We start from the raw sequence: 72,089 nt of genomic DNA on the forward strand, positions 1-72,089 counted from the left end.
GAGTTGGTTACATCATGAAAAATATAAGTGAGTCCCAGTACAGACAACATGGCAAGAACTTGAACAGGAAATATCTTATATTTTTATCTCTTCTTCAGGAACATCAAGGACTGCCTATCCAAAACAGTGATCAGCAAGACATATAAGTAACACAATTTTCAGAAACGTCAAAGGGCATGTGCAAATTGGGGGGTGGGGGTGGGCGGTGGGGAACAGATCAGCATTTTCAGACCAACTCAGTGTGTGTGTGTGTGATTACATCAGACTACTGGATAATGGGGTCCAAATTTTATTAGCACAACCTGACAGCATAATTTTGTCTCCTCTCTCAACAAAGACCAATTTCACCCAAGGAGATCAATGATCCTCAGAGCAGGCAGGTTCATCATTTAATCTATCCCAATGCATTAAAAAGTGGCATCAATATATATGCCCCAGAAGCTTACCACACGCTGTCAAAAGAACTGCTTGCTAAAATTCCAGCTGTGCTACAGCAAGTCTGAAAGAAAATGATCTTGTATTTCATTCTCTGTTTATACAGGAGCTGATTTAATTTAAGCTGTTTAAAAAAGAGAGGGGTTTCAGCTAACTCATGAACAAAATCAAATTCAATGTATATCTTGGAAATTTGTTTTTCCTGATGGGGCTGTAAGACATTAGAGTCTGACCAGCTGTCTGCCTAGACAGGCAAGATATAGAATGTGTTCCCTAGGAAGACGGGGAAAGCAACATCAAAGCCCGATGAGAAGGCATTGGGTGATGGTCAAGTACAAACACACAGCACTGTCAAGGTTAATGAGCTACCACAAGCCCCTCTCAGCTAATCCCCAGCTGAAAGAGTCTTTAGCCCTACCAGACGTTAATCATGAAGCTATCCTTGCAAGGTAAGATGCTGGCAAATTGAGTTCCACTAAAGAATGTTTTTATGAGCCTCTTGTGGCGCAGAGTGGCAAGGCAGCAGACATGCAGTCTGAAAGCTCTGCCCATGAGGCTAGGAGTTCAATCCCAGCAGCCAGCTCAAGGTTGACTCAACCTTCTATCCTTCTGACGTCGTTAAAATGAGTACCCAGCTTGCTGGGGGGTAAACGGTAATGACTGGGGAAGGCACTGGCAAACCACCCCGTATTGAGTCTGCCATGAAAACACTGAAGGGGTCAGACATGACCCGGTGCTTGCACAGGGGATACCTTTACCTTTAAAGATTTTTTTGCAGCTAGTGTCAAAACAGGCCAAGATAGGCTTATTAATCTAGGATTGCCAGGCCACATGGTGGAGGCAGGGGGATCCCCACCAGCAGGAACCCCCCCACTGCTAATCTGCTGGCAGGAGTGGGGATTTAGCAGGAGAGAGAAGAAGGCTTGGACCACTGTCCTACAGGAAATGACATTATCACACAAGTGATGCTCAGGCAATACTCTGCTATTTAGTTGAAAACTCTATGGGAAAAGTCATTTTTATTATACAGTTTTTGTCCAAACACCAGAGTATCACAGTGATATCACAACATGATGATGTCACTTCCTGTGTGATACTAATTACATGGCCTGGGGGTGATGTAGTGATTAAGCACAGTGGCTTCTAATCTGGGTTTGATTCCCTGCTCCTTCACATGCAGTCAGCTGGGCAACCTTGGGCTTGTCACAGTCCTGATAGTGTTGTTCTGATCAAGCAGACCTATCAGAGCACTCTCAGCCTCACCTACCATACAAGTGTCTGTTGTGGGTGGAGCAAGGGAAGGAAATTGTAAGCCACTTTGGGACTCCTTTGGGCAGTGAAAAGTAAGGTAACCAAGTCTTCTTCCTGTTTTGCCTGGCAAGTTCAGCCCCATTCCTTACCAGTTGCCAGTAGGGACCTAGCAACCCTAGTTTAAGCTAAAGCCCCCCAAAACCCAAATAAAACCACATGATTATAATTTATAAGATTTACTAAAAGAAATGTGCAAAAGGATACGAATATAAAAGCAACCCAAAATAGGAAATAAATTAATAAAACTTTAACATTAATAATTAACCTAGAACACTTATTCAGGCTTTAGTCCTCTGACGCAGATGTTAATTGGTCAGACTGAAGATACAGAGTCCAGAATGAGCTCCAAGATCTAAGAAGCAGCCATTCTGGCAAATTATGACAGTATTTGAGACCACAGTTTTAACTTCATATGTGCATGAGAGTAATTGTAGTGCATTTGACTAGTAACCATCCTGGAAGATTCTCCCTCCTTTTCGCTCCTATTCCTACTTATTTTCCATTTCCTATGACCAGAGATAAGCTGTAGGAAAGGTTCTTGAAAACTCTGGTCTTTCACACCCTGACGATTGAAAGTGTTTAAATTCAATACCTTTATTAAGGAAGATTCCACATTCAAATGCATGCATCATACAGAGATTGAAAGAGGAAAGCTGCTCAGTCTCACAGTGCAGAAAGAGATTTTGATTGACGTTCAATCAGTATTGTCAATCAGTGGACACATGGCATAACATTTTGCAAAATAAATAGAAACAGCAAGCAATGTTCCTTGATTAAGTGTTGGGTTGGCAGGTACACTGTGTTCGTTTTTAAAGAAAGACAACCAATATAACTTGACTGAAATTTTGATATTGATGCACATTTTGTTTACACTCAATTTGCATAGCAGTGTCACATTTTCAGGCTATGCTCCAAAAAGAAAAGAAAAAAAACCTTGCAATCTGTACTTCATTTATATGTTGTTTTGTTTGGTTTGTGTGTGCATGTTTGTTTGGTTCCTTAAACACATTTTATAAGTATTATGATTTAACCGTTTTAAGCTGCCCTGTTTCAGAAAGATAAGTAGGGTATAATTATTTTAAACAAACAAACAAGTGTATGCAAAAACAGGACATGAACTCCAATGCTCCAAATCCAGGCTGCAGTGCTTCCCTTAGTGGCTCAGTTCAAATGCAGCACAAAACAATAGTTTATTTGGAATAAGGCTACATTTTTGAAAACAGGATTCACTTCACATATTATCGTGCAAACTCTGTTTTGTCTTGATGAATCCCAGTTTTACCACCTTTTCTGTTTAACACTAGATATCAAGCCAGGATTTCATGCAAAATTTTATTTAAGCATAAAAGTGGTTAATAATCCAACTTCAGACCATGTTTTTTAATTCTGATTTGACATCCTGTAAAATGAGTACCCAGCTTGCTGGGGGGTAAACGGTAATGACTGGGGAAGGCACTGGCAAACCACCCCATATTGAGTCTGCCATGAAAACGCTAGAGGGCATCACCCCAAGGGTCAGACATGACCCAGTGCTTGTACAGGGGATACCTTTACCTTTACCTTTAACCATACAGGATGGATGCAGTGGCCTGCATTTGGATAATCACACTGACCACAGTTAGTTTTTATTAAAAAACCATGATTTCACATGATCTGAACTGAGTCAATGTGCCATACAATGAACCGCAGTTTAGGCTGCTTTCACATCTGTCGGATAGCACATTCCGTGAACTTTAGTGATCATTTTCAAGTGGATTTTCATGTGTGAAATAAGAAATCCCATTTGTAAACCATTGCAAAAGTGCATTCTCCAAAGCATCTGAAAATAATTCCTCACCATATTCTGTCCCCAAAAATGGGGAAAGGCAAACCAAACAGAAACCAAACAAAAAACTTTTTGCCAAGGAGATAAATTGCAACTTGTTGCAAACAGAAAAAGAAACGTGTAATTCAGCATGATAGCAAAACATACACATTTGTAGCAATACTAAATAAGAAATACCCTTCTAATATTTGAAGGCATCTATAGTCAGGAAACTATGCTGGAAACATACAGAAAACACCTTAATATAAAGGAACATGCCTTGTCTAATACAGTTTACTTTAACAAAGATGTCATACCATACAGCCAACATCCTCATCACTATCACTTATTTTAATCATATATATATGTTATATTTCTCTTGTTGGGTTTCTATTGTTTATGATCCAAGGAATCATGTTTAGATAACGCTTGGTCAGGGCATGCAGCAACATGAGGTAGCAACAAAGTGGCAGTGTGTTGACATGCTAGAATGGGATGAACAACTTTAGGCTTAATTGGGGAGGGATTATTTTTTTTCTAAATTCCCCATTGTGTATACTATTTGCCATTAAAAACAAAGAAACATGGCATCTGACGAACTAGGCTAGAACCTTCCTTCCTGGTCTGCTCAACTTCTATTTGCAGGGAGTTTGTCCACGTGGGAATATTGGGAAAGTGACCTCTCCACCTGTAGATGGAAATGCCCCATTCTACCACCTCCAAAGTCCACCACCTCATTCTTCTGCATGTGTTCATAGGACAGTTTCTTTCAGGCACCTGCTTAACAGATGCTTATTTTAACATACACAGACGTCGGCCATCAACACTTACATGCAATTCGAATTTTCCATTTTTGTAAACTTTCTATCATGAAGATCTATTACATAGAAATGCTGAGAATGTGGAGAGTCCTTTTTTTCAGTTTCTTTTAATTCCTGCTTTATTACATCCTACACATTACCATAAACTGCAGCTGCGCGCATGAAAATTAAACAGTTACAAGCTGAGCCTTTTTAAGCATTATTTTGTGTTGTTCAACACATTTGTTTGGAGGGATTGTTTACATTTTTTTTAAGTTAAGTGGCTGTTGTGAGAGCTGATCAAGCTTACCTCTGAAAAAAGATCCCCCCCCCCATTATCCCATCCTTCTTGCAATCTGAGCAATATGTTATATGGAAACATGAAGACTGATTATCCACGGGATGGGTAGTCCGGGATGGCAGCAACAGAGCAGTGGGGCTAAACCCTGATTATGCATGACACTGCTGCCATCCCAAATGGCCTGCAACATGCAAACATGGAAACTCCCACGTTCCCTGTGATATTGCAGGCACCATCCACAGCCTTCATGGGCCAGACCCATGCATAATGGAAGACCTCCACCCCTGCAGGGACACCACATGCCCCTGTCAGCTCCATAGAGCTCCATAGAGCTGCAGAGCTGGACAGGGCATTCCTCTACCCATACCTTGGCAGGAGAGCTCCCCTGCCATTGTGCAGTGGGGGCACCATGCTCCCCACTGCCCCCCACTGCTCCCACTATCCCCCCCCCCACTGCCACCGTGCAGCACACCAGGCTCCCATAGATAGATAGACAGACAGACAGACAGACAGGCAAGACTCATAAATTCTTAAGCAACATTTCAAGCTTCTGGAAATGTGTAAAATGCCATTCGGCTTTTGGTCACGTGGTCCACCTGTTTATGTTGCATGATTCATGCATTTGTTGCCCTTCATGCATTTAGACCTCCTTCCGAGGTCGGTAAAATGAGTACCCAGTTTGCTGGGGGGTAAACGGTAATGACTGGGGAAGGCACTGGCAAACCACCCCGTATTGAGTCTGCCAAGAAAATGCTGGAGGGCGTCACCCCAAGGGACAGACATGACTCGGTGCTTGCACAGGGGATACCTTTACCTTTACCTTATGCATTTAGAAGGAGGAGGAGGAATTAGTTTTTATGTTCCACTTCTCACTACCCAAAGGAGTCTCAAAGCAGCTTACAATAATCTTCCTTTCCTCTCGCCACAACAGGTAGGTAAGACTGAGAGAGCTCCGACAGAAACTGTTCTGTGAGAACAGCTCTAATATGACTGTGACTGGCCCAAGGTCACCCATCTGGCTGCATGTGGAAGGGCAGGGAATTAAACCCAATTTGCCAGATTACAAGCAGCCACTCTTGACCACAACACCAAGTTGATGTTATGACTGACTGGAGAGCTTTCAGTTCAAGATGCTGCGTAAGACGAAACTCTAAACTACTATTTAGAGTCAAAACTGCTCACCCTCGTAATGTTTTATTAGTAATTTATTTTTATTTATTCTCAAATGTATATGCTGTCTTTCCCCAAGGGCTCAGGGCTGTTCACAACAGCTTATAATGTATTTATTGAATCTGTCTACTCTTCATTTATATATTATTTAATTCATTTTTATCCCACTTTTCTCCTCAAAGAGGTTCCATAGCTGCCTACATAGTTCTCCCATTCTCCTTCTATCATCCCAACAATCCTGTGGCAACAGCAGTGGCCTAGGCATGCTGCAAAATAAGTTGTTCAAAATGAGATGGTGACTTCTCAAAGTGGCAGAATGGGCCGTGCCACTCCAGACTGCACATGATAGAAACACAACTCTCATTGTTATTTCAGTGTTATTTTTTTTTCAAAAACGACTATAATTTAAGAGGTTAAGAAGCAGGATGGATTAGAACCTTACATGCTTTCTACCTTACAGTTTCAAGTAGCTTTTTACACTGAAGGAACATTACAAAAAGGTTCATCTTTGGCTGGAGTCCCAAGGGGCAATCATCTCCTCCTATTTCATGCACAGATTTTTCTTGATTGATCTAAACATTTTTATCCTACTCTCTGGAGGTAAACAACAATTCAGGGTGGCTTAAAAAGCTAACCAACCCTCACAACAAAACACAGTGGAGCATGCTGTGATTACATCTAGATTAGATTACTGTAATGTGCTCCGAGTGGGGCTGCCCTTGAAAAGTGTTTGAAAAAAGCAATTGGTGAGAATGCTGGACCTAGGATGTTGACTGGAGTAGGTCGTAGGGTCAATATCACTCTGGTTTTGGGCCGTCTATACTGGCTCCCAATTCTGGACACAATTCAGTGCTGGTATTGGCCTTTAAAGCCCAATGTGGTTTGGTAACAATGTGCAAATGGTTTGACTTGGATGAAGGAACAGAAATGATAATCATTACATTTTTAGGTGATTCTAACTGGGAAAGGTAGCACACAGTAGAAGGCAAAATCAAAATACAGGATGATCTTGACAGGATGGAAAGCTGGACTGAAAGTAACAACATTTATTGTGGGGTAGGAGAGGGGTTGTGAAATTTAGGCAGGGAGTTGAACTAGATGACCATTGAAGTCCCTGCCAACTCCATGCTTGAAGTACTGTCTATTCCCTTATGAACCTCCCCAATCATTGCAATCATCTTCCAGGACCTCTTTCAGGTTTTCCTATTTTCTGAGGTTAGGTGAGTGGCAAACCTGAAGAAAGCCTTCTCAGACATGTCCACCAAAATTCTGGACCTCCATCCTCTGAGACATTGTCTACTTCTGTTGTGACCTCCACCAGTGGCATTCCCCATTAATCCTCCTTCCTGTCCAATGTTTTGTTGTTGCTATGTTTTTGTATGTATTTTGATCTGGATTTAACTGGTATATTTTTGGTGGTTTAATAGTTTTTAAGTTGTGTTTTTATTATGCATGTTCTAATTTTTTTATCCACCTTGGTGGTTCTTATGAAAGTAGAAATGGGGGCCATCAATTTTCTGAAATTAAAAAAAATAAATAAAAAGCTTTACAAAATTTAAAATACTAGTAACTCCTCATTAGAGCCTCTTGTGGCGCAGAGTGGTAAGGCAGCAGACATGCAGTCTGAAAGCTCTGCCCATGAGGCTGGGAGTTCAATCCCAGCAGCCGGCTCCAGGTTGACTCAGCCTTCCATCCTTCCGAGGTCGGTAAAATGTGCTTGCTGGGCGGTAAACAGTAATGACTGGGGAAGGCACTGGCAAACCACCCCGTATTGAGTCTGCCATGAAAACGCTAGAGGGCGTTACCCCAAGGGTCAGACATGACCCGGTGCTAGCACAGGGGATACCTTAACTCCTCATTTCTACCACAGACTTTGGTTTAAGTGGGTTTAGTCTGGAGCAAACCTGTGTTGGATTGTACTGAAATAATAGTTCAATTAACATGGTTAAAACACATTTAAACACACATCTGCCAACCTGAAAGCATTCAGCTTTAAAACTCATAAGGCAATGACTTCCCTAAACTGACAGAGCAACAAGAAGGGATTTAAACATTTAGAGGAAAGAGTACAGGCAATTGTCTGTGGTAATGCATTCCCCTGGTGCTTAGTAATGATCACCAAACAGGAAATCTATTTTTAACTATGCATGCCTAAGCACACTTACTCTTTGATATGTATGAAGTCAGCTTTTAATTCACAAATGCAAATGTGAATTCCACATGAAGCAAAACAAATTCACTGAAGAAAACCAGTATGTGATGGCAACAGAGGCCATATAAACAATAAATATGTCTCAGATTCACATGTTGTATCTAACAGGCAACTGGGAAATAGAAAACAAGTGGATATTAATAATAATTGGTGACCAATACTTATTCACAGTACTTTGCTAAACTGGGTTTGAACTGTTCAAACCAACAGTGTTGATAAAAGGGGAGTGTAAATCTGGGACTTTTTTGCCCCCTGGAGCCATGCTGACCCAGTGCGAAAAAACCGATTCAGTAATTTAACCAAACAAATTGAATGGTTTACTGAGACTCAACAGAGATGCAAAATGAATGAAATGTCTAACAACATTAACAACTTGATGTAAACAAAGAGAAACTATGAAAACATGATATATGAGCAGTGGAGAGATGGACTTTCTTTCAGACAAAGCAGCTAGGGGAAATTAACATAACAATAGCCAACAGATGCATTGCAATGGAAATCAAGCTATGCCTCCTCAATGACCTCTAGCCCACTAAGATAAAAATCTGTCCTCTAGATTACAAGTGGGCAGAGAAATGTCCCTCTCTCCTCCTTTTACTGTGACTAGATACCAGAATTATTGTGACTAGGCACCAAGTAGCTCATCCACATCTTTTTCTTTTTTTTTCTTACAGTATCTGAAATCCTTCTTGTTCATATCCTTCTGCTTAGCTTTTGGAGCGTGTTTTGAGCCATAAAGGTTGTGTAAGTAAGACTGTTTCAGGATTATGTTCCTGGTTGAACCTGCCTGGGTCTGTAAGAAGCCATGCTCAGCTTTTTCAGGACAAAAACCTTGACTGAACATGATTAGGGGTATATAATGGAGGGATGGGGCACCCTCTTTGGGAGTCCCAAACATAGACCCCCTTGGACCAATCAATCTGAAATTTCTAAGAACTCAGGGAAAAGCCTCCCAGAGCTGCCCTGAAAGTTTGGAGGCTTTACCTCACTCCCCCGCAATGTTAAGCAAAATGCTCAAGTACCCCTTATGCTCTATCAAAATTTGGGGAATTTAGCTATGCACAAGGGATAAGTAGTGCTGTGTTAATGAGGGGATTAATCCTTGTAGAATTCCACAGGATACAAATACTGATTAATAATGAGGTGTTTTTGAGCCTCTTGGGATGCAGAGTGATAAGGCAGCTGATATGCTGTCTGAAGCTCTGACCATGAGGCTGGGAGTTCAATCCCGGCAGCCGGCTCCAGGTTGACTCAGCCTTCCATCCTTCCCAGGTCGGTAAAATGAGTACCCAGCTTGATTGCTGGGGGGTAAAACGGTAATGAGTGGGGAAGGTAATGGCAAACCACCCTGTATTGAGTCTGCCAAGAAAACGCTAGAGGGCGTCACCCCAAGGGTCAGACATGACTCGGTGCTTGCACAGGGGATACCTTTACCTTTAACTTAGGCTTTATTTAAGAAATTAAGACATAGACCAACACTACACAGTTACCCTTCATAAATGGCAGGGGGAAATAAGATGAGAAATGGCAAAGTTTGAGGGACAAAAGGGGAAGCAGAAATTATACAATTACCTATCTAGGAGATGGTGAGCGTAGATGGATTCAAAGCAACTGGGACAACCCGCATTCAGTTGGACAATCTGGCAGGTTATCTAGAGAGGCAGTTTGGGGACCCCAATGAAGGGTATTTTATACCTTTCTCCCTAGAGCAGGTATGTGGTAAAAGCTAAGATTGAGTTAAAAAGCTGGCTTGATCCAACCACAGAATTTTAGGATATTATTTTCTTGCATGGTTGCCTCTTGGGCATGCACAAATAGAACTGCCATCTGTTAAAGCCCATTCATGAGGTATTCCGTATGCCTTTTGGAGCACACATGGGGCTCTGGACTCCATTGTATGAATCAACTGCTTAAAAGAAGAAAGTACATTAATTGGATTATTAGTTCAGGTTTCTGATCCAAGATATCACTTATTTCTGGAACAGGCAATTATAATTCCAAATAGTATAAAATAATGCATTTCAATAAAACCAGTAAATCTCAAATTAAAGAAACATCATCATTAAAAGAGTAACTGTGATCATCAAACATAAGCAGACAGAAAGGCCTTACAATGGATCAAGCTTTCTCAACCAGGTTTTCAAGAAACCGTGGGGTTTCTTGAAGGCCCTGGAAGGATTTCCTGAATGGGTGGGAGTTAATTTTTTTTTAAAGAAGAGTTGGTTCTTATATGCCACTTTTCTCTACCCAAAGGAGTCTCAAAGTGGCTTACAATTACTTTCCTTTTCCTCTCCACACAACATAAACCCTGTGAGGTAGGTGAGGCTGAGAGAGCCCTGATATTACTGCTCAGTCAGAACAGCTTGATCAATGCACCAGTGAGGCAAAGGTCATGCAGCTGGCTGCATGTGGGGGAGCATGGAATCAAACCCGGCTTGCCAGATTACAAGTCCGCACTCCTAACTACTACACCAAGCTGGGAATATATATATTTTTAAATTTGTGAACCATGTATTGTGAGATGACCATATATGGTCCTGGAGGAGGTGGTAAGGGAAGAAGTCCAGGTGGGCCATGTCCACAGCTATGCTTCCCAGCCATATTCTGCACAATTGCATGACTTCTGGGGTTTATTGAAGCCTGAAGAATATTTCAGGGATTACTTAACAGTACAAAAATTGAGAAAGGCTGCAATAGATTAGAAAGCTGTTCATCTTATGCTTTAGAAAGCTTATCTGGTAGGGCATTTTCAGGCCTACAAGCAGCCACTTTCAATGTTTTTCAAGCATACTGTTGCTTTTCAAGCTCAACACACTAATGAAATCAACAAGAGGACATTTTTGGCTGCTTTGGAATATGGGGACTAGGGAGACATACTAACAAATTGTGCTCCAAATTAAAATAATATTATAGAAACACATTCATAAAAATCCGAAAGCAATAATTTGTAGAGCAGTGGTCCCCAACCCCTGGTCTGGTGACCGGGACCAGTCCGTGGATCAGTCGGTACCGGGCCGTGGCTCCTCCTCGTCCTCCTCCTCAGGTGCTGCCCTGCCACTCTGCTGCCGACTCACCTTTGGTGCTCTCCAGTGGCCGCCATGGTTGGGGCTCCCCCTCGGCGTGGCACTGTGAAGCTGCTGCTGGCAGCGTCCCCTAGTGGGCGGTGGGACATCAGGGGTGCCGTCAGGAAAGCAAGTAGAGCAGGGGATCAGGCAGTGGCGTCCCTCAGCAAAAGACTGCCCCCCCCTCCAGGGCCTCAGTAAAATTGTCAAGCGTTGACCGGTCCCCGGTGATAAAATAGTTGGGGAGCACTGTTGTAGAGGATGTGCATGGGGGGGGGGGGAGAAGTTGATAAATGACAAAATCTAACTTTTTGAAAGTGGCAAGAGAATAAAACAAAACTACTAGATATGTAGATACATAAATGAAACAGAGAAGCCAAGACTCCCAGTTCAAAGGGAGTCCCATCCCCATTCAGCTGTGCAGTGCAGAAAACGGCAATGGGAAATGGGTGTGTGTGTGACTGGTATTCCCAGTGATACCATAACATCATTTTGAGTGCAATCTAGAAGTGACTTCATTGCATTAGGTTAAACCATAGAGTTCTGAACAAGTGCTGTAGCATCGCTGATGACAAGATGATGTCATTTCTGGCTCATGGCAAATATGACATCACCATGTCATTAGGAACACCATAACATTGTCAGCATGCCCCCTCCCTGGGTGTGTATCCTGCTGGTCATCAGCCTACCATGAACATAGTCTTAGAAAGAAATGTTCCCAGTCCTGACTCCGATTCTCTAACAGGAAGTGTCAGAATTTAAAACTGAGCATATACTCTACTACTAATGTATTATTTCTCTGAGTAGAGTAGGAATACTTCTTTGTAAAATGTATTAGTATAGAAAAGTTCTGTTTCTTACATGTGGGAGATCAGACTGTGCAACCATCTCCTCTATGTTTGGCTTTCACAGACAAATATGGGCAACCAATTCCAGAATTAGGTTCCTGACCTTCATGTAGAACTTAAGTTCTCCTTGAATGAATTGATCTCTAAATGACAGAGGTCCATTTCCCTTGAGCAAACAGCAACTCACTCTATGACATCATATCCCCCCTCCCAGATTCTGCTCTTCCCATGCACCACCCCCAAATTGGCATGAAGTTCCAAAGCCAGAGCTGGCAACCCAACTCATTACTCCAGAAATGTATGCAAGAGATGGGCATTGGTTCTGATCTGTAATGTCCTAGTCAGCTCAAGATGAGAATCAGTGTGTGGTTTGGTATGTGGACTTCTCACTGTTCATTTGTATGCAAACTTAAAATGCAACATATTCTTGTTTTTTTTTTCTTTTCTTTTTCTAATCTCATTCTAAAACATGTTTCTTTTTCCGGCAGCAACCTTTGTGTTCATTACCTTCCAATCAGTGTCAGCAAATGTAATCATTTAACTTGATCCCCAAGTCTGAAGCAGTTATATGGATAAAAGGCAATAGAGATCCTTGTGGGATTTGCTTAACATTTCCCCCATGGTGGACCTTGTTTCTCTTACAAGTCAGATCTGTTTTCTGTTTCTTACACTAGGTCTTTATCTGTTTCAGTGTCTTAGAAATGATCCCTGCATGCTTCTATCTTAAGCAGGAACCAATTATGTAAAAAATTTAACCAGAGGCTTTGAAAAATGCAAACAGTCATAATGTATGTACTGTTATTCTGAACAGTACTAGTTCTGCTTCCAATTGGAAAGGATATAAAATCAGCAGTATCTTTCCTCCCTTAAACATATAGCTTTGGATTTGTTTGTTTGCTTGTTATATTGCCGGGGGGGGGGGATTGAAGAATAGATTAACTTCAGTATATAAAATATGGCCTCCACAAGCAGCTTTCACCTCTCTTTTGATACTTTGCTATACAAGCAAAGATGCACAAAGTCAGTGGTAGCCCTTGCTGAGTTTGGAACTGGAGGAGAATTGCTTAAAGGCTCATGTTAACATAAGTATTGCCAACCTCTAGGTAGGAGCTGGCATTGTCCCAGGATTATAACTGATCTTCAGTTCTCCTGGAGGAAACGACAGCTTTGGAGGGTGGGCTCTATTGAATCCTATCACCACAGAGCTCCCTCCCTAAACTTCACCTTTCCCAGAACAAAGTTTGGTTCCAATGGCACCATGAAGTCCATCAAAGTTTTATTCAAAGTGTGCTTTCATGTGCATGGAAACTTCTTTGTAAATCACCAGGTGATGTATATAAGGGGAGAGTAAATTGGCAGTAAATTCATAAACTGCTAATTTACTCTCTCCTTAAATATGTAGTCTGGCAATTTCCATTGTCTGAAGAAGTGTTCATGCATATGGAAACTGACATCTTTGAATACAACTTGGTTGGTCTTAATGGTGCCATTAGACTCAAATTTTGTTCTGCTGCTTCAGACCAAGGTGCCTACCCACTTCACCTTTCCCAGGCATCCACGTCTGCAGGAATCCCCAAGCTGGTGTTGGCAATGTTAGTGAACATCCCCCGGCTGCTTTTCTCATCTCCTGAAATAAAGCAGTTGACAGCAAGAGTGGGGGGGGGGGTCTTTTCCATGGGGCACATCAACATTGGGATGTGTCCTTGAGACTTGCCTGGCATCTGTTGTCCATTAGGGGGTAGTCTAAACATTTATCTTCACCTGAGCTTTCAACTGAAGAGCTCCACCTTTTCCCTTTGTAGTGATCTCACTATGCATGCTAACCTTATGTAACTTGTGTACCCACATTCCTCACAATTTATTTTAATTGGGATTATGTAACTGTTAGTAACATGTAATGTAATTTTGAATTCTACTTTCTGGTCCCAGGACAAGATAGCTGCCAGCTTAGCTTCTGCTTGTAAGAAAGTTTCACACTGGTATGGAGACAGATGAGGCCGGGCAGTAAATAGCAGGATGTGAGCCATGGATCACTGGCTTTGAGAGTTTTATTTCTGATATGTCTTTGTGAACTACAAATGGGTTCGAGGGATGTTGGCTGTTTTGGCAGGGAGTTATCATGTCACTGTGTTTGGATGCTGTGACACAGTTTACTAATATAACAAGATTAACTTTTGCTTATATATTCCTACTGTTATGATGGTCAGTTCTTAGCCTGACGAAGAGTGCTTGCACTCGAAAGCTCACGCCTTGAATAAATCTTTGTTGGTCTTAAAGGTGCTACTGGACTCTGATTTTATTGTGCTGCTTCTTATCTGAGGACTTTAGGTGGTTTTCTGTGCCCTTGACTAGTTTGGATGACTTGTTTTAATATTAATAAGTTCATAATTTTTTGAAAGTTATTAATTTACTATAACATTTTTGCTTTCTGAACAACCTCCAATGGGCCTCTAGAGAGGTCGCATATAAAATTCTAAGTATATAAATGTGTTTTGAGTCTCAGTGAAATAGCTGGAAGACACATGAAGTAAATAAATAAATATGTTCATGCTGGCTGTTTTTTATTTATAACCTGCGTCAAAATGTTAGCCACATTCTCATATCTCATGTTTTGATTCGAGGCTGCAGGAACAGAGTTGAACAGGTCTACTATAAAGATGCTACTAGGATGTAGTCAGAGGGAATTGCATCTATAGCTACGGATTATCATTTTTTGATAAGGAAGGTGCCAAGTTATGAGTCAGGCCACTGGTCTCTCTGTCTCAAAAAATGATTCATGGTAAAAACAGCAACCATTGATAAGAAATCTTTCTCAATAGTGTGCAGAATAGGGTGGATTCAAGAGCACTGGCCTCAACCCCTTCCTCCACAGCATTGCAGGGGCAAATTCATTGAGAAAGTGCTCACACAAACTCTTCCTTCTTGCCATTGGCATTGTTCTAACACTAGTGTCATAGATCACAAGGACTGACGGTCACACAGACACTTTCTCCCTGCCGTCATCTCTATGGATGACCATGGGATAGTCTTGAGGCAGTTCTTGGGCACTTGCTCTTGCTCTCCCCATATGGTCAAGGAGAGAGAGACAGAGAGAGATGTAAAGGAAGTGAAAGCATGCCTGCATGCAAGTAATTCCACAATTAAAATCAGAAATGCTGGGTGTTAATTGCAAAGAAGGCAGAACAGAACAACAAAATGGAATCCACTCATCCTTAAGTTGCATCTTTAATTTTGTATGTTCCAAGGGTATGCTCTACCATTAGGTTTTTGGCCCTGGTTCCAGCCTGGTGGAATGAATTCCCAGAAGAGCAAAGGGCCCTGACAGAACTTGCTGGGTTCCGCAGGGCCTGTAAGATGGAAGCCTTCCACCATGCATTTGGTGGAGGCCAGGGTGGTGACCAGAGATGTCATATGTGGATCCCACCCTATGTGAACAACCCACCCCCTGGATTGACAGGGTTGATAGGATCATCTATGCTGACCTAGCTGGAAATGGTATTGGTTCTAAAATATTATGCTGCTATCTGTTTTTTATGGCTTTACTTTTTATTTTATTTGTATATTGAAGGGTATTTGGGGTTTTTTATAATGTATTTATTGATTTTATAATGTGAGCCACCTTGAAACAATTTGTTATATTGTGAACCACCTCAAAACAAGCAAGCAAGCAAGCAAGCAAGCAAGCAGATATCATGTATATCAGCCATTTTATTGGGGGTATGTGGCCCCCTGAAAAGCCCTGACACATTTAAAGGGGGCCACAAATTGAAAAATGTGAGACCAGGAGCCCAAAGGGTTTAGGGGGGCCCTGATAACTGAACCAATTAAATACCCTTTTTGTCATGTATGACTTCATTAATTGCTAGAAAGTTCAACCTCTGTCAAGGGAAAGACAAATAATCCATTCCTTTCTGTCTGCTTGGCTTAATGAAGTCAAGAAAAAAAAAGAATGTGCATGCTTCTCTTAGTCATATGTTCTAGAAATCTGTCTTTCATCTATACATATAAGACAGGATGCATTGAATATAAGTTTACTCTTAGCTTAAGGCCTTTCTGAGCCTAGCTCATTGCACAAGAGTCCAGCCTGCTGCAGGGGCCCCTGGAACCTGAGAAGAGCTCTTTAAAAGGCCATGGCCAAAAAAAGGTTGAGAATGGCTGATCAGCATGATACCCTGCTACGAAATTTGTCACTGGAAGTTAGTATGCAGTGGCCCTTCCCTGTAATTATTTTGTGGGTATATGAATGTACTGGTGCTTGCTGAAATTGAGGAGGCAGCTGTGTGAGTGAGATTCAGCCACAGAATGAGTGTTTCCATAGCTTGCCTCAATGTCAACATGGCGCAAGTTGTTTGAAATTCAGCTTGATGGCACCCATCACGTATTTTGATTAGGTCCGTTTGGGGCTCAGCTTCTATGGCTATTCTGCAGAAAAATGTTGGCTGGAAACATTGAACTGAAGCTGAAGGGGAAAGTTCGGTCAGATGAGGAAGGAGCTATTTGCTGAGAGTGTTATTCGTTGGAAGTGAAAGGGGAAAAAAACATCTAAAATATTCTAAGGAGAGAGAGAAAGACTTTGGGGAAATGACACTTTCTGATAACCCAATAAAGCCCAAGAGTCAAATATCACCGCCCCCCGCCCAATGAACGTAAACATTTCGCTATTGCAAAATGACATAGAATGCATGCTCTTAAAAAACACCCTGCGTCGAGCGTTTTGTAAAACGAAACATTTGCAGAAAGCTGACATTGTCTGGAGGGCTGAGCAAATAGTACCAGGAGAGAAGTGTTCGCTGACAGGCTGACAAAGGTACATGTTGCCTTCTCTTTAAGGGAGAAGAGGTTAGGCGTTACACCACCGGAGCAGACAAGACCTTGGGGTATTACACAGCCATTCATTCGCAGCTATCAGTGTGATGAATGAGGTCTTAGCAGATGCTTTGCAGAGCAAGGAAGAGGGAACAGCAAGGGAAAAGAAATGCCTGTCATGTCTCTTTCAATCCCCCCCTCCCAAAAAAAAAAATCCCTTTAAACTGTGTGAAGTGGTTGAGACAGAAACTTGCTAAGCAGTCAGCCTTTGCAGGGGAGCACGTATTGGCTTGAAGTCCTAAGGACACTTTCCAGGGAGTAAGCCCTATCAAATAAAATGGCACTTACACCTAAGTAGCCCTGTGCAGAACGGCTCCCATTGTTTCTTACACACTCTTAAAACTGTGCATCGAAAGTACAGCTACAAGACTTTGTGGGTAGATGAGTGATTTCAAATGTTAGCTGACATATCAGTTGGGGACAATTTGAATAGTGGAGCATTTCCCCCGCTTTTTTTATCAGGGAGACTGAAAAAGAAGGGGAGATTTGTTTGTTTCCATAGGCTATTTTAGTCCTGGCATGTTATGATGTCAGCTAATTAAAAAGAAAATATTAGAGATGACTTTTTCCTTCTAAAGATGAATAATAGCCCTTGTTTATTAAATTGGACGTTATCTCACATTTCCTTCAATATCTCCAAAAGGCACCTGTAGGTAGATGATTAATCAGCCCAACATTCTGTAGTCAGCCTGACAGCTCTAACAGGAACAAACACCGTCAATTTATTCAAGCACGAAGCCGAGATATGAATAGCCCACTTAAGTTGCTTGAGGTTTCTGTACGTCTTAGACTTCAGTCTCCGCAATAATGCTTTCTGCAGCTGATGGAGCATTCCTTGTATTTCATCAGTAAGTGACAGATGCTGAAACTGGTCTGTTCCTGCAGGAGGCAGAGAAGTAAAAGTATGTCATTTAGGAGATGTGTAGGATCTGGAGGGATTTGCAACACATTTTCTTTGTGATAGTGATAGATGCCACCGTAAGACGCAACAGATGTTTGAAAACATTACAGTCACATAAAATATTTCCATCCAGGAGCAAATAAAAGGCATTTTTCTATGAGTATCTGAAGAAGGGTTTCTGTGCAATCGGAAAGCTTGCGTTTTTAAAACATTTATTGTGGCCATCTCAGTCTTTTTTACGGTGACCCTGTAAAGATTTGAGGGTAAGAGACCTTCAAACATGATATGCCACTGCTGGCCTTGGGATGGCAAACCCAGGACTTCCTTTGTGGTCTTTCACCCAAGTACTGACTGGGCCCTGCTTAGCTTCTGAGATGTGATGAGATTGGGCTAGGCTGAGCTGTCAGGGGGGAAGCTTGCATAGCTGTCTCTTATTAGCTTGAACATCAAGATGAACGAGAAACTGCAAGTAAAAAGATGATGAGAGGAAACTGTTTCCCAAAAGGGTATTCTCCTATTTTCCCCATAACACAATAAAATATGCCCAAGGAAATATGGAGTTAAAATTGCCCATGGTACAAGGCTTTCATGGAATCTTTCTGAATATTATTTGAACCTTTATGTACTAAACATATACACGTATATAAATAATGTGTGCTTATGAGACTGTACCCATTGTAATGTTTTACTGAGGGACCTTATGCTGGTAAAGCAAAACAGGAGGTAAATTGCAGCTCAATTAGAGTGATCCCATGGGGTTTTGAAAGCAAGACACAACTAGAGGAGGTTTTCCATTGCCTGCCTCTGTCTAGAAACCGTGTACTTTCTTAGTGGTCTCCCATCCAAGTTCTAAATGGGACAAATCCCATTTAGCTTCTGAGATCTGATGAGATCAGGCTAGCTCATTCATGTCACGGTAGTTTTTCGGTGACCCGGCTGAGCACCAATGCACAAGCTATTCAACCACTCTTCTGGTTTTGATATGCAGAGTTTGTTCAAACTGTGGCATTCACATTTGGGTCACAAATGTCAGTCCCTCCTGTTCCTTTGAAGATGTCTATCCCACCCAGATAAGATCATTCTGAAGACAAAAAAATGTGGAGGATTCAGATAGCAACACTGAGAAAACATCGGGGGGGTGCAATGGTGCACCTATTTCATTCATTCATTCATTCATTCATTCATTCATTCATTCATTCATTCATTCATTCATTCATTCATTCATTCAGCTTATATACTGCCTCTCACTGTGACATTTCAGGACACATCTAGAATCTTCTATGTAGTATTTCAGCAATACAAACAACTCCTGGTGTGTGCTGTATATATTGTTAGGTGGTAGCCTAGAGCAAAAAAGAAATAAACAAGCAGAAGTTACTGAAAATTGCAACAAAATAGGTTGTACATTTGTTCCAGAATTCATTCTTGACAGTCTCCATATGAAATTGAAAGGAAAGGCACATCATGCTCATACCACAAAAAGACGATGAAGTAGGCTGATCTGCTAATTGCTGAAAATGTACTTATGCCTCACTATACTTTAGGATGCTTAGGGCTGATCCTGTGTTGAGCAGGGGGTTGGACTAGATGGCCTGTATGGACCCTTCCAACTCTATGATTCTATACATTGTTGTTTCAATTATAGGATTGTATAAGACTGAGGAATCCATTTTATAAGTCTGGATTAGATAAGTTTTGATAAATTGGGAATCAATCATGGTTCTATTGGGAATCACTGACAACATTCTCAGCACCTATTCATTTATAGCCTGTGATGGTTCTTGCTCATTTCTTAATTTTCACATTTTTCCCCCCAGAAAAATCCAATGCAAACTGTCTAGGAAGTTGAATCGCATGCTACAGTGCAATGATTAAGTTTAAAATAAATGTATCAGTGCCAGCCCTTAAGTAAAACTGGTTTCTACTGCAGTAGAATGCCCTTTCAAATGCTTAAGAAACCAGCAGATAGATTAACATTGGGTTCCAAGAGATAATGGCTCAAGCCAAGCTTGGACAATTCATTTGTTTGCTTCTTTTATCCGCCAACTTTCTCACCTGAGGCAGACTGCACAATTTTAAAAAAAGGCAGTAAGAACAGTCTGATACATACAGTCAGCAATGCAATAAAAGCAGATTACAAAATTAGAGTGGATTAAAAACACATGCTAATATAGGCAATAAAACAGGATCACATGACTAGAAAATAGCACTAAGAGATGGAAGCACAGTATAATATCTACAGTGGACAATGCAAAGAAAACTGCCTTCTGTTTCATTTAGGGGGGGGAAACCTTTTACACATTTCTGCACATTGATAGAAACACAATATGAAACTTTTCAACATGCATGTGTATATCCAGTTTGTCACAGTTTATCTAACAGAGGGGTTACTGAGATGACAAGTCCTATCATAGTGCAGAATCAGGAAAGAATACCCACAGAACTAGCTTTGACCTGTGCAATGGTGAGCACTGCTGAATTCCTCCATTTCTGTTGGACAGTGCTTTGGAAGGGGAGACGCTGCGCTACTCATAGGCTGCACTACCCCCTTTCTCTGTGGCCTGTGCCAACAGCTGGATAATCTGTGTTCTTCTGTGCATGTCCACCTATACTGATCAAGTCCTTCACCCAAAGAACCAAAATAGTCTTGCAGCACCTTTTATTAATGTTACTCTATTAGTTTTGCCAGATGACCTCTAGATACCAGTAGGAGAGGATGGGGTGTGGTTGCCAGAACAAAGTTGAGAAACTCCTGGAAATTTGGGGTTGGCTCCTGGGGGACCTCTGTGTGGTACGGTGTCATAGAGTCCATTTTTTAAATAGTCCATTTTCTCTAAGGAAACTAACCTCTGTCATCTGGAGATTACGTGTGATTCTGGGGAATCCCCCAGCCTACTCTACTCAAACTCAATTGAAATGATGATTTTTGAGAAATTCAGCACACAAACCCATTAGAGATGCTCAGTGACAGTAAGTAGGATTTTCCAAGAATACCACCATATGAACCTCACATGGGCAGTTTAGCCATTCGATGATCCTGTTTACTGATCACTTCTGTTGTCTCTCTAGTCGATGTCCACAAACTTACCCAGTGCCTGAAATCAAACTGAAAGGGAACCTCCGTGCCTCATTAAAAAAAGCTTGGAGGTATCTGGCCCACACTTAGAGTTGCCATCTATACCTGGGGCTTTGAGTTCTCCTAGAATTACACCTGATCTCCAGATTACAAAGATCAGTTGCTCCTGTAAAGCTGGCTGCTTTGGAGGGTGAACTCCATATCACTGTCGTAAACCACTCTGAGCCCACTCATGGGGAGGGTATGGTCTAGAAGTGAAATCATCAATAAATAAAACTCTGTGTAATCACAACTCCCTCAGATCTCCAGGCTTCTGCCTAGTCACTGTTGGCAGCTCAGAAGTTTATCCTCCCCTATATGGTACACTTGCCCTACTATATTTTTTTGTGCTCTAGGTGTTTGTATGTGTACAGAGTACTAGCAACAATCTGAATTGTAGCAATGGTAGAATCCAAATTATGGTAGATATGCAAAATGTGTTGTGAAAATACCATCATGAGCTAGTAAACCACTTATTACCCAAATATTGACAGTACGGTCCGAAGCAGAATTACACTCTTCTAGGGACATTTAAATCAATGGGTTAAGAAGGCTGTGATTATACTGTGAGGCTCTCCAGTGGCATGGTACTTTTAAATATTTTTATGGATTTGGAAACAAAAAGATAACTCTTCTAGAACGATTTAGATGTTTTCAACAATTCACAGAGTGATACAGGATTTCACCAATATAAGGGGTTTTTAAATGGCAAAGATTTGCCATAATATTTTGGTGAAGAAGAATGAGTGGGAGGAAAATCAAACGTAAAGAAAAGGGTCTCAGCATTTTATCCTGTGACTTGATTCCCACTTGGACATTGGTACTATGCTTTTAGAAGCATTCACTTTCTTCATATTCACAAGGGCCTTTTATGCACAGCTGTAGCTAGTGCGCGCTGCTGCCATGCCGTTCCCCATGTATGCATGGGGGCGGGGCATGCGGGGCTGCCCTGGCGTAGTCCATGTGCGCTGAACGCTGGGGCAAGGAGGTAAGTCAGAGCGGTGGGGGGGGAGGGTTGGACAGCCTGGGGGGAGTGGGGGGCCAGGCCCCCTCCGCATGCCCAGGTGGGGGCAGGGGGTCACCCCTGCCAGCTCCTGGGCTCTGTGGAGCCCGTAGGGGCATGTGGTATCCCTACAGGGACACCGTAGGGTCAGGGCTAGGTGGGCTGACAGGCCTGGCACTGGCGATTATGCACAGCGCCGGCCTGCCGCTGGCCTGGCTTACCCAGGAAGCTACAGAAGATCCCGTGTTTGCTTAACGCGGCGGCAGTGAGCATTATTGGTTATTTTTCCCTAAGCGCTGCTGCCGCCAACACAGGCATTATGGCCCATGCACAAGGGGCCAAAGAGTAGTCAGTGAAGTCAATATACTGGAAACATTCTAAACCATGGACAGTGAAATGTTAGCAGAATTGGCACTTCCTAAAAGTATTGCATCTCTCTCTCTCCCCCCGAGATTTCATTCGTGTTTTGGAGCACCCCAAGGCACTATAAATGGCCTTCTTATTTTAAGGGAGGAAAATCCTTTGAGGTAGCAATACTGCTGGTCACATGCCAGAATACCAAAGAAAATGCACTGCTTTTCCTTGCATTCCCTCATCTCCATACTACCCTCCAGTCCTTTCGCTAATCCTGTTTACTGAGCAAGCTGATGATATTTCATTCGTGACAGCCATAAAATACAGTGTAACATTCACATATCCTTTTTATTTTCTTTGAAGAATAGAGGCTAGATATAGTTCATTTCTCTCTTAGACGGCAAAGCAACAAGTCTATACCTTTTGAGACAGCTGGGTGACCGGCTATGATGAAGTATTCATTTGTTATATGAATGCAGAACTGATTCTTGCCTTGTGTTTTGTAGGAATGCTCGACTACAAAATGCAATTACTTCTCAAGCAGCACACAATGTCATGTGCTCATAATATCTGGGCATTTGTCCTACTAAATATTTCGAGGTAGTTGCTGTATCCTTTTCTAGATGATACAAGGGGCAATTATCAAATTCAGACAAGGAATGCTCAGGTTTGCCCGTGCATTGCCCATAACAAGGAATGTCCAGGTTTGCCTGTCTAACTTGAATTTTATGGTGGCAATTCATGCTGATACCTTTAGGTCACAAGTGGAAGGGATGCTGAACTTGTCCTACTCACTGATGAACTTCAGCAGATGTTCATGACTTTGGGATTAAAAGTGGCTTTTTAAATTGTAACCTGCATCATGGCTTGCTGATCATTTTGTCATGCTGATGACTCAAAATAGTTCACATATCCATGTCCATCAATGGGTGTTAATTACTAAATGATATCATGCCTGATCCTTCAGGTAGCAATTTATAGTTATTTTTGGCACATATTTGGGGCTTAGAGAAGGGAAGGGATCCCATGGCTTGGAAATGTTTGGTTTAAAGGAAAGCACTTAGCATTAGTTTAAGATTTTTTAATCAACATAAACAGTGTTTTGCAACCTGAAAGCTTTACTCTCACACTCTCTCTCTCTCTCTCTCTCTTACCTAACTGCAGTCTCTGGAAATGAAACTAATCAGCATTAGCCCTAGTACGAGGGGCCTTTCCCGTTTACTTTACTCCACTGGGAACATTAGCTATTTATTCCTCTCCTCTTCTTTCTGGGTTGTAACCAGCTGCCAGTATAAAAGAAGTCTTATCCTCTTATCTCACAGTTACTTAGGTTTTATTTATGTTTTGGTTGATCTCAATAAATGGTTTACTTGTCTTTTCTTTTGGGGTTAAAGGTTACATGGACTCTTTAAGCTTTCTTAGGTGTGTTTGATAAGGGTAATTTTGGCACTATTATCATTCTAGAATTGTTTTGACAACTCAAACAATCATTGATGTCTGCTGCTCAAGGTTTAGGGGTCAAAAACTGCTTCCCCCTAAGCACCCCTGCACCTTTCCTGGATGTCTATTCTTTAGTTTAGGAGGTAAATGTTCTCCATGTTGCTTTTTTCCTGATTTTTAAGAAAGTTTACTAATTAATTATGCATGAATTAAGGCAATATATACCTGAGGCATTGGAATCAATTAGAAAAATGTTAAATTATATACAAAGCTGGGGGGGGGGAACTGACTAAAATTCAGCCAAGCAGCCAAATTCAGAATTCTAAAAACTCGCGTCAGAAGAATTTGGACTCCTTGAACACTGGTAACCCTAAAAGACCAGAGACTGTACTTCAAGGTATGAGGATTGCGTGTTCTGGCACCTGGACCCCGGTACAAGATGCAAAGTGAGAACTGGCCCCCAAATAACTAACAATCTTCACTGGCTATTTACTGGATTCAGTTAACCCCAAGATATTGTGAAACTGAAAGCAGTCCTTTTGTTGCATGTAAATCATGCAGCAAACATTGTTTAGTATCCAATATTTTATCCACCCTGCTGAATTTCTTTTTGTTACTCCCCCTTGAAAAAGAATAAGGTACAGCACAAACTGGAAGAAATGACCACTGTGATAACCATTAGTGGGGCCTTCCCATGATGACTGGGAGGGGTGGGTCCCAGTGAAGAAACAGATATAGAAAAATACAGATGCACTGGGAAACCAATATGGCAAAAACATATCCAAATTGGACTTATATAGAGTCGTCTCTCTTCAGTAATTCTTTTATTCTTATTTCACACAAGTCCCGACGCGTTTCGCCTTACAGCTTTTTCAAGGGGCGGTTTTTATATTTAAGGACCAACTTCAGCTTATTCAGGAATCTCTTGATAGAGTATAAGGTCATACAATAGCTAAACTTAGCTTGTGCCGCTTCAGGGATCAATTAGGCATTTTGCTTCCTCGCCCCATGGAGTTATAAAAAACAACAGTGGCTTGGGAGAGGTGATCTTTAGACATCTACTCCCTTCAATTCCATTAAAAAAAAAAAATGAAACCTATTTGCACATGGAGCATCAGGGTCCTAAAATTTCCTTCCAAAATTCTACAGCCAGTTAAAAAGAAAGGAATTGGCACAGATGAGGAGACCTCAAATTGATTATGTTTGACTCAAGTCTGAACACCCGAGGGGTTGTCACACCTAACAATCACATTCACATAATGCAAAGGTTAAGGTTATCTGCTTTCTTATAGTGTCAGCCTTTGGCAGAACACAGAGGGAATGGTATAATCTTGTTTTCCATTTGTGGTGACTCACTGACATTTATGTTTTAAGCCCAGCATCCAATAACCATGAGATGCAGCTGGCATTTCACAGGTTTTGGTAAATAAACGTCTGTGTGTTATAATACATTTTCCACATTTTTTCCCTTGCTTTCAGAACCCTCTGACAAGTATCAGAGGGAAAACCATGCATACTTTTTAATGAGTCCAAAGCAGGGGGAGAACTTGCATGCACAGGGACTACTCACTTTTTCTGTAGTACTTACAACTACATTAAATTAAATTATTTGCTTAATAGAAAGAATATTAGTTCTGGTCATAATAGTTAAGTAATCACACACCTCATAGTTTCAGGGTCACTTCTCATGTTACATCTGAAACACATGTATGAACTCTTGGGAGGCATTCTTGCATCTGAAAATCTGTAAAAGGTTAAAGTCAGAACTACAGCAGAAAGGCCATGTTTGACCTACAAACAATTTCTCTTCTCAAGTTATTTGGAAACCCAAAGCGCAACCCTGACTTTTCCTTTCTCACATCTCCATATGAGGATCAAAGTTGTTTAACACATTTCAGAGACTGTGGTCCTAACTGCACTGTTCTGGATGACTCTGGTCGGGCCTGATTCAGACGAAGGTATGTACTTAAGAAGCCCTAGGTGTCTACTCAGTTTTCCTACATCAGAACATTAATCCCAGAGGGTCTGTTCTGCCATGCCTATGGTTGAGGCCAGGAAATTTATACAGAGAAAATACTGCCCTCCTTGCTATATTGATTTTGATAGTGTTCTATGTAAATGTTCCAAAAATTTTTATGTAAACCGCCTAGAGCCGTAGGGAAGGACGGTATAAAAATCTAAATAAATAAATAAATAAAACAACTGTGTGCCATCTAGAATCATAGAATCATAGAGTTGGAAGGGGCCACACAGGCCACCTAGTCCAACCCCCTGCTCAACGCAGGATCAGCCCTAAGCATCCTAAAGCATCCAAGAAAAGTGTGTATCCAACCTTTGCTTGAAGACAGAAAACACCAACCCCCCAGCAGAACTGGATTTCCCCTTTATAAGCTTTAATGAAGGTGGTTAATAATATAATTTAACTCATATATTTTTCATTTAAAACTGTTAATAGCTGTTTATCAATGTAACTTTATGAGTTGTAGAGCCCTTGTTATTACCCACCCTGAACCAACCAAGAAAGGCAAGCTATATAAAAGCTATATTTATCTTCTAGAACTTCAACAAGATTTTTTGGTGAATTCGAGGTTCATTTACACAAGGAAAAATATTACTAGGAATTCTTTGCTTCAGTTGTACCTTTTTATCAAAACAATGGTTCGCACTTTCCCCAAGATTATGATAATCCTATCCATTGATTTTGCTTAGATAAAGGAGAAAGATTACTTAAGCCTATTAATTATTTCTTTCCAAAGATAAGGTCACAAGCAAAGAACTGTTTATAAGGAGGGGCTGGCAATCAAACCAGATATCTGTGTTTAAAACCATCTCTTTTAACATTCACTAGCTATCCCCCTTAATAAGGAAGCACATTCTTGGCTGGGTTGTCATGACTATGCACAGAACCCTACCAGCTTCAGCTCATGTTTCTGGCCCATCCCATGCCCATGCCCATCCAGCATTCCAGTCTGGGAGCAGTTTTGAAGTTGATACAGGCTAATAAACTAAAGATTAATTCCAACAAACCAACGACTACTAGTGAACAGAAGGCCTGATCAAGGATTTAAGGTGTCACCGATTGCATAGTAGAGGACCAACAAAATCCCTGTTTTCTTGAATGTAATGGTTTATTTGTTAACACTGAAACAGATATCTTGGCTTGAAAGAGGAGGCATAATTCTTAACTAAAAGCTGTTTCTAATTCAATGGGCCCAAGAGTATCCTGGCCTGATTCTAAACAGTTTGTGAAAGCCCAGCACTCCTGTAAGCAGGCTGCCAGCAAGGAAATGAAACTGTGTCCCTCCTACCATTGTGATTGCACTGAAGCTTCTGGATTAGTCTCTTAACAAGACAGTGCACATTATTTTTAGTCTATGTTGGATGAAACTGAACATGACTGAACATGTTTAGGGGTGTTCTTGGAGCCAGGTCTATTCTTCTCTGAATATGCACTAGGGGTACCAGACACCCACTGGAGCCAGGGGAACCCCTGCTTTGGCATTGCTTCCCTGGCTTTAGAGGTTTCCGAAAGTGGTGGGAAATACCCCCCCAACAACCATTGGGGTCCCACACTCACTGGGACCAGGAACGATGTCCCAATGTACTGACATCCCCTGACTGATTCCATTGTTATTTGTAACTATTTTGTATGCCAGTCGTTGTTGATGATTCAGTCACAGGTCTCTCCAACTAAATAAGAGCTTTTGTTGACTTGAAAACATACTTGTAAGAGATCAGACAACCCTAGTAGACAGTTTCACACTAGACTGGCTTATTCGTTATGAGTATCATTATTTTCCTATGGCTTCTGGAAAAGAGAACTGTATTAGCCTAAGGCTCAATCCGCACAGGTTGGCTAAAGCACTTTCAGTGGGAAAATCCAGTGGCAAAAGCACATCAAAACTGCATTATCCAACATGTGCAGAATGAGTCCTGGGCTGATTCTGCACTTTGTTTTTTTCCTAGTGTGGATCCTGCTGAATCCAGATTGAATTCAACTCGGTCTTCCTCTTTCCCTCCCTCTTCCTCAATGAAACAGAAAAGTGTTCTGCACGAGGTTAAGGAGGCTCAGAAGGGGAGGGGGGAGCCAAGCCCAGATGGTTCCTCTTTCTTTCTTTTCTTTTCTTGAAGGGGGAGGGAGAGGATTGAAGACAACATGAGGCAAATCTCTACCTACAGAAGTTACTGCTTCTGCAGCTTCCGGGGAGAGAAAATTAGGATTTCCCCACCTTACAGCCTGAGCAGCCTTGGCCAATCAGGGCTTCTCTACCATGGCAAATGAGATGCAGCCGGGGATCCACATGCTTTCTCAATCCGATTCTGAAAATATTGAGGGTTATTTCCACTCTAGGGTAATGCAGGATATAGGGTGACTCCGGATCAATCCTGCTTGTTGCAGAGGGAAAATTTAAATCGCCCCAAATCAAAACGGGAATCACATTCTGTGTAGATGGCAGGGACTGAATCGACCTGGGATTGGAATAAAAGCTCCATGCAGTTTACACCCCAGAGTGCTCACTCCCCTACTGTGTTCCATATTATGAATAAAGAGATCTTCTCCAAAGTGAATGAATTCATTTTATTTTTTAATAATATGCTTGCACATATGTGGCAGCCATACATGGATGGAAAAAACATTTTGCTAGAGTGAAAACCAAAATTAATTAGTAGCCAGAAGCAACAAATTAGGTTTGTTTGCTGCTTCTAACTCTCCACTAGTGGAAATCCATATTGTACAGATTTTGCCTTCCAGCGCTTGTTGACAGAGCTCTGCAAAATTTCTCTCATTAGTAAATTGGGCTCTTAATTCTATAACTGTATGTTAATGATACCAACACAGATCGGTTATAGAGAAGCTTCCTGCTTTAAGAGAATAAATATAACTTAAACATCTGTTTGAGTGTGTTTACCATGATTTTGCTGCTGGAAGAAGATGAAAGACCAGCCTTTCTCTGTAGCATTAAAAAAAATGGGGCTAAATTCCATGAAAGCATTCATGAAATGACTAGTGAAGCAGCACAACTGTTCACTGCCCAGTCACCTCCGACCCTGGAAGAACCGGATGTAGTCTGCATGGGGCTTTTTCCCCACTCCCAGTCCGAATACCTACCTACCATCTACACTGAATTCAATTTCCATTTTGATTTTGGGCGCTTTAAATTTTCCTTTGCAACATGCATTATTGATCTTGAGTGATCCTACCTTTCCCCTGCGTTATCCAGAAGTGGATATAACCCTCGATATTTCAAAAATCGGCATCAGGAAGTGTGCAGATCCCTGCTTTGTGTGAATAAACTCCCTTCTCCATGCTTTGTAACAAAGCAGTCTGCCCTGATTGGCCAGGGGACTCCAGAAGCTATAACTTCTGTCAGCAGACATTTGCCGTATTTTGCACTCCTCTGCTGTCCCTAATCCTCCCCCCTTCAATAAAAGAAAGAGCCTCCTGCTGCTGCACTTGTCTCCTCTCCCCGCTGAGCTTCCCCAATCAAGTGCTGAACACTTTCTGTTTCAGTTGAGGGGGGAGGATAGAAGAAGACCTGAGTTCAAATCAATTCAAATTCAGCAGGATCCACAATCGAAAAACAAAGTAAGTGCAGAATCAGCCCTGATTTCTGCGGGCAAAGGACCCATCAGTACTAAGAGCTATGCAACTCAGGGGCTATATTGAGGAGTGTGGGTGGGGAAAATTGTCCCTTCTCTTTGCAATGAGGAGGTGAATTTGACAAAAATCCTCACCTGCAGCCACTAATGGGGAGAGGACAGGGTTAAGTTACAGAAGCATATGCTTTGCCAGCAGAAGGTCCCAAGTTCAAACCTGAGTACCTTCACTTTCAAGGATCACACTGTAGATGATCTAGAAGAACCTGTACCTGATATCCTGGAGAACTGCTGCCAAATAATACTAACCTTGGTAGGCCAGTAATCTGAGTAGGCCAGTAAACTTCGTATTTCCCATTGTGTAAAACTATGATTAGACTGAGCAAGGCAACATCTCCCAATTCCTGAAAAAACAGCATAACATCCAAATCAAGCAAAACTTACAGGAAGAAACTACCTTAGGCTACTGAAATCATCATGTTTCCAAGCCTCTGGGTCTTTCATATCACTTCCAAACTGATTCTTTTACCTGAAAATGCTGGGAACTGAACCTTGTACCTAATGTATCAGCTGAATCTCTTGCAGTTTTAAAGTGGCTTGTGACTTGATAGCATCTAAGTCCAATATGTTTCTAGGATGTTAATTTGGCCCTAAGCTGTGAAACATTTATGAGATTACTTGCTGATAAAATCTTTCCCATCTATTCTAACTTGAAGGCCAAATTAAGAGAAGGTCCAGTACCTGAAGAATAAACAGCACCCCCTTGTCCTTTGGGTATGGTTAAATTCAGATAGTTTTCCTGGTGGATATACTTGTTAGGAATGTACTGGTTATTTTTACTTTTCATATCATGCCAAGGTAAAATTATTGGAGTCATTGGTGAACATCATTCATGTCTCAGTAACTCTCTGTAGACCAGCCTTTCTCAATAGTTTTTAAATTGAGAAACCCTTGAAACATTCTTGGGCTTTGAGAAACCTCAGAAGTGGCATGATCATGCAGAATGTGGTTGAGAGGCATAGCTGTGTACATACCCACCTGGGGACTCTCCCATATTCACCCCCCCCCAAGCTCATCATTGGCCATTTTGGGAGGGGGGGGGGAAATGGATCAACATGACCTTATATAATCATATCACCTGATAAATAGTAAAACAACTTTAAAAATATGCAAAATTTAACTCCCACCCATTCAGGAAACCCTTCCAGGGCCATCAAGAAACCCCAGAGTTTCATGAGACCCTGGTTGAGAAAGACTGCCCTGGACTTCTGAAGGAAGCAGTTATTAGACTTATGTTTAAAAAAACCTTTCATTGACTAAGTATGAGGTGGCCAATTATAAGCTAGTCTCTAATTAGTATACGCGGTTTGGGCCCAGTGTATCTGAGAGACCGCATCCCTACCTATACCCCCAGAAGAGCTCTATGCTCTGCCACTTCCAACAGGCTGTGGATCCCTGGCCCTAAAGAGGCATGTCGGACCTCAACAAGGGCCAGGGCCTTTTCAGTTCTGTCCCCTACCTGGTGGAATGAGCTCCCCGGAGAGATCAGGGTCCTGCCAGAACTTCCACAATTACACAAGGCCTGCAAAAGGCCCTTCCACCAGGCATTTGGTGAGGCCAATTGACCCATAACATCTACAGGTCCCCGCCCAGACTGAGGGACTGAACCTACTGAGGGAGTGTCAAAGTTATTGTTAAAATACTGTTCTATTTGGTATGTTATTGTTATTGTTACATTGTTATATTGATTTTGAGAGTGTTCTATGTAAATGTTTCAAAATGTTTTATGTAACATAACCCAGAGCCATAGGAAAGGGCAGTATAAAAATCAAAATAAATAAATAAATATCTGTTCTAGGGGACTGTGATCAAGTGGTGGTAATGCAACTCCAGAATTCTTGGTTGACCCATCTGCCCTTAACCCAGACTTTCTCAACCTGGGTTTCATAAAACCCTGGGATTTCTTGATGGTCATGGAAGGGTTTCCTGAATAGGTGGGAGTTATAATTTGTTAAACATTTATGAGGAGATATAATCATACATGGTCATGTTGACTTGCCTTCCCAAAATGACCAGTGATGGGCCTGGAAGAGGTCGGAAGGGGAAGGGTACTGGATGGGCATGTACATAGCTATGGTTCCCAACCATATTTTGCACAATCATGACACTTCTGGGGTTTCTTGAAGCCTGAATAATGTTTCAGGGGGTTCTCAATGGTAAAAAAAAAAGTAGAGAAAGGCTGACTTAACCCATTTTGATCTAGATTCAGACCTGGATTCAAACCCATGGCGGCTTTTAGTCACATTGGTTTTCAATTCCTTTCCTAATATTCCCCCGCATAATATTTGGTGTTTTTATTGCAGTCACACACTGTTGACATCTTCAGTGAGTTAGCTACCATGGTTTTTATCCCCTGCTTTTCACTACCAGAAGGAGTCTCAAGGTGGCTTACAATCACCTTCCCTTCCTCTCCCTACAACAGACCTACCCTGTGAGGTAGGTGAAGCTGAGAGAGCTTCTGACAGGACTGCTTGGTCAGAACAGCTTTATCAGGACAGTGATTAACCCAACCTCACCCAGCTGGCTATGTGTGGAGGAATGGGGAATGAAACCCAGTTTGCCAGATTAGAAGCCACCACTCTTAACCACTACACCAAGCTTGCCCACTGGGATTAGACTTCCACTGCTTAATAGAATCCTTCATATGTTTTACTGCTTCCCTTACTTTTTTGTTAACCATGTGGGCAATTTTAAAATATCTATTTGTACCTTTCCTAATGTGAGGTGTACATTGTATCTGAGCTTCCAGTACTGCAGTTTTAAAGAGCCTCCATGCTTGCCAAAGTGATTCAACTCCCCTTACTTTTCCTTTCAATTTCTTCTTTACAAGCCCCCTTATTTTAGAGAAGTAACCTCATCTAAAGTTAAACATGGTTGTCTCAGGCTTTGGGGGAAAGTCTCTATTTACATTAATAGCATTATGGTCACTGTTACCAACTAGGAACTCCTCATAATATGCAGAATTGCTCTGAGACCCAAGCATCCATTCACATATTATTTATCCATCCTCCTTCAGAATTCAACCCCCCTCCTCTCTGCCAGTCATGAACATCTTTAAACTAGTCATTTTTAGAGTGCCTACTACCATTAAAATAAACATCAAGACTTTTTTTCCCCTATAGATACACCAGAACAAAGACTCTAATTCAATTCCTGCTCCCAACCGTTATCCTATTAACTTCTTTAACACTTAGGTTGTATTTTATGTGTCAGTCAAATGATTCCAGCCCCTGTTTAAAAATAAATTGCTGCCTCCCACCTCCCTTTCTGAGTTATGCAACATTAGAAAGACTGGTTTTTAAAATATATCTTACCAAAGCAAAAATGAAGACTCTTATGTTTTTCATCTGTTTTAAGATGAATAACCAGCTTTGGAAGAATGTATAATTTGAAACAATCTTATTCTATAAACCATGTATCTTAGGAGCAAGAATCCACACACACATATGTACATACATATATGGAAAGATAAGGAAACATATTGTAATTGGATGAATGACTAATCTATCAACAACTGAATTTCCAACTCTCTGGAACTCTAAAATGGGCTTGTGTGGATAGAAGGCAGGAAGTTTTTCATGATGGGCTCTTCAGAAATGGGGGTTCAGAGTCACAATCAATTTGCTCCTGAGGATACTGTTGGAAGCAATCTTTTGGGATATTTTATTCTCCTTCCTCCAAGGAGCTAGGGATGGTCTCCATTCAGAAAGGGGCAATGAGGAACATGTTGCAACCATAACAAACATGAGAGGCTGCTGCTGAGAGAGGAGGGGGGCACACTGTGCCAGGCTGCCGGCTGAAGTTTCAATCAGGGTGGGCTGCCCTGCCTCTTCTTGCTCCTGCGCGGGGGCACATTTGGCCCGGTGTACCTCATCCACCCCTGATTTGTGCTCCCGCATGGGAGCTGGGGCAGCGAAGTTCCCAGTGCTGAAATGGTCTCAGTGAGCTTTGTTTTAATGAGGATTTGAACTTGTATCCCTCCCAGAGTTTGCCAAAGCCTAGATGGGGCCTAAGGATTTCCCAGCAGAATAACTGATCTACATGCTATAGATCAGATTGTTCCCCTGGGGAAAATTGCTGCTTTAGAGGGTGGTCTCAAGGTCATTACCCTGTGCTGAGGTCTCTCCCTGCCCAAATCCAGGCAAACCTGAACATTTACTAAGCCAGCATTTGAACCGTACCCTCATCTTAATTCAAAACTTAAGCAATTCACATACTTTGGATTTATGTTACCTTTTAAAATATAAGTCAAGCACAGCATTTTTGGAGTACATAAAACCAACCCAACACACCTTTGGGCTGATCCTGCGTTGAGCAGGGGGTGGGACTAGATGGCCTGTATGGCCCCTTCCAACTCTATGATTCTGTGATTCTAAGCCTATTATGTTAACCTCCACAACCCCCAAAAAATCAGACATATAAATGGCAAATAATAACTAGATGAACAAGGATCAGATCATTAATGAATGCCACTTCAAGGTTTACAAATTGAAGAACTGCTAAAAAAATTAATGGAATTTCAACCAGTTCATGGTGGTTCATGATGGTTCGTAAAAAGCAGAAAGCAAGGATTTAAACGGCTCTTGGACCATTTCTGCATTAATAAACATACCTTTTTTAAAGCCTCAGTTGGATTTCCTTTGGATGCTGCAAGTCGACTCTAGTATTTCTGCATTTGGGCTTTCCTCCCTTTATTTCCCAGGCTAAAATTTATGACTTGCTTTCTGCACTGAGTCTGATGGAGGCAGCCTCCCATCATGCTTTGCTCCATTCCCCTTTTCACAAAATGTATTTTTTTGCAAAATGGTGTCTGCATCTGCCTTTGTTTTCATCATACCCCTTAATCTCACCATTTTGACCCTTTGATCACCCCCAGAGTGTCCTGAATGATTTTTTAAAATCTGGATTATAATGCTGCTGTGCAAGACTGCTTTTTAAAAAAACTTAGAAATAGTGTTGTAATGGGATAACCCATTTTTTCAAAAGGCAGATTTTTTGGAACACAGGGAAGGAGGGGGAGGAAGGATGGTGTCTAGGAAAGGGACATTCCCAAATGGCTGAAAATAGTGTGGAAACTGACAAAAAAGTCAAACCTTTAAAATACAGATATTAACAATATTGCTAGTATGAATCACAGAATCACAGAATCATAGAGTTGGGCCATACAGGCCATCTAGTCCCACCCCCTGCTCAACGCAGGATCAGCCCAAAGCATCCTAAAGCATCCAAGAAAAGTGTGTATCCAACCTTTGCTTGAAGACTGCCAGTGAGGGGGAGCTCACCACCTCCTTAGGCAGCCTATTCCAATGGAAACAACCTCCATCATTTAAACCCCTCCTTTCTGTGTGTCATGATAAACAGCTGAGGGACAGGGAGCAGAAATGGCTTAGAGGCATTTAAATGCCTGCTTACTGCTGCTCATCATTTTTCATAGGGCAATCTCTACTTTCTGCTACCTGCAAAAAGCAGCGGGAAGCTGAAAGCAGGGGTCATAAAGTGATAAAACTGGTTTAGTACACAAACTAACTTCCCAGTTCATATCAGTTTGTGGTTTGGTCACAAACCAAAACAAATTGCAAAAATGAATACCTGCCCATCCCAAATAAAAACCCCTTCAACAGAATGATGCAACAGTTAGAGTGTCAAATTAGGATCTGGGAGGCCCAGGTTCCAATCCCTGCTCTACCATGAAAACTTCCTAGGTGACTTTGGGCCAGTAACAAACTCAGCCTAACCCACTCACGATTGTTGTGAGGAGAGCAAAATAATATAACCCCCTTTGGGTTCCCACCAGGAAGAAAGGTGGGTGTAAATGAAATTAATGAATTAGTATTTGTAATGTTCTGGTATCTCTTCTTATCATTATAAAACTACCCAAAAGTTTTGTGATAACTTGCAGTTTAGTCAGATCAACAACATTTTATCCTCCTACCCGAGTGATTTTTTTGCATGTGCGTGGGTGTATCACAGAACCAAAATCTTGCCTCCAACAATTCGAGCTTTGGTGCCTACAAAAGGAGAGGTGAATATGGCCTGCTATTCATTTATTTTATCAAGATGCAGTTCTGAAAAGCAGAGCTTTCCCGTAGCCATGGAATCAGATAAGATTATGGGGCATGTCAATAGATTACAAAAGCCCTGGCTTGTTATTGTAGTGTAATTATGATAAGATCGCTTTCTGTTAAGCTCACACGCCAAGATACAGCTATAACTTACAGGAGCTCGAATGTTGCCTTATTTAATAATAAAAGCAGCTGTCAAATTTACAAAGATGTCGCTGCAGATAAAGTCCCTCCAACCCTGCTCTGCTTTGACAAAGTGTTCTTTTATGGGACTGCCTCTGCCACCGCTATCACTTCAGATAAGGTTTTTTTTTAATTCATTTCCATTTGAATGCAGACTTAAAAAAAAGAAAGACATTTTAGAGGTATATTTTTCCCAGAGAAAGGGAGGGGGAACAGTTTCTAGTGTTATGTATTTAATGCTCCCCACCCCCTTCTTCAGCTAAACACTTTGAAAAAGGTCGAGATTTACCAGGCCAAAGAATTGAATTTCTAAAATATATAAAATTGATCAACAAATGAGATTCTGGTTCATGCCAGATGGGAAAAAGCTCATGTCATTTTCTTCCAATGACACAGGAAGTGTCTGTTGAATCAGGAGTCAAGTGTGCAGGAGTGTTATAGAGCAGTAGATCAGATGATCTTCAGGGAATTATCTCATGCCTCAGCCTTTCTAACATTCTCATTCTATGGGTTGGCATTTGCTGCTACAGCACAGTTGGGGCTTCACATTGGGAAGGCTAAGCTGGTGTCCAGTACATGCAAGGACATTTGCGTTTCATTCCCCAGCCCCCATATAGGAGCACAGACCAGCTTTTGACCGTGCCCCCAGAAGAATGAGAAGACATTGTGGGGTACCTTGTGTGCCTTGTCCAGTGAGGTGGTGGTGCTGAAGCTGGCAGTTCAGTGAAGCTCTGCCTTCCACAACGAGTCTTTGGCCAACAACCTCTCTGCCTCCCCAATGTTTGGCAATATGGACACAGCTGAATGCTTAGCTATTGGCTGCAGAGGTTACAGAGCAGTGGTTCAAGTGTTTGACTAGAATATGGGAGACCCAGGTTCAAAATCTCTCTCTGCCATGAAAGTTCACCAAGGCAACTTTGGGTCAGCCACTTTCTTACGGCCTAACCTATCTCACAAGATAATTAAGGGGAGACTGCTTTGAGTCCCCATTGGGGATAAAAGTGAAGTGTATGTATATATGCCAGATGGGATATATATATAAATGGGATATATATATAAATGGGATATATATATATATAAATCTATCAAACCGGGGGGGGGGGAGTGACTCAGCATCTCTCAGGACACATTCTTCTCAGACAATGAGAGGCAAGGCATGGTAACATTTAGTTGGGCTGAGTTCTGACCATGAGTGAGATTGCCTTTACAGAAGAACCTTTTGGTGCCAGTTTGGTGTAGTGGTTAGGAGTGCAGACTTCTAATCTGGCATGCCAGGTTTGATTCTGCGCTCTCCCACATGCAACCAGCTGGGTGACCTTGGGCTCGCCACGGCACTGATAAAACTGTTCTGACCGGGCAGCGATATCAGCGCTCTCTCAGCCTCACCCACCTCACAGGGTGTCTGTTGTGGGGAGAGGAATGGGAAGGCGACTGTAAGCCGCTTTGAGCCTCCTTCGGGTAGGGAAAAGCGGCATATAAGAACCAACTCTTCTTCTTCTTCTTCTTCTTCTTCTTCTTCTTCTTCTTCTATTATGGTGGCATTTAATCTGATGTACAATCTAGTGGAGACAGTGATTAAGAATATGTTGCTGTAGATCAGTCATTCAATAAAACAGAGTTTCGAGCATAACTTTGTGTCTGGTATCTTTATTTCAGGTGCATGAAATCACAGTTTATAATGACAGTTATAGCCTTTTCCTTATTATGAATCAGCCATGGAACAGTTGTACAATTATTCCCTTTAGGATATGGATATAAAAGAAAATCTCAAGTTCATCTGGCTCAACCAGAGCCACAGTATCACAAATGATCTCTTTTTGGACCATAGCAAAGAGAAAGTACAGCTGAATTTGTTCAATTGCTTGTTGATGCTTTAATGAAAGTATATTTCTGTAACAATTGTATTTCCTCTGGTTGTTTTCCAGCATTTTTTCCCCCTTCTTGTCAGTGTGTTTTTAAGTGATAGAGGGATGTTATAAAGGGAACTTAGGAAGATCTTTCCAGATCCCAAGATTCCAGCCATTTGTGAAGTAACTGAAATATTTTTGTGGTTTGATTGGTGGTTCACAGCCAAACTACAAACTGATACAAACTGGGAAGCTGATTCATGAACTAAACTGGTTTATGACCTCTGATTTCTGCTCTGAGCCTTTTAAACCTCTGCTTTCTACTCTCCCCTGCTTTTTGCAGGGGGAAGAAAGCAGAGGTTTTCCCATGAAAAGCAATGGAGGCCCCAACTAAGTGCAACAACCAAACAACCAAAACATTGCTTCTTCTTTCTAAATGCCACCAGTAGGCAGATGAGCTGTTCTCCAAATGTTAAGTGTATCTTAACTGTATCATACATTGTCTCTCAGTGAGGTTCCAGGGTAAAGTAGGAATTTCAACCCGAGCGAGCCCCCGCCCGAGCGAGACCCCGCCAGTCGGAGCTCTAAAAGACCCGCCCACAATTCAACATGGCCGCCGCCAACACGCCGAGGAGCCGAGGACACCCTGCTGCCGCTGCCCGCCCTCGACGACGCCTCCTCACTAAGGTGCCCTTCCTTTCCGCGCGCTGCCCTGTCCCTCCCTCTCCCCCACATTCTAGCGCCCATTGTATTTCGTTTACAATGGGCTCTTTTCCTAGTTATTTTATATTACTCCTTTTGAGGTTGTGCTTATACATGCACCCACTGACTTATCCTAGTCAACAGAATTTCTATGGGCATGTTTTGGACTCCTGCTTAGGCATTTATGTGTAGTGCATGTACATTCCTTCATACTGTAATCATTCAACTGATAGAAGGCAAAAACAGATGCTTACTTTCTGCCAAGGCCTGACAACATTCCTAGAAATAAAGGGAAAATTTTATATTTGAAAAAGCCCCTCCCTTGATTATAGAAATGTGTTTTGTTCAATCCGAGTTACTGGTCCATGGGGAAGTGGAATAGCAGTCATTTTGCTGCCTGTTTGATTTTGCCTGTGCTTTGGGAGTTGGCTCTGCAGAACACTCTTCATGCTTCTGTAACTCCTAATCATTTCTTAATGAGGGTTTTTGTTTGCATCTGCTACTTTCCTCTGCTTTACTTTCATGGTATAACTAACAATAGTGAGCTACAAACAATGAAATGGGTTTCGTCTTGGAAGCAAGAACTTTCCCAGTGGTGGAATCTATGAAATCCGGCATGATTGCCCTGATGCACAGAGAAAAGAGTGCCCTGTTCACGAAAGCAGCCCTTCAGGGGAAGAAACAAAACCTTCCCATGAAAAGAAATGTGCTTGTGGATTTCCATCTTCCACTCAACCGCATGAGAAGTCCTTGGAAATAAGGAAGCTGGATGTAAGTTTCAGAGCAGTGGTACTTTCAGAGGGGAAAAAAGGGGGGGTGAAATGTTTAAATGTTTGGGTTACAGTTATCAGTGCTCCTATTACATATATAAGAACTGATTAATCAAATCTTGCATTCTGTCTCTTAACAGTACAGTAAGGTGACCAGATTGTCCCACTTTTGGAGGGACATTTGGGGGTACCTGGCAAATTGTACTGATGTTGAAATTTATATATATATGACTGGGGTAATGACTGGGGTAATAATGGTAATGACTGGGGAAGGCACTGGCAAACCACCCCATATTGAGTCTGCCATGAAAACACTAGAGGGCGTCACCCCAAGGGTCAGACATGACCCGGTGCTTGCACAGGGGATACCTTTACCTTTATATACTAGGAATAAATCCCATTTATTAAAATGGGCAGAGGTCGGGCATTGGGCTGGCAGCTCTTGGGGGAAGGCGGGGAAGCAGTGCGGCTTGTTCTGGGGGGGCGTGGGCAATGGGGACGGGAAGCACGCATGCACGGGAGTCCAGGCATGCATGCGGTAGCATGGGGGCAGGGCACTGATGGTGCGGCAGCCTGTGCAACCAATCATGCGTGTGACACCTGGTTCATTCCAGTGCTGTGGCGGTGGCCGCGCAGGCCGCGCTGCCTAGCGGTGGCACTGGTGGAAGCGGGGGAAAGGCTCTGAGGATGCCGGAAAAGTAAGTAGGGTCTCAGAGAGTAGGAATCGGCCGGGGAAAGGGGCGGTCAGGGTGGGGGTGGGAAGGGTGGGGACAGCGGCAGGGGGAGAGGCGGCCGGTGAGTGTTGTGGCGGCATGGCAGGGTGGTGGTGCATGAAGGTGTCTCGGGAGGGTGGGTGGTTAGCGTATGGTGGGTGCATGCATGAGTATGTGTGTGTGTGGGTGTGGGTGTAGCATGGGCAGTGGCAGCATGGCGGGAAGGAGTCTGCGGATCGCAGGAGGTAGTTGGCGATGGCTGGTCATGTGGTGGTCGGGGGGGCAGAAAAGGAGCAGGGATGCAGCATCTTCAAGCGTGGCGTCCTTGCTCCTTTCTCTAGGGCGAGGGGAAGGCGGTGGGAGGACTCACCATTGTGGAAGGCTACTTGTCCTTCTGCGCGGCAAGTCCCCTGGCGGGCGAGGTGAGGCCGGACCAAGGTGCACTTTGCGCGCTTCCCCATTGGCTGCTTGGCCCTCGAGTGCCACTTGGAGGGACGAATCAGGAGCCTTTTGTCAGTTCCTGATTCACCCCTCCAAGTTTTTATCACGGACAGGGCCCGCCCTAACTCCTCCCCAACAGCCCTTAGGGCTTTATTTTATCCGCTCCGCCGGAGCAGTTAAAGATATTAGAATACTATTTTTGTGTTCTATGCATTCTCTGAAACTTTTTGTTGCTCCATATAGACCACATTTTAAATCAAGAACCAAGAACCCCCCCCCCCCCCCCGGTCAATGGTGTCCCGCTTTACCAATGTTAAAATCTGGTCACCTTTCAGTAGAGTCTGGTGTTCTTAAAATCCCATGTACAGGGCATAAATATTATCATGATGGTGATGGGTTTTCCATGTTATTTGTTCCAACTTCTAGTAGTCAGAGGAGTAGTGTCCCCTGAAGTTCAAGAATTTCCCACTGACAGACCAGCTCTCATTTCCTCTTCTGCCTCTTCAATCTTCTTTTTTACGTGGCCATAGCTGGTGCAGAGCGAAAACTGTCTCTCTGCTCTAATGTCCAGGTGGCCTGGCATCCTAGTAGAAACAAAAGGGAGTTCCTGGGGAAGGTTTTTCATTTGGAATGTTGTGCCCAGTTCTGGGCACCACAGTTACAAAAGAATATTGACAAGTTGGAATGTGATGAGCGAAGGGTGCCCAGGATGGCTGGAGGGTTGGAATCCATACCTTACAAGGAAAGGCTAAGCGAGTTGGGAATGTGTATCTTGGAGATTAGGAGGGCAAGGGGTGATATAACTATTTAACTACTGTACCTTGCTCTAGAAAGGTCTATCCATAGCCCTGACCCAGAAACTGCAGCTGGTACAGAATGCTGTCAACCAGGTCCTTACTAGGGAACCATGGAGAGCACATATATGACATACCCTCCAACAGCTGCATTGATTGTCAGTTGAATTCTGGAGCAGGTTTAAGGTCTAGTTTAACCTTCGAGGACATAGGCAGTCTGGACCCTGCTTATCTAAGGGAACATTTCTCCCAGTATGCCCTCTGAAGTAGTGTGCTTGGCCTTGATCAAGGCTAAGGCCTTCTCAGCCTTGGCCTCAAGCTGGTGGAACAACCTGCCAACTGTGACCCAGGCCCTGACAGAACTACCTATTGGGGATCTGTATTTTATGAGGGGTTTTTACTTTGTAACCTGCCACAAGACAGCTTGCCATGGATGGTGGGATATAAATCAAATCAATCAATCAATAAGTTCCACTGGGCTTACAAAGTGGCACCCTTCTGCCAGGTATTTGGTTGAGGTCAGAACACACACAGCCAATAAAACCCAGGGCTCACCCTTTATTCACCTCCAAGTCATTCTTGCTGTTACCATCATGGGAAGAAGCAGATCAATCAAGCAGCGGATAAAAATGGAGCTCACCAGAAGAACTACATTAATTAAGTACCTAAATGTTCCTGAGAAGACTAGGTCATGGGTTCACCCAATTGCTCTCCTATGAGAGCAAGTAATTCTTCTGTGTCTCTGCATCTGAATCATCCAACAGTCTAACAGCACCTAACGCAGAGAGAATTGCTTGCCCTTACAAAAGGACATTTGCTTCATCTGAAGATTAAAAAATTCTCACTAGTTTTCCTGTGTATTCTCAGATCCAATTCAAAGGTCTGGTCATGATTGAGAGAACAGTAAATGATTTGGACCCAGGAAAATGAAAGGTTAATTTTTCTTTCTCCCTTGTGATCTTCCCTGAGCTTTAAAATGTGCATCAGAGTTCCTTTCAGGAGCTCAAATTTTGACATCTTTGACAATAGCCAGTTTGGTGTAGTTGTGAAGAGCGATGAATTCTAATCTGCAGTCAGCTGGATGACCTTGGGCTAATCCCAGTCCTTTTAGAGCTATTCTCACAAAGCAGTTCTTTCAGAGCTTTCTGAGCCTCACCCACCTCACCGGGTGTCTGTTGTGGGAAGACGGGAAGGTAATTGTAAGATGCAATGGCTGTTTCTTCTCTCCCCCCCCCCCCCATTCTCTTTTTACTGTTGAGATTTCTTTATTTTCAGGTTGTCCTCTTAGTTTTCCTGAAAGGTCTACAACTGATATGCACATGGGTTTTTGATCTTTTGTACCACACAGCAAATATCCTTTCTAACAAGGTGAAAAACGATAAGCAGGAGAACTGTCGAAGATCAGTTCAATTTAAACATTGGAAATTTGAGCAGCTTCAACATCTGTGATAAATGTCCATTCTGTCCAGTCTTTAAAAGCCTAGTATCCCGTCCAGGTAGTTAATCTGGCAAGCCTACCTTTTTAGATAAGCTTGATTTTAAAAACTGCATTCTTTGCCAGATGTAGCAAACAAGCCCACATGCATAGACAAGCACCATTCTTTGTAATGTGGAGTGATCGGATCACCGACCTATACCTCTTCATGGGCATGCTACCCAGATTTCATGTAGAGATGGTAGCTTTTTAAAGATTCCTTTCCCCTCAACTTTTCCTTGAAACACAACAACCTCCCATTTTTGGGGAATCTGGAACCAATTTGTAATTGATTAAAGAGAAATTTGATAAGAGGTGGGGAGGCCCTGCAAAATTTCAGAATTTCACTTTGTCGATGCTCAGAGGTGGGCAGTGTCATCCCAAACTTCCCTAGCCTCCTGCTGGAGCATCGTCACCCTGCGGTGTTTGACAGAAAACAACTGCAAGGGCTGAAATTATGAAAGGGTGTGTTGTTTTATCTACAAAGAGAAATGGAAGATAAATAATTCTTTGAATAGAGAAGAAAGAGAGAGTAAAGATAATCATTGAGTGATTATCATTGACTTACTTGCAGGTCTGATGGGCAGGTCTGACACAGACTCTTAACATGGCTTCAACCTGGCCACAGTTTTATTGAACTGAACATTGTTGGCGCAAAACTAGCCATGGGACAGAAGAGCCTGTACACACGGAATTATTCCTGTTATATTTGGCCACAGTGGCGTACCAGGAGCCATCTGTCTCCTTCTTCAGGAGCACAGGTCCCCCTTTGCCATTGGGCCACCCATTCTGGAGGTGTTCCAACCTGTTGTGCCCGAGAGAGAGGCACAAACCTCCTCAAACACAGGCCACCTGGCTCAGTGAGCTTCCAGCCTTCCCAGCTGGGTTGGCCTACCTCACTTCAAGCCATCTCTTTAATGAGGCCCAAACCATTAAGTTTGAAAACCCCATTTAAACATACCCAGTAGGCTCTCTATCTGTGCCATAGCCACCCGCTTAAAAGCTATGAGATTTTTTTAAAACATTGTGATACCTTAACAACTCACACAACGTAACCACAACCCAACTTATACAGGGTGGTTGGGTGGGTGCTAACTGCTTGCAGCTCTGTCAGAGGGGGAAAGAGGGCCTTTTTAGCTCACATGCATAGGCCACATCTGCCATGCAGCAGGGGAAACACCTTGTAATTGCAAGTGGATGGAAGGCTGTTCAGAGGACCAAAGGAAATAAAAATAGCATAGAGTCAATCCATTGACCACCAGCTTGATCAATGCATATAGTTTTACTACACAAGGGACTTTTACTACCAGAAAGTAACTATAAGGAGACGTAGACTGAGACAATGTTTTAGAACAAAGTCTTCCCCAGCAATATGAATATAACATTACAGCTACATGTAATTTTCCAGCAGCTTGCTTTGCCTTTACCAGGTAAACTACTAAAAGAGGATACAACTAGATTTAGGCAATTTTATAATCCAGGTATGGCCCTGGATGGAGATATGAATCTTACAGGACTATTTTTCAAACTACTTGAAGGGACATTAGGTTGCAAAAGGACTGCAGGTTTCTAACAGACTGCATTGGTATATTAATCTACAACTCACAGTAAAGAGACGAAATGATGCCATCAACAAAACACTGTGTTCTGACTACAGAATGGTGTGCTTTACATGTCCTTTATACTATTCCTAGCTGCTGATATTTCAAAGTCCATCATAAACCCAATAGAACATCTTGAAGATTTGGGCTGCTGGATCCCAGGCATTGTTTTAGAGCAATGTCATACCCAATGTAAATGTTCCAGTTTACCTTTATTTTCTCTTGATTTTAGGACTAAAGTTTTAGGGAAGAGAGTTTAATAGGACTTTGTCCTCTTTACCATCCATAAAAGGAGGTAATAAGCCTTCTGTAATTATACACCAGAGAGCTGTAAAGAACCTCTTTGAGGCACATAAGGTCTCCTTATTCAGAAGGATCGGAGAACTTCCTGATTCTTGTTTAAAGATTCAGAAAGTTTCATCACTTCTCCATATAGAAAGGCAGATAGAAGGTTCAGTTCTCCAAGGAAATATATATCATACAGCAGAAGGTTCTATTATCTATTCATGTTTCAGAGGGGGGAAAAAACCAGATTTGGCAGTTTAGTATAATCCAAGGTCAGGTGAACATTATAGACAAAAAAAATATTTGTTTTAGTCAGCCGCCAGTTTTGCCATGGGTGGTATCTTGCTAACCATGACAATAATATTTAGATTTACTCACATTTACAGATTTAGATTGTCAGTCAGAGGCCCAGACATGCCATGTTTTGGATAGCAGATCCCAAAGGCTTAGCTGTTTTCCCATCTCCAATATCTACATTCCATAAGTCCAGAGCAGTTGGAGTTTCAAAGCAAAAGACATATGAGAATAAACACACACACACACACACACACAGAGAGAGAGAGAGAGAGAGAGAGAGAGAGAGAGAGAGAAATATCGCTTAAATGTAAATACATTTCTTACCATGGTAATTTCTACAAAAAGTCTAAAAGCAGTGATTTTGGAAGAGATTTTTTTAAAGTAATTAACATCCCATTTTCTCCCCTAGTGGGGAACCAAAGTAGCTAACAGTGATCTCTCCTCCATTTTATCCTCACATTAAACGTAAGGTAGGGAAGGCTGAAAGACTGTGACTATTCCCAGGTCACCTGATCAGTTTCCATGGCAGAGTGGGGATTCAAGTCTGTGTCTCCCAGCTCCTAGACTCTGAGCATTATACCACATTGGCTTTCAATAGACAACCCATGGAATCATTAAAATCTATGATTCTATAAGAGATTATTGGATGCTTTGTAAATTCCGTCACACTCTAAAGCCAAATTAATTTAAGTTTTTTTTTTTAAACATAGCCACGTAAAAGCTAGAATTGGAATCAAAGGTATGCCATCCAGGCAGGGGAGGCATGCTTCCTGATCCTGCCCCCTTCTAACTATCCACAGGAACTCCACCTTGGAGTTTCAGGTGACTCTGTCTGTGCCATCCAGACACAGTTTCCAAACAACTGGCAAATGTGTGTGTGTATATATATATATATATATATATATATATATATATATATATATATATATATATATATATATATATATATATGGGGGGAGGGAGACTCCATCTATCCATCCATCCATCAGGAGATAGAGCTGAGTGACAACCCAGCCCAAAGCTCCAGACCAGTTGTGCCAGAGGGTGAATATAGATGTTGAAAAGCATGGGGGAGAGTATCACCCCCTGTAGCACCCCACAGGTGAGTGCAAAGGGGCCACTGCCACACTCTGTGTCCACTGCTGGAGAAAGGAGACCAGGCACTGCAAGGCTGTCCCCTGAATCCTCGCCCTGGCAAAATGGTGAGTGAACAACTTGTGGATGACCATATCAAATGTGGCCGACAGGTTGAGAAGTATGAGAATAGCCAAGCCGCCTCAATCCAGCTGGCACTGGAGATCATCTGTCAAGGCTACCAGTGCAGTCTCCACCCCATGGCCAGGATGAAAGCCTGACTGATATGGGTCATGGGCCAAAGTTTCCTCCAAGAAAGCCAGGAGCTGATCCGCAGTGGCCCTCTAAACTACCCTACCCAGAAATGCAAGATGCAAGTCCGGGCAATAGCTGGTGGGGTCCTGCAGATCTAGCAATGATCTTTTCAGGAAAGGGTGAACCACTGCCTCCTTCAGCCCATCAGGGAACTCTCCCAATATCAGAGAGAGGTTGACAATATCCCTCAAAGGGCCTTCTATCTGTCAGTTACCCGATTTGATCAGCCACAATGGACAGGGATCCAGATAGCAAGCAGTCGCCCTCACAAACCGCAGCAACTTATTCACTTTGGTTAATAAGAGCTGTCTAAAGCAATCAAATGTCACCTCCCATGATGGCCATGGAACTTCCGATTCACATTCTGCATCAAACATGGCAGGAAGGTCCTGGTAGGGTGACAAGACTTTATCCACAAGAAAGCTCACCAGTGCCTCACTGCTAAAGTTCAATTTACTATTATTTTGGCACCCTTCTTTGAGGGTGGTGAGAGATCAAACTACCCTAAATAATTGTGACAGCTAGTGAATGCCATTTTGGTGGCAAAAAATTCACATTTTGCCACTTTTACCGCCATCTCATATATCTTCATAAGTGTGTGGTAGGATGTTCTTGCCATTTTGTCACAAATATTCTACCAGACTTGCACTAGCCATCTTACTTCCTCTCACAAAGCTCCTGGGAATGCCATAGAGTTGGTCGAGAACGTGATTATCTGGTTGGTGTACCGATCACCCACTGCCCCTCCAGATTCTCTACTGGGCCTGCTGGAGGTGGTGGCTGTCTGGATGTTGCAGTACCCAGAACTTTTGATTTTTGGTGACTTCAATGTCCTTTACTGAAACCCTGGAGAGCTGTTGCAAGTCTGAATAGATAGTCCAGATTTAGATGGACCAATGGACTGATTCAGTATAAGGCAGCTTCATGTGTATTCATATTATTCGTATTTTAGAAGAAGGTGTGTGTTGTGCCATCAAGTCACTTCAGACTCTTAGCAACTGTAAGAATTAATGTCCTCCCAAACAACCTATTGTTAACAACCATTCTCAGTCTTGAAAATTGAGGGATGCTTTAGGCAGATCCTGCATTAAGCAGGGGGCTGAGACTAGATGGCCTGTATGGCTCCTTCCAACTCTATGATTATATGATTCTAGATTCCTTGATTGAGTCATAGAATCATAGAAACATAGAGTTGGAAGGGGCCATACAGGCCATCTAGTCCAACCCCCTGCTCAATGCAGGATCAGCCCAAAGCATCCTAAAGCATCCAAGAAAAGTGTGTATCCAACCTTTGCTTGAAGACGGCCAGTGAGGGGGAGATCACCACCTCCTTAGGCAGCCTATTTAACTACTGAATCCATTTTATGCTGGGCTTTCCTCTTTTCCAGCTGCATTCAATTTTTCCTAGCAATATTGTCTCTTCTTATAATGTGACTCTTGTCTTCTTATATTGTGAGCTCAGCTCTTTGTTATTATTACTATACTGTTGGTAATTTTAGAAAACAAACTTATGAGCCATGAGGTTTTCACTTAGGGGAGATCATGTTGACTGAGTTTCCTCCTTCCGGTCTTGGCATTTGTGAAAAGTTATTAAGATTACAAACCTAAAGAATAAAATTGCATAGTTCTAAGCAGGCCTGCTTAGGATTGCTAAGTGTGATACTGACCTAACTATATTCCTTTTTGCCTCCACTTTTTAAAAACCAAGTAATTATTTTGACCCAAAATGTGTTACACTCTGCACTAAGACACATCTTTAGGCTTCTGTAAACACATCCCCTTATTTATTTTATTTTATTTTATAATTGTGCAAGGGCTTCTGTATAAATATTATTTCTAGAACTGCTGTTGCTCATCTGTAACCAGGTACAATGTGCACAATGTTTTAATTTAAAAGTGGGGGGCAGTCCCTTGACCAAAGTTTCTGACGGCTGAGTTAGACACAAAAATTCCTCACACCAATGTTTATGCACTTCAGAACAGCTACCACCCAGGGGCCTGGGTATTCTGCTTGCCACACAGAAATCTGAAACCTACAGCCATTTCACAAACAATGAGTTTCTAACCAAGAACATATGCTCACCAGGCCACTCTTTGAGGCATTATATATAGCTAAGATGAGAGATGATGACAGTGGATATTTTGTTTCAGTGGGAGAATTACACCAAATTTACCTCAAGCATTTTTCCTCCACTACACATGTAATTCACCTAGAATAAACTAGCACTTTACTGTCTGTAGATACAGGACCAAACAGCTGCAGTACCTCCTTTTTATATCTATGTTTGCTGGTGTTCATTCCATTTTTGAAGGCTACTTCCCAAAACCAGGCTTTTGAGATAGGGCAGGCACCTCTATATCATATCATAAAAAGCATAAATCATACACAAACACAATGTTTTACAACCACTCTGGTGACTCCTATTGACCCAGGAGATGACTTTCTCCATAAAGTGTATCATCTTTTGACTGTGCCGAATCTTGTTCAAAATATCTCAGATGCTTAGACTCTCCCCATTTCTCTTGGGAGACTCTTCCAAAAATCAAATAGACTTCACCATTAGGAAATTCGCCTGTTATAATTCAGCACACATTTTTCATTTGCTTACTTCCCTAGGCTGGGATAATTTAGTAATTTGATTGGTCTTTAGCCTGTGGGCATATTGTGTCATCTGTTTTTAAATAGAACTCTCGCTGATTTAAAAGAAATACTGTGGGATTGATGGCATAATATGGCCTATTTTTATTAGCAGATTATAATGGGATGAATGGAAACTTGATGACCTCATCTGCCACTACTTGGCAGCATGGTGAGTTTGACAAAGTTCATTTACATTGGCAATATTTCTTCAGGAAGTGCTGATGAGCTAACGAATGTGTGCAGTTAATAGAACTGAAATCAGTAACAATTTTTTTTTTACCTGCAACTTGACTATAGTTTCTGAAAGCAAAAGGGATAAAACACTAGCATGACCCAGATAAAAAGCTAAGCACTGTACAGTTGTGTAGATTTTCATGATTATCAAATGCTTATCTTCCCAATTGAAATTAACTGAACTTTTGCTTCGGTTTACCCAGATCATAGCAATATTTTCTTCCTTCACAGGGCTGAATGAGATAGGAGATAAAGAAATCCAGAGTTTCAAATATAGGTCACACCAAAGAGTTGTAAACATAGATGGGCATAGTACTTAGAGCGAGTTTGTTGTAGTGGTTAGGAGTGTGGACTTCTAATCTGGCATGCCAGGTTCGATTCTGCGCTCCCCCACATGCAGCCAGCTCACCACAGCACTGTGGTTGGGCTCACCACAGCACTGATAAAACTGTTCTGACCGAACAGTGATATCAGTGCTCTCTCAGCCTGACCCATAGGGTGTCTGTTGTGGGGAGAGAAATGGAAAGGCGACTGTAAGACGCTTTGAGCCTCCTTCGGATAGGGAAAAGCGGCATATAAGAACCAACTCTTCTTCGTCTTCTTAGAAGGAGTACGCTAAACCTCCCCTTAGTCTCTTTGTCCCAGGGAAACAAAGCTGCCAGCCAGGGAGACACCTATCGTTTGCCTCAGTTCTCTTCACTAATGTTTGAAGAGGGGCACAGTGCTGGAACTTCTGGATTTCATTTTATTCATTTTTCTTCCACATTCAGATTCCTGCCCATCATGAAACCTTGTACTCCTAATAAAGCTTAATAAAACAAAGAAAACATAAAAAAAATAAAGCTCAACAATAAACATGCATCGGGTAATTAAATATCTTTTCCTTTCAACTATTCCCCTCATTTTTGTGAAATTCCTTCTTCCTTTGAGGGGAACAATTAAAAGGACGTTGAAAGGGAAACAAAAGACAGTTAATCCCTAGAGGGTCAGATCCCTTAAAAGTGGAAGGTGGAATGTAATTAAGCTTTGTGCATAATTTATAGAATATTTTGAGTAGGCTTGTGAGTGGACCATAAATAAAATGAATCAGTTTTGTAACTCAGGATCAAACTCCAGAGGGCAATGAGAGATGGAATTTGTTGTTCAAGGTTATTATTGTTATTAGAAATAATAATAAGACTCAGTAACCAAATCATCTGCTGTCTTTGCCCATAATCTTATAAAACAAACTGGTTACATTTTACAAACATTTAAATCTTCCTTTCAATGGAAATGAGTCACATTCATCCAGAATTTCTGTCAGCATTGAGGAATTTGTATTGAAATGAGTTGAAAGCAGGGGGAATGTATGAATATTCATTCATTTTGGAAAGCAGATTTGAATTCAGCTGTAATGTGGGTCATCATGTGTCTATTTTCAAGAAGTGTGTTTGCTTCAGTGCACAGGTTTCCTAGGGTCAGATTGTTATAAAGAACACATGTTTAACCATGCAGTGCAATCTCATTTTTGTAAATGGTCAGGTGGCCATTCGAACAAATTGAAGAACTGGACACCCTGCTATATTGAAGCTCTATTCACACTAGACAAAATGGAGTTGCATGGAGTCTGTGCAATTACTTCTCACATTTCAGATATGCTGCAATTATGAATGAGAGCGAGCGGCCTACATTTTCCTACTGGTGTTGAAAGTGAACTAACAAATGCTCAGAGCAAGAAAAGGTAAGACATATGACTGTCCAGGACCTTCTTTAGGGATCTTGACTGAGCCAATTTCCCCATTATTACAAAATCTTTCAAATTCAGGGCCCATTCTGCACATGCTAGATCAGCTGTCCCCAACCCCGGGTTCGGGTACCGATACTGGTCTGTTGATCAGTCGGTATTAGGCTGCAGCTCCTCCTCCTCCTCCTTCTCCTCACGTCCTCCTCTTCCTCCTCCCCAGCTGCTGCCTCGAAGACTGCCCTGCCACTCTGCCACTTTGGTGCTCTCCGGGGGCTGCAATGGCTGGGGCTCCTCCTTGGATTGGCACTGCGCAGCTGCTGCTGGCAGCGCCCCCAGTGGGTGGCAGGAAGTCAGAGGTGCCAGTAGGAAAGCAAGCGGAGCAGAGGCTCAGGTGGCGGTGACGTCCCTAGGCAAAAGACTACCCCCCCGGGCCTCAGTAAAATTGTCAAACGTTGACCAGTTCCCAGTGATAAAAAGGTTGGGGACCACTGCGCTAGATAATGTGCTTTCAATGTACTTTCGAGGTAGATTTTCCTGTTCTACACAGAACAATCCAGCTGCAAAAGCACACTGAAAGTGCATTATCCAATGTGTGCAGAATGGGCCCAGGTCTCCAGAACACTCTCCCTACCCACTTTTGTTTGGATCTAAATTAGCAAACTTTTAGGCACAGGTTGAACTTGCTTTGAGTCTTCCAGGTCTTCTAGATTTTCTTAGCTTGCTCTATCAAATTTGCCTGCTTTAATTCCATAAGTTTGCTCGGCTGGCCGGAGAGAAGAAGCTGGCCGCTGAGAATGCAGTGTCTTATTGGCCCATTATGCACGGCCGCCGAAACGGCGATTTCGGGTCACATGGAAAATGCGGAGGGGGAAGACGCGACGCATACCAGTTATGTACGGGGCGGGGCGCGACGGCGGCAAAACCCAGAGTAACCGATTATGCACGCGGCGATCCAGGCACCGCTTCTGGTTGCGCCCCGGTCACCCAGAAGCTGCGCTTTCTTCCGCGTTTCACTGACGCGGCTTTTTCGGCGGCATGCACCGAAGCTGTGGCTGGTTGCAGCCGGCTCCGTGCGTTATCGGTGATTTTAGTTGCCGCCATTCCACCCCGAATGTGCGCTAAAATCCCCGTGCATAATGGGTCATAAAGGCGCCACCCATGCTCCTCCCTTTTGCCTGACATAGCACATCCATGTCGCACCAGCATGGCCCATCCTGGGAGCTCCCTTAGAGTGCTAACCTTCCCACCCTGGACACCACAACTTCAATGGCAGCCACGTTAATTCACAGCCGCTCTTTATCGGATGTTAATTCAAACTGTTTTATTCCATTTCTCCTGTTATTCCACTATTGTTTATCCTTGTTTATATCCATCATAATTTACTAGCTTTCAAATTGCTATTTTTGCAAGCTGTTTCACCATTTTTTTTAATGGAGAGGTATGGGATATTTAAATCAAATGGCCCTTTAGAGATTTCTGAGAGATTTCTGAGATATTTTTGTTATGTATGTTTAAAGAAAGCATAAAGCAAAGAAGTGTACTGTTGAAAGCGAACCTTAGTTAATGAAAATCCAAGAGAGACACCCAGGACAAGTAAGGTGGGAAGAGATCAGATGTGCCATACTAGACCTGAAAGACAGGAACTGGTTGTGTCTTTGTTGTCTGAATAAGTTAAGAGGTCAGTTTAGAATTTCAAAATACTTTCCCTAGAAGAGGAAGTGATCCCTTAGCCCAAACCATTGCGGGCTTTATAGGTCAAAGTCAATACCGACTAAGTACACTGCTAAATCAATCAGTCATCCCTTGAGTTATAGAATGACACAAAATCATTAACCATCATCTGTGCTTTGCAAAAAAAAAAAAAAAAATCCAATGCCCAAGTAATTTTGAACTATACTTTAAAGCAGAGGTAGTCAAACTGTGGCCCTCCAGATGTCCAGGGACTACAATTCCCATGAGCCTCTGCCATAGTTTGCTGGCAGGGACTCATGGGAATTGTAGTCCATAGACATCTGGAGGGCCGCAGTTTGACTACCCCTGCTCTAAAGCATCAGGCAATATGGAACCCTCCCCCACAAAACACATCACCTCTTTCCTCATCAATTATTTCCATCACCACAGGTACTGCTCCATCTTCTTTTTTTAACCTGGACCCATAAGACTATTTTCTCCATTACTAATAGATGGTCTGTCCTGCTTTCAAGCCGATAGCCACTTTCCATCAAACCCCACACAAAACTCACATGTAAACCCCTGCAGCAAGCTACAGTTATCTTGCAGAGGCAACTGTGACTCAATTATTTAAGAGCTGATAGCACAAGACAATGACATGAGCATGAGCTTTTCAACTACTTAGGTTGGTATGACTCTTCCTTCCTTCCATGCAGATGCTGATCTTGTAACAACATCTGGCACACACGACCGGGTTAAAGCATCCTCTGCACTTAAAGTGATAATACAAGCATTATACAGGGAGTGAAATAGTGGCAACTCTCATGTGCATCTAAACCATGTTCATATTATCCCCAGCCCAAGAGTGGTAGTGTAGGCAGACAAAGTTTGTGCAAATAAGGCATTCATTAAAATAAATGGTGCCTGTTCCATCTAAAACATCTCCTATATCTAAAAGGTGGGAAATGGTAATGCAGGTGTAAAATAGGTGGGTTTGGGTGGGGAGGCCAGCAGATGTTTCAGTGGCCCTTGGCTCAGCCACAGGCCTGTAATGAAAACACAACTAAATAAGAGTGTGTGCAATATAGAAGAAGTTTTTGCAATGTGTTAAAAGCACAAGCATAACATTGCAATTCTACAAAGGTGTTGTGTAACTGGAGGAATGCCACTGGAAATTCCAAATCCAGATGAGGATTCGGTAAAGCCTGTGTTTCACTTGTGACTGCTTCCTTGGTGGACTCCAACCACAAACTTTACTGCACAAGTGTCTAGAGGCCTCTAGATAACATGAATGGCCTAGTAACTAGCTTCATGGTTTTATTGCAGAATAACAGCTCCTAAAAGATGTAAGGGCTCCTATCTGAAACAATAAGGGAGTGAAGAACTTCTCACCAGCAACAAATAATACAGAGAAGTACTAGGATGACTTCTGTATAAAAGCCTGCTTACACAACCTCACGTCATGACAGCTGTAGGCATACTAGGCCAGAATGTAGAGTCCCTGTAAGGCAGCAAGAGATTGGACTGCTTAAAAAGGCTTGCTGGGTATCAAGGCTCATTTAAAACTCAAATTGCCAGCAAACAATAATAAAAAACTGATAGGATACATAGATACAGACTGGCCAGGAGATACCAAAGACAGGAAATCAACTAGCAGACATGTATTTTTGTATGGAGATGGTGCAGTCAGCTGGACCAGTAGAAAGCAAAAGACTGTAGCCATATCCTCCACAGAGGCAGAATTTGTATTGGCAACAGAACAGATGAAGTGGATAGTACAATTGTTACAGTACTTTGGAATAGAAGAACCCAGACCAGTGCAACGTTTTGAGGATTATCAGGGTTGTATAAGACTTGCTCAGAAAGAATTAATTCAAGAACCAAGCATATAGGCATGAAACATTACCTTGTTAAGGACATGCAGAAGGAAGGGCTAGATTGAGCATGAGTATTTTCCCTCTGAGGACATGGTTGCAGATGCACTAAAACACCACTTCCATGTGAAAAATGTGAGGTTCTAAGGAAGAAAAGGAATCTGAAGGACTATGCAAACTATATTCTAAGAAGTAGAATCTAGTTCAGAGTAGTTCAGCAGTGGAATAGGCTGCCTAGGGAGGTGGTGAGCTCCCCCTCACTGGCAGTCTTCAAGCAAAGGTTGGATACACACTTTTCTTGGATGCTTTAGGATGCTTAGGGCTGATCCTGCGTAGAGCAGGGGGTTGGACTAGATGGCCTGAATGGCCCCTTCCAACTCTATGATTCTATGATTCTAAGGGGTGTTGGAAGACGCAAGAGCTAGAGATGGATGAGAATATGGGGAATGTCCTGCATGGGGCAGGAACTTCCTGATGTTTTTCAAATAATCTTCTCTGTGACCTTATTGGTTCAACTGGAGACTTCCTACTCCTTTGAGCACACGTCCTCCCTGCTTGCCTCCAGAACATTTCTCTATTCACAATGAAACTATCTTACGCCTTTAAGCAGCCTGGTGTTCTGCCCCTCTTTGTATACTCTGCTGACACATTGCTTCTCTTAAACAACAGTGCAACCTGACTGCCATGCATAGACTCTACTGTCTGAAAAGTGTTATTGCGCCAACTTAGACTGGGTAGATAAACAGACCAACCTCTAAAATGTCCAGCTAAAAATGATCAGTGACGCTGCCCTGAACCAGCACATTTCACCCTCACCATATTTGAGAAGGATGTTTCACTGATGCAGGGAAGCAGACCTAAGCTCTTTCAGAGCTATTTAGAAAATGAAGTACCACTGTTCCCTGCTGCTTAATATTAATTGCAGGTCACACCCTCAGTTAGTTGTCAAAGGAGATCAGAATGGCCCATAGTATTGCTTTCTTAATATCACACTTGAGTTTCCTTGTGTTGTCTCTAAGACTCACCCACTGTCTTCTTTCTTGCCTGCTGAGCTGCTGGGCCCACTCTGGGTATGGCTGAGCTTTCACTGAAAGATTCTTTCCAGCAATGCTTGCAGGGAGTTCTAGCAGCCAAGCAGTCTTAAGAAACCCAAATCAAAGGGTCACTTCAAAGGCCCTGTAGCATCCGTTCGGCAAGGGAATAAGGCATCCGCAAAGGCACTAAGGGAGAAGAAAGAGAAAGCAAAAGTGGGTGGAAAAGGCTTAGCGAGCCAGACAAAGCTGCACTCTTATCTTCTCCACGGTAGCCTCTTCAATGAACACATCAGAACAAGGAAATGTGCAGAAAATAATTCTGCTAGTCAGCATACAAGGGAACCTGCTGGCTCACTGCTAAGCTGAAGTAGCATATTACATGCTGTTTTTGTCTGTACCCCGGGGCATAATAACTTGTCATTCTAAATTTCAGGCCAGGTGCAAACTCTGTGCAGGCAAATATTGTGATAGTGCTTTTCTTTTCTTTTGGTTGTAGAAGTCTGGTTAAGTGCCACAAATCAGTTCAATAACTCTGAGTGACAAGCTCTGTCTGTCTGTCTGTCTGTCTGTCTGTCTGTCTGTCTGTCTGTCTGTCTGTCTGTCTGTCTGTCTGTCTGTCTGTCTGTCTGTCTGTCTATCTATCTATCTATCTATCTATCTATCTATCTATCTATCTATCTATCTATCTATCTATCTATCTATCTATCTATCTTCCATCCATCCATCCATCCATCCATCCATCCAACTTCTATACTGTCCTCCCAGCAAACTGGCTCAGCGTGTTGTAAGATGTCACACATTAATATCCATAATAAATAATCAAACTAAATCTAAAAGCCATTTAAAACAATTCAGGTTTAAAACTCAATATCAGCAGCACCTCTTTCCCTTCTGCTCAAGCCAACTGCATTCTAGATGTCTTGTAATAGGTGGGGAGAGATGAATAAATGGGGCTCATTGGATGTTAACATATCATCAAACTCAACCAAAAGCCTGATGGAACAGCTCTGTCTTAAAGGCCCTGTGTTAACTCTGACAGGGCCTGGATGTGTTTTAGGAGCTAATTCAACTAGGTGGAGGCCAGTATGGAAAATGTCCTGGCCCTGGTTGAGGGGCCAGGAACTACCAACTGGTTGATATTAACAGAGCACAATACTTTTCATGGGGTGTAGGTTGAGAGGCAGTCTTTCAGATACATCAGACCCAAATCAGAGACCCAGACTACAGATGGCCTTGTAGGTAAGTACAAATACTTTAAATTTGACACAGAATTCAACCAGGAGCCAGTGAAGCTGTTGGAGTGCCAGTTGAAAATGTGCTCCCCGCAGTGTTCTTGTAAGAAACCTGAGTGCCACACTCTGGACCAGTCATTTCCAGAACAAGGATATGAGTAAGCCCATATAGAGTGAGTTACAGCAACTCACTCAAGAGGTGAATATCACATGGATGACTGTGGCTAGGTGTTCCAGGGTCAAGTAGGGTGCTTGGAACGATGAAGGTGGGAAACTGCCAGTCATGCTACTCCTTCATAGTGAAGGAGGCATCAAAGATCACATCCAGGCATCTGGCTGAGGAAGTAACCGATAGTTGAACCGTGTCCATGCTTCCTCACTTAGTCCTTTTCTACTCAGCCACAGGACCTCCATATTTGAAGGGTTGAGTTTCAGGCAACTCTGCTTGATCCATCCCATCACTGTTTCCAGACATCTGGCAAAATTGTCTGGGGGTGTATCCAGTTCCCAATCCATCAGAAAGCACAGCTCAGTGCTCAGTGCTGTCTGCATATTGATGGCACCCAAGCCTGAACCCACAGACCAGCTGAGCAAGAGGGTACATAAAGATATTACACAAAGTTGGGAAGAGAATTGTACCTTGCGACACTCACAGTGGAGGTGATAACCATGTGATAACCATCTCCCCAATAGCAACCCTCTGTTCACAACCCCAGATGAAGGAGATCATCCATTGAAGGGCGGCCATTGGAGCATACATTTGGAAACCCTGCTCTGTGTTCCCTTGCATTGCAAGGTTTTAAAGAAGAGCTGATTTTTGTACCCCATTTTTCATTGTCCAAAGGAGTCTCAAGATGGCTTACTCTTTCTCTCCCCACAACAGACATCCTGTGAGGTAGATGGGTCTTAGAGAGCCCTGAGAACTTTTATGGGCTCAAGGTCACCCAGCCGGCTGTGGGGAATCAAACCCAATTCTCTAGATCAGAGGCCACTACTCATAACCACTACATCAAGCCAGCTCTTGCTTGTTTAATTTATGTTTAAATTGTCTGGTTTTGTTTATAACCTCCCATAAAGACTCTTCCAAAGCCTCTAAATTGAGTGTCCAGAATACCCACTGAGAGTCAGTATAAATATCAATTGCATAGAAAAAGCCTAACTTTGATATGTATGGTTGTCAAAATGGAGTATGAGCAATCAAGGAAGAGATCAAAGGTCACAGCAGAAAGTTTGGTGGAAATGTTTTAGGAAAGGAATTCAAGATAAAATATGTATGTCGCGACACATGACCATGCAGATTGTTTATATAAAGGCCTTATGATATATGTCATTTTATTTTAAATCCCTTTTCTAATCATTCCACACACTGAATTATTGTTCAGAGTCAGAGCTTGCCAAGCTGCCATTCTCGACAAACTATCTCCTGTGACCCAAAATCTCTTTTCTTAGTAGTTGCAGTTAGTTTAGACTTGCAGATATTATTCATATGAGCCAAAAAATGGAACAGAGACATTTTAAAATCAAGTGTTCACTGTAGTCAATATAGCATTTTCATTTGATTTACATCTCGTCTTGTGAAGTTGCCCTCAGCTGATGACCTAGAGCTACTCCACAAAGAGATTTTAAATTTGCTCTAGATCTCTGAGTACTAGCGGGTACTTTAATTCACATCTTGTTTATCTTGAAGAATACAAATTCAGGAATTGTTATCACACACACTATAACATTTTATCCCACTCCTCATCCAAGGAACCTAATTCATACAATACCATGGCCATGTGTATTAAGAAGATTGAGCTAATGTACATTCTCAAAATGTGTTTTCGGAGCAGCAAAATCAAACATCTGAAGAAGGCTTATACCTATAAGCAATATATGGTAAAGGTAAAGGTATCCCCTGTGCAAGCACTGGGTCATGTCTGACCCTTGGGGTGATGCCCTCTAGTGTTTTCATGGCAGACTCAGTACAGGGTGGTTTGCCAGTGCCTTCCCCAGTCATTACCGTTTACCCCCCAGCAAGCTGGGTACTCATTTTACCGACCTTGGAAGGATGGAAGGCTAAGTCAACCTTGAGCCGGCTGCTGGGATTTAACTCCCAGCTTCATGGGCAGAGCTTCAGACAGCATGTCTGAAGCACCTTACCACTCTGTGCCACAAGAGGCTCATATAACCGATATAGGTCAATATTATTTTTATTGTTCACATTAACTGGGTGGAAGTCCCAGACTCTTCAGCCTTTTCTCATAGGTAAGATGTCCCAACCTCTAATAATCTGGGTTGTCTTCCTCTATGCTTTTTCCAGATCTGCATTATCCTTTTTGAGATATGGTGACCAGAACTGTTCACATTATTCCAAATGAGGCCACACTACAGCTCTATGCTGGTGTATTATAATATTAGCTGTTTTATTTTCAATCATTTTCCTAATAATACATAACAGAATTTTCCTTTTTCACCACTGCAGCACACTGCATTGACCCTTTCCTGCAATGCTGGCTGTGAGCCTTACCATAGACCAGGCTTTCTCAACCAGGGTTTTGTGAAACCCTGTAGCTTCTTGACATCCCTGGGTTTCCCGAATGGGTGGAAATTAATTGATTTAAAAAATATTTTTAAAATTTGTTAAACATTTATCCGGTGATATGACCATATACAGTCATGTCGACCTGCCTGCCCTCTCCCAAAATGGCCAATGATAAGCATAGAGAGGGTAGAAAGGGGAGGGGCCCTGGATGGGTGTGTACACAGCTATGTTTCCCAACCATATTTGGTATGATCGCATCACTTCTGGAGTTTCTCGAAGCCTGGAGTATGTTTCAGGGATTTCTCAATAGTGAAAAAATTGAGAAAGGCTGCTTTAGACCATGAGACCCAGCCTTTGGGGTGCATTTTTATCTAACCTTCATATAAGTTCAAGAAAGAAAAATAGATCATGTAACAATCAGTTCTATCCACAAACCAATTCAACCAGAGTGTTTGATGCAATCCTTTTCTAAAGGCTGTAGATCAGCAATATATGCTGTCTTACAAATATAGCTCGGATTGCATATGTGTGAGAGAAATCCCATTTAACTCAGTAGCACCTTTTTCTACATAAGCCTGTGAAGGACCAGTCTGCACATTAGCCTAAATCCAAGGTCTTCAGAGTTTAAAGATGAGCCTATAACAGACCAATTTGTCCAGACCTGTGTGACAGGATACTAAAACACAGCTCGTGGGCCTACAGTAGACAAATTACATTCTCCATCATGTCAGCCAATAAATATGTTGGCAACCTCTGTGCAAACATGGAAAAAATGTGCCGTTAAAAATCTGAGTGAAAAGGAAAGGGCACAAAGATGCCTGGATTGATGTCACTTCAAATTTCCAGGGACTACTAAGAAAGTATTTTGCAGCACTTAGACATAACACATGGAGTCTGAAGAGAAGTGGAAACCGATTGTTGTGGGGCCAGTCTAAGCCCATTTGCTGCCTAGACAAAATAGCTTTTACCAATTTGCTACCAAAGAAATGTGAAAGAGCTAGAAGAAATAACATAAAATAACGATATTTATTTAGGAATCATGCATAAATCTGTAGATGGCTGCCACCGTAGCACTTGAATATGACCATGATGAGTCCATCTCTATGATCCATCTAAATGGGACCATTTTTCCTCACCTGCCTCAGTCTACCAGTCAATTTCCTTCTGCCTGTATTTGTCTGGAAATGAGAAAGACAGATTTCCCAAACCCCTCTTTGAAACTATGCAATCTTGTTGTTAATTATTTTAATTTCCATGCATGATTGGGAAAACTGTTTCCATCCTAACTATTTTCTTAGGCAATTTATATATATATATATACTTATATTGTTTATGGTGTTTTAAATATATTAAATATATTTATAACATCAAATGTCATTTAATTCTATGTATATGTTATATACTATCTATATATGTTATATACTACCTCATGCAAGTGTTCTTTCACAGAAATTAAACCAAAACTGACCAATGGTGTGAAGATCCATTGTTTATGATTGTATATAAATTGTTTTTTTTTCTGTGGTTTCTCAGTTCAATTCTCCCTCTTGTCCCACCATGCCGATCTCGCTCTATTCCGCTGCTCCAGACAGATGAACACTCCATCTTGATCTACCCCGCAAGGCTGTTGTGTGGATGGTGCCCCCCTCCGATCAAGCAGCTTGCCCTTCTGCGACCCATGTGAAAGGGTCGTTCGACCCCCAAAGTGGTCCCAACCCCCAGGGTGAGAACCACTGATCTAGCTTTTCATTTTGATCCTTCCTTCCACTGCAAAATTCAAGGTAGCATACACAATCTCCCTGACCCATTTCATCATCATGGGAATGTCATGAAATACGCTAAGCCAGCCTTTCTCAACTTTTATCATTGGCCATTTTGGGAGGGGGGGGGGCATGTCAACATGACCATATATGGAACAGGCTTCCTCGGAAGGTGGTGGGTTCTCCATTTTTGGAAATTTGTAAGCAGAGGCTGGATAACCAGCTGACAGAAAGGCTAATTCTGTGAAGGCTTAAGGGGTTACAGTGGATGAGTGATAGGGTTGTGAGTGTCCTGCATAGTGCAGGTGGTTGGACTAGATGACTCATGAGGTCCCTTCCAACTCTATTATTCTATGATTCTATGATTCTAAGGTTAAGATGGTCAGGAGAAAGAATGGTTGCAGTTTTGTCCTAGGCGTACATCACTGAGCAATATGTTTTTGAGTTGTATCAGAGCTTGGTCTATAATTCTGTAACAATACAACTCATGCTTTCCATTCCAACTTGTTTCCTGGTCAAGTTCATGTCATATTACAGCCATGCTGTTCCCATTGATTCTATGTGGTGGGCATCACAATTCAGTCGCAATACTAGGATATATAAATAAACTACCAGGGCCAGGGCTTTCTCTGCCCTGACCCCTACCTGGTGAAATGAGCTCCTGAGTGAGTTACGGGCCCTGCGGGAGCTGTCAGCATTCCGCAGGGCCTGTAAAATGGAGCTCTTCCACCAGGTCTATGGTTGATGCTGGGACTAGCGAGGAAGAACATTGCCCCCCTGGGGTTTGGGGTTAGAAGTATACACCACTACTCTTCATTCTCTAACTGAGCCTTCGGGGAGGGCGGTATATAAATCTAAATAAATAAATAAATAAATAAACGTCCTTGATTGGGTAGGGAGAGAATGGTATTTTCAGCAATATTGGGAATTTTTTATAGTCTTTTAGTGGGAGTTTTAATGGGGGATTTTAAGACTGCTGTTACCCGCCATGAGCCTATGTAGGGAGTGGTGGGAAATAAATCGAATAGTAGTAGTAGTAGTAGTAGTAGTAGTAGTAGTAGTAGTAGTAGTAGTAGTAGTAGTAATAACATTCAGACAACCTGTATTCTACTGTAAATGAAAGAGGTCACAATCTGTGTTTTCAGCTGAATATATCCTTAATTCATGAAATGTTTGCCAGCAGAAAAAAAAGAAATAGAAGACTGTGAGTGTATAGAACATTGGATCACATATAAAAGTGCTATTAACATTTTACTTAAGGTGAAATTTGAAAAAAAAAACTGTGGACAGTCTTCCTCACAGGAATTTCCAAAATTCAATAAATAAGATTAGTGGGAGTTCTTGCAAGGAATTATAGACACCATGACATTATTATGTGTGGCTTCCCTTCCCCTTAATGCTACATTTGGGGGAAAGTAGAACATTCTTCCTCAAGCAAAATATCAGACAGGTTTTGCATAATGGCAGAACTGAGAACAGCAAAAAAAAAAAAAAATCCAGTATGCTTCTACAAGTCCTCAGTCATTAACCTTTTATTAGTTATCTCTCAAGGAGCAACTGTGGCTCAGTGGTAAAGCATCTACATTGCATGCAGAAAGTCATAGGTTTAGTTCCTGACATGTCCAGTTAAAAGGATCATGAAACAAAATGATGGGAAGGACCTCTTTTTGAGACCCCATAAAATTGCTGCCAATCTGAACATGCAATGGACTAACTCAGACCAATGGACAAACTCAGTATGACAGTGTCAGAGGGACACAATGCTCACCTCCGTTCTATGCTTTGGTTACTCATTCCATATCATCTCTATTAATTCCTCAGCATCAATTTGCAGCTACACCAAATCACAAAGGCCAGCAGCTCTTTTTTTTTTTTTTGTGCAATGTCAGGAGAACCCATCCTTGATATTCTTGACATGCCAAGTGGAGACAGAGATGATCTGAAATTGATCTTTCCTGCTCTATCAACACAAAATCCTCATTTTGATTTTGCTTCTCCGTTGGGTGAATGATCTATGATTCTGTATATTCGCATATTTCTCCCCATGGTTGTCCTGTAAAATGTACCATTTTTTCCAATACTATCAGAGATTCTACAACCAGCATTTTATATATATATATATATATATATATATATATATATATATATATATATATGCAGCAAATGTAAATGTGTAACATGCACAAATAGTATAAGCGAATCTAACAAAGCCAACAGCAATAAAAGGAGAGAACCAAAACCAGCGATGAAGATGAGCAAATAGAAAAAGAATGAACTTTAGAAATGATCACTTATTTCATTACTGCGAGGAAAAGGATATTTGAAAGGAAGTAAAGGAAATATTTTATTCTTTCTGACATCATGAAAGCGTAGGGATATTTTTCTCTAATCAATCTATCATAAATTTACAGGAAAGATGAAAGAGGAGCTGAAGACCGTTCAGTTCATCTCATGTCAAATGACTGGCCATACTCTTAAGTCCAAAATTACCACTCTTTTCAAGCTTTAGACTTGCAGTTACAGGGTCTTTGGGCTGGTCTCCCAGAGGAACAAGTTCTGATTTGCTCAAGCACATGTTTGCTGTGCTCTGCAGCTTGAAGGGATGCAAACGCTTCCGGATTGCCTGGGCAGCATCCACCTTCCCTGTCCCCTGTTCATATTCCTGTACGTCAAACTAACCTCATTAAACTTTACAATTGTACCATAGCCTATGATGCTCCAGTGTCTCTCCTTCTGTTTTAAATCTTTATTTACTGGTTTTAGAGAGTAAGATAAAAGGAGGGTTTATGTTAGTGGTCTGTGATTTATACAGTAATGGCTGTTGGTTGTCACATCCCACATTTTCCCCCTGACAAAGCCTGCTTTGTCTCTTCCTTTTATCTATTATCCACACATGTAACACAAACAAATGAATATTGCCACCATTTATATAGGTTCAACCAGTGCTCATAAGGCCCCTCTTAGAGAAAGGATCATTTCTACCTACTCGCTTTATTGCTTTAGTGTCATTGCTGAAAAACCCTCTCCCTGTTACAGAAGCCAAGTGCCTATGGAGTAATATATGCTCTTACCACTGCACCAAAATGCCACTTGAGGAGAAGGGAAAATAACATTAGAAGACAATGGACTGCTTTGCTTTCTCTTAGTCAGATGAAGTGGGCATGTCATGGCTATATACTCCATGCAGATATTTGTATGACTTATAGTCCCCACTCACGAGACATCATTTCAGGTTTTATTGTGTGCTCAGAATTAAGCTGTGTACCTTTCTGTCATGTTTTGCAGTGTGCTCTTATATATCTATTATAACATCAGCTTGAGTTTACCTCTAATTTGAAGTTGTTCTTTGAACTCTTTTACTTTCGACAGAAGTAGAAAAGGCTAATCTTTGCTTCCCTTCCAAGCAAGAAATGGTAGGATTAATAGACTTTTCCAAATATCACAGAGGAGAGTATACAACAGCATTTTCCAAAAAGAAAACAGAAGTTTTCCTCACAAAAAATCCACGTGGTGGAATGAGCTCCCGGGTTTTCCCAACTGGATCCCAAGTTCCATCAGACCAGATCCCGCTCTCTCTCTCCCGCTCTCATCATTCGCTGGCAGGGGCTCCTGGGAATTGGAGTCCATGGACATCTGGAGGGCCATAGTTTGACTACCCCTGCTCTAGAGGAAGATCAGGGCCCCCCTCCTGAACAAGGTGGGAAGGAGTAATAAGGATATTACTGCCATCTTTTTGATACTGTTTTATTGTGTGTGTGTTTTATTTTTGCCTTGCCCACTTTCTGAAATCTAGCGGGGTCACTAGGCAGACTGAGTTCACCAGTCCCCATCCATCCCGAGGTTAATGTTGGGGATGGGGATTATTCCCCCCCCCATTTCTACCGCCATGGTTGGAGTGTTTCATGTAGTTTTAATTATTGGTTTCACATAAGTTTTATTGGGGTTTTAGGCATTGGGATTTTATGTATTGGGGTTTTATTGTGAGCTGCCTCATGGCCTTGTGGGAGCGGTGGGATAAAAATGTAAAGATAAATAAATAAATAAAAATAAATTGGGTAAATTGGGATTTTATTGTTTTTAGATTTTTATGATGTGAACCACCACGAGACCTGTTGGGGAATGGTGATAAACAAACAAACAAACACATAAAAATAAATAAATAAATAAATAAATAAATAAATAAATAAATAAATAAATAAATAAATAAATAAATAAATAAATAAATAAATAAATAAGAATTGCTGCAGGCACTACAGGAACATCCACAGTTCTGAAGGGCCTGCAAAATGGAGTTATTTCAGGCTTGGTCAGAGTCAAGGAGGCTTGGTCAGAGTCAAGGAGTTATCAGAACACCACTAACAGTTCCCTCCATCGCTATATTCCCACCCCAGAACAAGAAGGGAGTAGAGCCGATTTGATCAGTAAACATTGGCAGATACAGTGAGTAGGATCATTGGTAATAGTTTTAAACATTATTGTTTTAATGGTTACTGTTACCAAACTGTTGTAAAATGCCCCGAGACAGCAATGCCGAGAGGGGTGGTTATAAAAACTGAATAAATAAATACACTGAATAAATAAATACACTGAATAAATAAATAAAGATTGTATCAAGCTTCTTTTGCCATCCTGTTTTATTATCCTGTAGCAAAATGGACTCGTTGGTCACCAGCCACTGTTTAATAGTTAATTATTCCCACTTGCACTATTGGCCAGTGTTGTCAGGGAGGATGGAGACAGGCATATTCCAACAATCGGAATTTTTGAACCTTCAGAGTTGTCCCAATGTCCTATCTAGCTTTGACCTTATAAGCTTCTGTAATAAGTTTCTCCTGTTTGCATAATAATTGATGCATTTCCATGCAGTCATTGTTTTCAGAGCTTATGTTAATTATGGTAATCCTTCTGTACAATTTGCAGTGTACGGTTAACTCCTGAAAGACCACTAGTTTCTAAGACCATTTGAAACATGCAGTACTCTCAAACCATTGGACAGCAGTCTCAGAAATCGTGGTATCCCACACAGTGGCCAACCAGTTTCCCCAGAGGGCCAACACCCCAGGCATGGAGGCCAGAGCTTCTAGCACTGATATTCAGAGGCTTTCTGAATGAGGAGGTTCCTTTGGTCATCATGGATACTAGCTGTGAACGTCCCTGTTTTCCATACAAGCAGAAATCATCAAAGCCAGACCAAATCAAAACACATATTGCCCTGGAAAATTTAACGTTACAATTTATGTTAGTGCCTGGAATTCAGAAAACTGTCTTTCAGTTTTGCTCTTTCTTATAATGTTGCAAAGCATCTCAGGAATTGGAAACAGTGGGGAAAATAACTGCTGCATTAAAACCTCATTCTTTTATGAAAGCTTGAGCTTATTACTGTGGAAGCAAACAGTCCTCAGAGATCAAGGAAATATGAAGGGAACGTCTTTCAGTTTATCTCCATGTACTTTCTTAACTGCTGATTGGAGAACACCAAAGCTGTTGTGCTCACTTAATTGGCTTTGAATCAGGTATCTGGGCACCAATATAGGAAGGGGGAAATCTCAGAAATCTTACTCATGGCAATCTGCCTTGCTCCGTGTTTTCCCCGATCTTTCTTTTTTGACACTCTTCCACCCTTTATAACCCCTGTTTGCTTTTCTTGTATTGCCTTTTTCCTTGCTCTTGCATTCTTGGGTGTCATGAATCCTTCCAAAATGCACAAAATATTAGCAGTGCCATAAACAATACTCTCCCCATGATGTTAGTCCTTATCCTAACCGATAGCCATGATATTTTAATTAAGAGCCCCAACTGCTGCTTCCTTCCCATTTCCTCAGAGTTGTAGCCTACGAAGGCATGCTTGCTGCATTGCTCAACCACTACAATGTAGTCGCAGCTGAGAAAAGAGGAGGATGTGCACTTCCCTATGAGTAATGTCCAAGTGGAAGAAGGTCAGATTGTGTGGTAAATAGCATGCATGAGTTTAGATGGGATCAACGGATCGTGCATTAATCACCAAGGCAATGCCCCCGACTGTGTGCTGCGATAATATAGAGGGATTCTTGAGCACTCACAGATTCAGCTCACATCCAGTTCCATTCTCTGTAGTAGAAAAACAATAGGGATGTGTGGACTAAGAGTACATGAACATTGACTTAGGATGACCGGAAAAAGCTAATGGGAAATATTGGACTGGCAATCATGGCTATCCCCTCTCCACTCTCAAGTAATGGATAAGGTACATTTGCACGGAAGAAATAGTGAGGGTTGCTTAAATGTTAGGATTCCCATACCTGCCGCTCTACCTACTGCTGCTTGCCACCACTTACTCCCAAACAGCCTCCCCATTCCCTTAATCTGAGTGTCCATTTTGCTAAGTATAGAAAAGAATGCCAGGGGGTCAGCCACAATCATGTGTTTAGAGGTAAAACAGCATGTTGATTTTTATTGCAAAAAGGGAATGTGGGTAAGGAAGCAGAACCCAGCTATTTCTGTACACCTATCCTTAGCAATTTTGAACTAGCTTCTGGTATTGGAAGGGGAAGGAGATATTCATCCAGCTGTGCATATCTTTATATATATGTAAATGTGTGTTTAATTTTGTTTTATTAACTTTATGTTAATAAAATTGCTTAAATTGTTGATTATTTCCACTAGGTACTTTTGTAAACTGCTCTGGATCTGTCTGAGGAAGAAAAGAACCATAACCAGAGTTGCCAACATTCACCTGGGAAATTCCAGGAGATTTGGGGGATGGAACCTAAGGAAGGAAGGTTTGCAGACAGGAGGAGGACCTCAGCAGAGTATCACACCATAGAAACTATCATCCAAGGGTACTGTTTTCTTCAATGTAACTGATCTCTGTCATCTGGAGGTTGGCAGCCCTAATGGTAACAAATGATCAAAATAATAAATAAGCAATATTGGAACTGGCCCAAAAGGAAAAGTATCTGAAGAAATATATTCTGTGGAGTTAACTTTGGGTAATGGGTGGGGTTGCCAACCTCTTAGTGGATCAGGAGATCTCTTGGACTTACAACTGGTCGCCAGATTATACAGCGGCTTCAGGAGGTGGCCTCAATGACATTATACCCCAATGAGTTCCTTCTGCCCCAAACCCTACCCTACTCCCAAATCTACAGGGCTTTTACAGGCCAGAGTTGGAAACTGTAGTAATGGGGGCGTGTACCCCTCCATCTCATGAGCTCCTTTTCTTAAAATCATGTTTCTGCCTTCTCTTTCTTTTTCTTTGGTGGATATTCTGGTTGAAGCACACAGATCCAATTTTGTCACACTGAGTTCAGTTTGGTCCTATGCTTTTGAGATATGATTGGGTCAGGGTATGTAGGGCAGATATGCTCCTTTTACTGCAGCAGCTAGAACAGCCTTTCTCAACTTTTCTACACTTGAGAAACCCCTGAAACATTTTTTCAGACTTTGAGAAACTCCAGAAGTGGTGTGATGGCTGGGAAGCATAGCTACAGACATGCCCACCTGGACCCCTTCCCTTCCCACCCCCTCCAGGCTCAAATTGACCATTTGGGGATGGGGGGTCATGTCAACATGACCATATATGGTCATATATGGTCATGTCACCTGATAAATGTTTAACAAATTTTTAAAACATAAAGCACTGAGACTTACCGTGGCTGCTTGTTGATGCCCGTGAAGGCATGTGACCACCCCAGCAGCCTGTGTGCCAGGTGCACTGCTGGCATGTATGGCATCAAGGGCAAGCTGGGACCCATGGCGCCTATATAAGGCACCACATGTGCAGGTCCCAGGCCTCTTGCCCAGGACGCCACGGAGAACAGCTTCCTCCCACCCACCCTGTGTCAATGTGAATACAGCCTTCTTCTGTGTCTTGAGGGGTTGTTTCACGGTCAATAATTCATCACAGCTGTGAGTTTGCATGGGATGGATCCTGTTGGCAGGGAGTCCCCTGGGTGATCGGACTCCCTGAAATTCGGGCCTCCCTATGAGGCATCATGTAAACGAGTATGGCTGACCCTGCTGGGTGGCCAGGGGCTCCTTTGCCAGGCAGCTGGGGGATAGCCAAATGAGATGGGTGTCTGTTGGCTCCCCCACATAGGTCACTTCCATTATGGCAGATTTCAGAAGGCCAGGGGATCTGATTTCCTGGTTGGGAATGGTGTCGATCCCCAGGGAGCCTCTGGACTCTGCTAGTGCAGTCCGCTGACTGCTAGGTCAGGCCCCCTCTCCCATGGTGCACCAACCCTCCCATGGGTAGGTAATAAAGCTGTGGCCATGTTTATACCCAACGTTGTTGTGTCGTGCCTTATTCCAGCCTATTGCCCTTGTGCAAGTCAAATTAAAAATTAAATAACTCCCACCCATTTGGGAAACCCTTCCAGGGCCATCAAGAAACACAAAACCCTGGATGACAAAGCCTGAGCTAGAACCTTGTTCCGTCTGACACTGGAACAGATAAGTTGGCCAGACATCAGGGAGGAAGGAAAACAAAAATCCTTCTTTGTCTATTTTTTTTTCTGAAGAAATAACATTTGAAGTTTTCAGTGAGAATATCGAGTCACTTTCCTAGTTTCAGCAATACAGTTATAGTTGAGCAGAGATGTTGTAATAAAGGGACCCAGGGGCTATTAGTCTGAAGAACTTGGCAAGAGGAAAGTGAATATAACTCAGGGCTAGGGCCAAGGCCATGGCAAATGTGAAATATTGATCATGAATAAAATTTCACTGTGTGATTCAGCCACCATTAGCAATACTTTTCATGGCAGGCATAGTGCAAGTTTCCCAACATAATTATAAGAATTATAAGAAATGGTAGTATTAGAAAAGAAGAAAACATAGGTTTGTTTAGAGATGTGGGCAAGCAGGTTTTGATGCCTTTCATCTTCATCCTGTGTCTTATGTTGCCCTCAGTGGACATATTGTTAGTTCGTTGGATCTTGGGTCCTGCTCAGAATTTTAACTAACCAGATAGTTCTAGTGAGTCTGAATATTCTCATGTGGACAAAACATCTAATACAGTTCAAAGATACCCAAAACAGCTTCAATGGGAAGTAGAAAAAGTGGGGAGAGGGGTAGCCCATGCACCCTTAGGAATCCATTTAAAGGTTTTTGTATTTGTTGTTGTTGTTGTTTTTGGTTTTTGAGGATAGAAAGGGGTTTTGAAAGGCTGGGTGTCCTTACACCAGGGGTAGTCAAACTGAGGCCCTCCAGATGTCCATGGACTACAATTCCCAGGAGCCCCTGCCAGCGAATGCTGGCAGGGGCTTCTGGGAATTGTAGTCCATGGACATCTTGAGGGCCACAGTTTGATTACCCCTGCCTTACACTGTAACAAGTGTATTTAATGCTCTACGCCAGATTAGAAGTCCACACTCCTAACCACTATACTAAGTTGGCTCTCTTTAGACTAGATTCCAAGCACTTTACAGAGCAGTATCAAATCATAGGAATAATAATAAATGGGAGGGCCTTAGAGATGTCAAATCCAAGGGTCTTGGAGGTGAGCACACAGCTTAAAAAAAAACAACAACTTGCCAACCTCTTCAGAGCTGTCCAAAATTAATGGCCATCTGTTCTTCACTCAGTTTCCTAGTCGAATGCAAACCAACAGTGAAACAAAGCAGCCGTGGAGCCCCACCTAGCAGCTGATTTCTTCACACCCTTGCCAAGCTGATGGGATTCCATCTGCTTTCCTGAGACATGTTGCATGTACTTCAGGTGCCGCCTTAATGACCTGACATATCTGTTTATAGGGATGATTATGAGTATAATATATCACAGTGTTAAATGTAATAGCAGGAGGAGGTCTATCTTAGTTTATTGCCTTGTGCTCATCGCTTTTCTCTGTCATGCCCATCCCCTCTGGCTGAGGAGGATTTGGGCATGGAGCCAGCTAGTAGACATCTGCAAGAAGTCTGTCTCTTTAGCAGTACACAGGCTGTGAATAGGCTTAGGGAGGGAGCTGATATTCCATGATTGACCTTCCTTCTGACAGTACAGGTTATGCTCTTGGGTTTTACTGGGACAGTATTTATTCACCGGTTCAAGAAATGTACGCAGGAAAGGCTCCCTGTGTGTGGAGGCTTCCCCATTCATTTTTATGCAATGCTCAGCTCTGTGTCCCTTTGTCCATAGAAAGCTTCTTTCTCCCTTGGGCTGGAAAGGAAGGTCAGTGAATGTCAATAACTCCAAGTGGATACCAGATCTTAAGTGGATTAGGAATCAGTGGACCTGAGTCTATGAGCGGCAATGGAAACATCAGGGTATTGGATCCAGCCAGCCATTTTTACTGGCTCTCACCCTATTCCCCTCCCCACAGAAACTCCTATTCCACATGCCTTTTGTACAGTCAGGCCCCAGGAGTCTTCTTAATGTGAGCCATTGAAAAAAAGCCTTTTTTCTTTTCACTAGCAGCTAGGCTGGCTGGATTCAACCCAGTGCTTGCAGTTGGTTCTTCTGTCTTTCCTTACAGAAAGAGCTGAGGCAGATGGAAGATGCCAATGATGTATTTAGAATATATCACAGAAGGACTAGACATTCCTGACCTTGTCATTTAGTAGCACTTTGCATTGGTCATGATCAACAGATGACTGAGTATGTGCAGATGGATGAATGATGAGTATTTGGAGTGGCTGACATTGTTGAGTTTCAGGCCCAAATAATTTCCTCTGTTCCTGGGCTCTTTTTGGAATTGGATATTAGAAGTTTGGCCTTGACGTAATTTATTTCAGAATCATAAACGTGGGTTTCTTCTGCTTTCCTATATATAGATTCTCCCTGTATTGCATATTAATCTGAATCGAGTCTCTATGGGGAGAGGATATCATATCTTTGCACCCAGGAGATATCTCTTGTGGTTCTGGGTGCAACTACTGAATCCAAACAAAATGGCAAATGGCAAATGGCAAGCCTAAAAATCATATTACACTGAAATAGTCTAAGAGTATAGGAACTGCTTCTCAGATGACTAGAACTGTACTTTTGAGACAAGCCACTTTCTGTCTTTTAAATTCCTTCAGTCTTATTGCAGTTGTGATATTGCCACATGAATATTTGGGGTAAAAACAAAATATGGAATATAAGTCTACTCCAAAATGGAATAATCATACAGAAAAAAGTCCCTCCCCACAAAAACAAGGAAAGTCTAACAGGGATTCAAACTATAATGCCTTCAAATCCTTAAACAATGAAAGCTGAAAACGTATTTTGGCTCTAAACTTTCAAAACCAAAACATTTCAACATTTTGAAGTCAAGTGTTTGTCAAATGAGGACTGATGCTTTCCGTTCACACTCCAACAGAAAACATTTTATTTAAAAAAATGAAATCATATGTCAAGTAAAAAATGATTTTTTTAAATTTTTCTTCATTGATGTGAAAGAACCAATTATGTATTAAACTACTCTATGGGAAATACTGAGTGGAAACAGCTTATTTCTGAAGAGACAAAACCATTTTAGCTACTGTTAAAACTTCAGGGTCCCCTCCCCACTCCACTTATGTCATGGGGAAAAAAAATAAAAAGGGAACAAACAAGGCTATGGGTTCGAACCCACAGCTGTGGGAAAGATTCTTGTGGGG

This window comes from Paroedura picta, chromosome 2, assembly GCF_049243985.1.
Source record: "Paroedura picta isolate Pp20150507F chromosome 2, Ppicta_v3.0, whole genome shotgun sequence".
Lineage (NCBI taxonomy): Eukaryota > Metazoa > Chordata > Lepidosauria > Squamata > Gekkonidae > Paroedura > Paroedura picta.